Source organism: Triticum urartu, chromosome 4A (genome assembly GCF_056163025.1).
Source record: "Triticum urartu cultivar PI428250 chromosome 4A, HENAU_Tu73, whole genome shotgun sequence".
Classification (NCBI taxonomy): Eukaryota; Viridiplantae; Streptophyta; class Magnoliopsida; order Poales; family Poaceae; genus Triticum; species Triticum urartu.
In genome coordinates, this window is record NC_141876.1 from 536,519,971 (window position 1) to 536,592,059 (window position 72,089).

Genomic DNA, 72,089 nt, shown 5'->3' on the forward strand with positions numbered 1-72,089 from the left:
AGAATACCAAGCATATTACAATGTACACTGAGGGAAATTACAGTGTGAAAACTATACAGAAATTACAATGTACATCAAGGGAAATTACAGTGTAAGTACTATATGGAAATTACAGTGTACAATGAAGAAAATACAGTGTAATTACCATGAATATTACGATGTGTATTGAGGGAAATTACAGTGAAATTACCATGGATATTAAAGTGTACATAGAGGGAAATAGTGTAATTACTTACAGACTACTTTCAGTGAAATTACAATGCAAAGTACAGTGTGATTTCCATGGTTGTTGCAGAGTACATTGCAAAACTGATGAAAATTACAGAGTAAGCTACTATAGTAAAAAAAGCGCATGAATTACAAAGCAAAACTACACAATTACAATGCAAACGTATGTCTAAACTGGGGGATTACAGACCAAAAGCACAAGAATTGCAGGAAACAATCAGACGGGAATTACAATACAGTGCAAAACTGGGGGACCACATTACATGGAAATACTCATTACAGTGCAATTCTGAGCTAAAATCAACTGAAATTCTAGGAAAACATATAGAAAAAAAGTTGACACACACTAGCAGACCTAGTTGCAGTGCTAGAACGCACGGGATTATGGAGAAAAAAACCCACAAACTATCAGGAAAACAGCACTGCAAACTCTGAAAAAACTCATGAAAAAAAAGAAAACCAACCGTAAAAATGCACTTCTACCTAAAACCTTACCCTATCAGATGGTTGAAACTGCAACAGCAGGGGGCGAGCCAGAGGGCTCAACCAACACTCAACACAGAGACATGCCTATCACCTGAAAAACCACAAACCCTCACCCTACTAGAGGACCAACATATCAATCAAAATATTCATAAATGAGCAACCAAACAACGGCTATAATGAGAGGATCAAAACGAGAACACCTGAAACGTAACAACGCAATCACAAAGTCAAGGGCGAGCACACAAATACTAACTGATGCAAGCACACGGGATCCATAGGTGAAAGATCGTGGATGTCGCCTAGAGGAGGGGTGAATAGGCGTTTTAAAATAATTACGATTTAGGCTTGAACAAATGCGGAATAAACCTAGCGGTTAATTTGTCAAGCACAAAACCTAAAACAACTAGGCTCACCTATGTGCACCAACAACTTATGCTAATCAAGATAAACAACTATGTGATAGAAAGATATATGACAAGAAACAATATGGCTATCACAAAGTAAAGTGCATAAGTAAAGAGCTCGGGTAAGAGATAACTGAGGCACGCAGAGACAACGATGTATCCCGAAGTTCACACCCTTGCGGATGCTAATCTCCGTTTGGAGCGGTGTGGAGGCACAATGCTCCCCAAGAAGCCACTAGGGCCACCATAATCTCCTCACGCCCTCGCACAATGCAAGATGCCGTGATTCCACTAAGGGACCCTTGAGGGCGGTCACCGAACCCGTACAAATGGCAACCCTTGGGGGCGGTCACCGAACCCGTACACTTTGACAACCCTTGGGGGCGGTCACCGGTACCCGTCAAATTGCTCGGGGCGATCTCCACAACCTAATTGGAGACCCCGACGCTTGCCCGGAGCTTTACACCACAATGATTGAGCTCCGAACAACACCAACCGTCTAGGGCGCCAAGGCACCCAAGAGGAACAAGCTCTAGGGTGCCCAAACACCCAAGAGTAATAAGCTTCTCAAACTTCACTTCCACGTATCACCATGGAGAACTCAAACCGATGCACCAAATGCAATGGAAATGGCACACGGAGTGCCCAAGTCCTTCTCTCTCAAATCCCACCGGAGCAAGTAATGCTAGGGAGGAAAATGAGAGGAAGAACAAGAAGGAGAACACCAAGAACTCCAAGATCTAGATCCAAGGAGTTCCCCTCACATAGAGGAGAAAGTGATTGGTGGAAATGTGGATCTAGATCTCCTCTCTCTTTTCCCTCAAAAACTAGCAAGAATCCATGGAGGGATTGAGAGTTAGCAAGCTCGAAGAAGGTCAACAATGGTGAAAGAACACGAGCTCAAAAGATTGGGGTCAATGGGGAAGAAGACCCCCTTTTATAGGAGGGGGAAAATCCAACCGTTATGTGCTCAGCCCGCACACGAGCGGTATTACCGCTCCTGGTCCCGGTACAACCGTGACTCACAGTATACGCGCAGAACCCTACCAGGCGGTACAACCGGGCGACCAGGCGATAGCACCGGTTGAGAAGAACACCGCCCAGCCACCGCTCAACCACCGCATAGGAACAGAAGGGAGTCACCCCTGAGTGCGGTAGTCGAGCGGTACCGGGCCGGTGCAACCGCATGGCCTTGAGCGCTCGGGCGGCTAAGTCCTGAGCGGTAGAACCGCTCCGGACACCGGTGGTACCGGTATGACCGGACCAACCGGGCCACCACCGCCCGAGTACCGCATCAAAACAGAGGCCTGACCGGTACTTGGGCGGTGCCTGGCCGGAACAACCGCCCAAGTCTTTGCTGAGCAAGTTGGCGGTACCACCGCCCGGAAGCAGCGGTACAACGGCTGAGAGCTCCAAGCGGTACTACTGCTGGGGCACGCAGTACTACCGCTGGGACCAGACAAAAACCGCTCTCAAGAAAACCAGAACTGCTATAACTTCTGCATATGAGCTCCGAATTGAGCAAACTCAAGCTTGTTGGAAACAAGACGACGAGTAGCATCAAAACAACGACTGGATATAGTAAGAAGAGGCAGGGGAGGTATGCCAACAAATAGAGGAGTGAAACCTCCAACCGAGAAGAACCGGCAAAACCTCCAACATCGAAAACATCATAGAAGATGCATGTGAACTCCGTTTTCAATGAACTCGAGCTTGTCATCAAGATGACCATAAGCTCTAAGACTCTCAAAGAGAACCAAACAAGAACCAAGAAATATGATGCAAGGATGCAATGGTTTGAGCTCTCTACGAACGATACGATCAAGCTACTCATCGAGAGCCCCCCTTGATAGTACGACAATCGATCCTATAACCCGGTCTCCCAACTACCATCATGAGACCGGTAAAATAGAAAACCTATCAAGGGCAAACCTTTGCCTTGCACATGGTCCACTTGAGCTAGATGATGACAATCTTGACTCCCTCAAGTTGGACCACCTTTCTTGATTGTGTTGACTCGATGAAGACTAGTTGATTGCTCCCCCATACTCCACTATGGGTGAGCCACTCTTCCGCACATCTTCACAAGTCCATTGTCACCATAAAGGATGGCAAGCTTCAAGCATTTGATCTCTTCGTGATGCTCCACTTGAACTTGCACACCGCAACCTAACCCCACAAAGAACCCTCACGAAGACCATGGGTTAGTACACAAAGCGTAATTGACAATGCTTACCATACCATGGGATCACTTGATCCCTCTCGGTACATCTTCTACGCTTTGTGGGTTGATCAACTTGATTCATTCTTTAACTTAGTCTTGATCAACCTCTCACAAGACCAATCTTTAGGTAATTCCTTGAATAGCACCTTGGTCAACACAAACTCTCCTTGAAACCAACACATGTACTCCAAGAAAAGCCTATGGACAAAAACTTCAATATAACTCAAGGCAACCATTAGTCCATAGAGATTGTCATCAATTACCAAAACCAAACATGGGGGCACCGCATGTTCTTTCAACAGGAAACTACACGAACCATGAAGCAGAACCAACAGCTAAATGTTGAAACAACAACAAAATCTACAAGACAAACACACAAACACCTAGATCTGGAAGCTACAGAACCACAACCATGGCAAATCGCACGTGGGAAGGGAGAGAGACAAGAAGATAACCAGGGAAGTAGGGAATCGAAGAGGAAAATCAGGCTCCGGCAGAGAGGGATCTCGGAAACGCCATGAACCCGACGGAATCGCCTCGACTCCTCCGCCGCTCGAGCGCCTCCTCCTAACGCTCCCCCCTCTGCCCCTCTGCCATTTCGAAACAATACTGCCCAAATGAAATGGGGAAAAATTCAAAATGGAGAAAAGGAAACGACACGCATGGGGGAGATGGTAACGGGCGGATCCAAAATAAAACCGAGCCCGATCAAAGAAAACAGCACCTGACTGCGCCCGGCAAAAAGAAACCCGCGACCGAAACAACAACTCTCAGCGCGAATCTAAGCGCGAGATCAGACGGCCACAAATTCGAATTACAGCGAATTGAAAAACAGTCGACTGTTAAATAGCAAAACCATATTTTATAGTGTAGATTTACTTATTTTGTTTCGTATGTAGTCTATATTGAAATCTGTAAAAGGACACACATTAGCGAACCAAACAGTATTTATTTATTTCAGGATTTTCCACGATACGCTTTTAGTGGGAGGCAACGTTCCCGTTGACGACGAGATGCCTACGGTGACTTCCTAAATCTCAAGATGATATGGCGGCTCAATCTCTTGAAGATGCTCATAAGGGTAGGATATGCGCTTGGTTGTAGATGCCCTTATGCTCCAACACGTACACCGAGATCTCTCGAAGATGCTCATAAGGGTAGGATATGCGCTTGGTTGTAGATGCCCTTATGCTCCAACACATACACCGAGATCTCTCGAAGATGCTCATAAGGGTAGGATAAATGTGTACGAGCGCTTGCATTTGTACTGTGTTAAAGAAGGACACATTTATATATACGATGGAAGTATATTGGAGCGATAGCAAAAGAGATGTCGGTGTACGTGTTGGAGCATAAGGGCATCTAAAACCAGGCACCCCATACTCCCCTCTAAGGGTGTTTTTAATGGTGACCCGCAAGTTTCCTTCTACATCTATCTGCGGACACGGATGCGGGAGGCCGCCATTCAACGTTATCCGCATACATCTTGTTTTCTTAAGTTCGCGCGATCAAATAACCGCATACATAGAGTACAGTGGTTCAAATGGCTGCATGCAGTACTAGTTGAAATTTAAAGAAGTTTAATCATGCGTTACAACCCAACATTGTTGTCACCTTTAACCACCCATTGATGCTCAATCAGATCTTATTAGTTCAGTTGCTCGTGAGTTGGTCGATGCCTGCTTATGAGTTGGTCGATGCCGGATTTGTTGATGCATTTTTAGACACATTTGTTGATGCATTTGAACAAGGGTGATGATAGGTGTCGGTGCGTGGGCCCAAATTTGGGCCGGTAGCCCGCGGTGCGTCTGATCGGGTGCGTACGTACGCTCCAAATCAAGGGTCGGTCCCGTGCTGAGAAAAGAAACAGAAAAAAAATCCTCCACGCGCGTCTCCTTCCTCGCGACGGCTCCCACGTAGGGACTAGTTGCCTCCACGGTCCCTCCCGCTAGCTGCAGATGCCCACGGCGCTCGTAGCATCTTTGGTAGCCCGCCCCACTCACAGTAGATCAGACTGCCACTCATCGGCATGTTCCTATGGACAGATGCAGCTTTCCGATCTGATTTCCCCATGAATGCCTGAATCAATACTGCCACCGATTGTAGCAAAAAGGGACGCCGATTGTCGCAAAAAGGCAACGCGGTTGCAGCAAAATTGCGACGCCGACGGTGCGTTAGCAAAATGAGACGTCGGTTGTAGCAGGGTGCTATGTCGGTTCCAACAAAATAAGATGGCAGTTGTAGCATGGTGCTACGCCGATTCCGGCTTCACATCGACGGGGTGGCGGAAGTGGGCATCACCAGTTCTAGACCTCGTTGGCGGCGGTTCACAGCAGCAGCATGAGACGTGACGCATCGCAGCTATCGTCGGAAGGATGTGACATCCAGCAGCAGATGGAGTCCCCTCCGTGAGGTCGGGTCATCCACAACGAGCTCCCCATCGACACAACACACGATCACCGCGGTGGTAGCAAAAAGGTGTACCGGCTGAGCAATCCTGGTCGTCGTGGTCATCTCATGTCGCCGCTCATCGCACCACCGCACGCCAGTTGCAGCAAAATCAGTCGCCGGTGGTAGCTTTCCCACTGCCGGTTGCAACAAAAATTGCAGCATGTCATCGCCAATCACACTTTATCGTCTCTTGGTTGTAGAAAAACCAGGTGCCGGTGGTAGCTTTCCCATTACCTGTTGCAGCAAAAATGTACGGCGTCGTCTGGTTGCAGCAAACCCGGGCACCGGTGGTAGCTTTCCCGGTGCCGGTTGAAGAAAATCGCAGAGCCGGTTGCCGCTTCAGCACCGGTGGTCGTGACCTCTGGTCCTCGCCTGGTGCCAAAACGTCCGACCTCGCCGAGGAGATGCACGGCCATGGCTTTCTCGGGTTGCAATCAGCCCATGGCCTCCCTTTGCAACACCGTTCTCTTTTTTTGCGGGTAAAAAAACGTGTATTACTCAATTATCTGGTCCTTACAATCCTCTAGGACAATCTTCACAACATCCTCAGGTCCTGATCCAACCCATGTCATGGTCCGACTTTCTAATCTAGCAAAGCTGGCAAGCCTATCACTCGCTTTATTCTGACAGTGAGGGACATGAATAATACAAGAATGCCTAAATTTTAACAGAAAATTAATTTCCCAACTAAAGAAGCATAAACTGAACAGTCAACCACACCACTAGATAGCATCTCCACCGCCACCCTCGAATCCATCTCGATTTCAATGGGAAGATCAGATCGTTGAATTGCAAAAGACACCCCTTTCATGCAAGCACACAACTCCGCTTCTAGTGCGTCTCTACACAAGAACAAAACTCTGTTGTTACACACGCACGCACGCATGCTACGGACCCGGCACGGCCACGACCAGCGTTCGAGACGCCCAGCACGCGCACACACACGCACTGGACATGCCCGGCGTGGCTCATTGGCCAACAAGCTCTGCATGCTGAGAAGACAATAGTGCCATCAACATTCCGCAATATCATCCCAGCTCCCGCGCCACCTTCCGATGAGTAAGAAGCATCCGTATTAAGCTTGACCCAACCTTGTTGAGGCGGTTTCCATGAAGTTTCAGTAACGGGGGCTTGCACTTGTGGTATGGCTCTTTGTTCAAAATTAATGTCGTGCAACACCGTTCTCTGATCTGGGAAACAAAACCGAGGGACAAGGGCTCGCAGGCAGCCCAGGAGAAGGATACAGCCACGACAGGGAAGGAAGAGAGGAGAGTGACATGTATACTATACCTATATGGCATAAAAAGACACATGTGTGATTTCAATATACCATGGCATTCGATTTCCACGTTTGCTATACTCAGCATTTTTCGAGACCCTGATTCTGCATCTTAGAAAGTGCCGGAATTGCCAAGTTTTTTTTAAAACTAAAAGGTCCAACTTTATTTAATCATTCCCCGTGGGGATCTCGTCTGAAATCACATGCAATATGAAATCTGGGGGCACAAAACGCCACAACTAGTCTAGCTTATTGGTCACTGCTTCTCTAGCTACTAAGTGTGCAGCCCTGTTTGCCTCTCTTCTGACCCACGACACCTTCCATCTCTCACGCGATGCAAGCATCTGCTTGACTTCCTCCACAATCGGTCCTAGCGGCGACAAGTCCTTCCCTTTACTCTGGAGCTTGCAGGCGATCTCGTGGCAGTCGGTCTCAATGTGTATACTTTGTATGTCTAGCTCTTCTGCCAGCCGAGCTGCTTCTTTGCAAGCACCTTCCGCAGCCGCTGGATCGCTGCACATTGGAAGGAATTGACCTGCTGCACCCATGTATGCGCCAACATGGTTCCGGAGCACGACACCCGTGCCACCATTCTCCCCCACCTTGGACGTAGCTCCATCTACATTGGCTTTCACCCACCCATCTTGTGGTGGATGACATTTCTCCTTCACTGCAGTTGTCTTCGGCTTGTGTTTTCGGCCATGTATGGACTGCCATTCCTCCATTAAACTGACAACTCTTCTCGCTATCGCGTCCGCATCTTCAATCTTCTGTCCATCACGTGCATTATTCCTTGCTAACCAGAGCGCATACGCGCCCTGTACAAGGACAACTCGTTCATCATCTGATGCTTCTGCGAACCACGTCAAGAGCCACCGCGACAAAGTACTCTGAGAGCAAACCGACGCCGGTGGGATCGCCACCGGTACTCCCAATACCGAGTTCATTGTCTTCCAAAATTTTGCAGAGTGGAAGCAACTCCAGAACCTGTGTTGATTCGTTTCCTCTCGTCCACAAGCTGGACAAAAAACACCTATTTAATCTTCCTCCTTGATAGCTCCGACCCCACTGCTAGCCCGTTGTGTATCAACCTCCACATGTGTGTCTTTACCTTGCCTGGTGCCACCGTGTCCCATAGGTTTAGCCAGGATTTATGATCCGCAACAGATGACGAGGTCTCTGGCCGGCCCGAACGCATCCGCTTCTGACTCATACGTAAGTGGTAGGCAGACCGGGCCGTAAACACCCCGTTCCTTGTGTAATTCCATGCCTGGTAATCCTCCACCCCCGGGCCACCAATTGGGATTTGGTAGATTTCTCGAGCCTCATCAGGAGGAAACATGGCTTCCACTTTGTTCACGTCCCAGGAGCTGCCCGTTTCATCCAGCAGGTCACACACTCTCACAACCCCTTGTACGTAGCTCTGGCCCAGTGGCTTCAAGCTACCCTTCCTCGAAATCCAATTATCGTGATGAATCTTAATTTTGGAGCCGTCTCCAATCCTCCATATCAGACCGTCGAGTAAGAGATCTCTCCCGTGCAAAATGCTCTTGAACGTGTACGAGCCACCACTTGGACAAGCTGCATTCAAAATGGATCCATCAACATAATACCTGGCTTTCAACACTCGAGCACATAGTGAGGCGGGTTCCTGGAACAGTCTCCAGGCTTGTTTGGCAAGCATGTCTTGGTTGAAAGCCTCCGGATCTCTAAAACCCGCTCCTCCTTCATGCTTTCTTGTACACATTTTGTCCCAGGCGATCCAATACACCCTCTTCTTACCATTTGCTTCACCCCACCAGAAGTTCAATGAAATAGAAGACAGGTTCCCGCACATTTTCTTCGTGAGTTGAAAACAGCGCATGGTAAAAGTTGGTGTAGATTGGAGGCCCGACTTGACGAGAATTTCCCTTGCGGTCTTGGATAGTCCTTGCCCTTTCCATCCTGAAACCTGTTGGAAATATGCCCTAGAGGCAATAATAAAAGTATTATTATTATATTTCCTTGTTCATGATAATTGTCTTTATTCATGCTATAATTGTATTATCCGGAAATCGTAATACATGTGTGAATAATAGACACCAACATGTCCCTAGTAAGCCTCTAGTTGACTAGCTCGTTGATCAACAGATAGTCATGGTTTCCTGACTATGGACATTGGATGTCATTGATAACGGGATCACATCATTAGGAGAATGATGTGATGGACAAGACCCAATCCTAAACATAGCTTAAAGATCGTATAGTTCGTTTGCTAGAGTTTTTCCAATGTCGAAGTATCTTTTCCTTAGACCATGAGATTGTGTAACTCCCGGATACCGTAGGAGTGCTTTGGGTATACCAAACGTCACAACGTAACTGGGTGACTATAAAGGTATACTACGGGTATCTCCGAAAGTGTCTGTTGGGTTGACACGGATCAAGACTGGGATTTGTCACTCCGTATGACGGAGAGGTATCACTGGGCCCACTCGGTAATGCATCATCATAATGAGCTCAAAGTGACCAAGTGTCTGGTCACGGGATCATGCATTACGGTACGAGTAAAGTGACTTGCCGGTAACGAGATTGAACGAGGTATTGGGATACCGACGATCGAATCTCGGGCAAGTAACATACCGATTGACAAAGGGAATTGTATACGGGGTTGCTTGAATCCTCGACATCGTGGTTCATCCGATGAGATCATCGAGGAGAATGTGGGAGCCAACATGGGTATCCAGATCCCGCTGTTGGTTATTGACCGGAGAGTCGTCTCGGTCATGTCTGCATGTCTCCCGAACCCGTAGGGTCTACACACTTAAGGTTCGGTGACGCTAGGGTTGTAGGGATATGTATATGCAGTAACCCGAATGTTGTTCGGAGTCCCGGATGAGATCCCGGACGTCACGAGGAGTTCCGGAATGGTCCGGAGGTAAAGAATTATATATAGGAAGTGCTGTTTCGGCCATCGGGACAAGTTTCGGGGTTATCGGTATTGTACCGGGACCACCGGAAGGGTCCCGGGGGTCCACCGGGTGGGTCCACCTGACCCGGGGGGGCACATGGGCTGTAGGGGTGCGCCTTGGCCTACATGGGCCAAGGGCACCAGCCCCAAGAGGCCCATGCGCCTAGGGTTCACAAAAGGGAAGAGTCCCACTAGTGGAAGGCACCTCCTAGGTGCCTTGGGCGGGAGGGAAACCTCCCTTGGCCGCCGCCCCCCCTAGGAGATTGGATCTCCTAGGGCCGGCGCCCCCCCTTGGCCCTCCTATATATAGTGGGGGAAGGAGGGCTTTTCATCCACGCCTTTGGTTGCCTCCTTCTCCCTCTCCAACACCTCCTCCTCCTCCATAGTGCTTGGCGAAGCCCTGACGGAGTACTGCAGCTCCATCATCACCACGCCGTCGTGCTGCTGCTGAAGCCATCTTCCTCAACCTCTCCTTCCCTCTTGCTGGATCAAGAAGAAGGAGACATTACGCAGACCGTACGTGTGTTGAACGCGGAGGTGCCGTCCGTTCGGTGCTAGGATCTCCGGTGATTTGGATCACGTCGTGTTCGACTACCTCATCCCCGTTCTTTGAATGCTTCCGCTCGCGATCTACAAAGGTATGTAGATGCATCCGATCACTCGTTGCTAGATGAACTAATAGATGGATCTTGGTGAAACCGTAGGAAATTTTTTGTTTTCTGCAACGTTCCCCAACAGTGGTATCAGAGCTAGGTCTATGCGTAGTTCTTCTTGCGTAAGTAGAACACAATTTGTTGTGGGCGTAGATGTTGTCAACTTTCTTGCCGCTACTAGTCTTATCTTGCTTTAACGGTATTGTGGGATGAAGCGGCCCGGACCAACCTTACACGTACGCTTACGTGAGACCGGTTCCACCGACTAACATGCACAAGTTGCATAAAGGTGGCTGGCGGGTGTCTGTCTCTCCCACTTTAGTTGGAGTGGATTCGATGAAAAGGGTCCTTATGAAGGGTAAATAGAAGTTGATAAATCACGTTGTGGCTTTCACGTAGGTAAGAAAACGTTCTTGCTAGAACCCTACTTCAGCCACGTAAAACTTGCAACAACAATTAGAGGACGTCTAACTTGTTTTTGCAGCAAGTGCTTTGTGATATGATATGGCCAAAGTTGTGATGAATTATGAATGATCTATATGTGATGTATGAGATGTTCATGCTATTGTAATAGGAATCACGACTTGCATGTCGATGAGTATGACAACCGGCAGGAGCCATAGGAGTTGTCTTTATTTTTATATGACCTGCGTGTCATTGAGAAACGCCATGTAAATTACTTTACTTTATTGCTAAACGCGTTAGCCATAGTAGTAGAAGTAATAGTTGGCGAGAAACTTCATGGAGACACAATGATGGAGATCATGATGATGGAGATCATGGTGTCATGCCGGTGACAAGGTGATCATGGAGCCCCAAGATGGAGATCAAAGGAGCTATGTTATATTGGCCATATCATGTCACTATTATTATTTGATTGCATGTGATGTTTATCATGTTTAGCATCTTGTTTACTTAGAACGACGGTAGTAAATAAGATGATCCCTCATAATAATTTCAAGAAAGTGTTCCCCCCTAACTATGCACCGTTGCGACAGTTCGTTGTTTCGAAGCACCACGTGATGATTGGGTGTGATAGATTCTAACGTTCACATACAACGGGTGTAAGACAGATTTACACATGCAAACACTTAGGTTGACTTGACGAGCCTAGCATGTGTATAGACATGGCCTCGGAACACAGAAGACCGAAAGGTCGAGCATGAGTCGTATAGAAGATACGATCAACATGAAGATGTTCACCGACGTTGACTAGTCCGTCTCACGTGATGATCGGACACGGCCTAGTTGACTCGGATCATGTTATACTTAGATGACTAGAAGAGGGATGTCTATCTAAGTGGGAGTTCATTGAATAATTTGATTAGATGAACTTAATTCTCATGAACTTAGTCTAAAATATTTACAATATGTCTTGTAGATCAAATGGCCAATGTAGTCCTCAACTTCAACGCATTCCTAGAGAAAACCAAGCTGAAAGATGATGGCAGCAACTATAGGACTGGGTCCGGAACCTGAGGATCATCCTCATAGATGCCAAGAAAGATTATGTCCTACAAGCACCGCTAGGTCATGCACCTGTTCTCCCTGCAGAACAAGATGTTATGAACGCTTGGCAGGCACGTACCGATGACTACTCCCTCGTTCAGTGCGGCATGCTTTACAGCTTAGAGCCGGGGCTCCAAAAGCGTTTTGAGAGACACGGAGCATATGAGATGTTCGAAGAGCTGAAAATGGTTTTCCAAGCTCATGCCCGGGTCGAGAGATATGAAGTCTCCGACAAATTCTTCAGCTGTAAGATGGAGGAAAATGGTTCTGTCAGTGAGCACATACTCACTATGTCTGGGTTACATAACCGCTTGACTCGGGTGGGAGTTAATCTCCCGAATGATGCGGTCATTGACAGAATCCTTCAGTCGCTTCCACCGAGCTACAAGAGCTTTGTGATGAACTTCAATATGTAGGGGATGGAAAAGACCATTCCTGAAGTATTTGCTATGCTGAAATCAGCAGAGGTAGAAGTCAAGAAGGAACATCAAGTGTTGATGGTCAATAAAACCACCAAGTTCAAGAAGGGCAAGGGTAAAAAGAACTCCAAGAAGGACGGCAAGGAAGTTGCCGCGCCTGGCAAGAAAGCTGCCGGGAAGAAGCCAAAGAATGGACCCAAGCCCGAGACTGAGTGCTTTTATTGCAAGGGAAGTGGTCACTGGAAGCGGAACTGCCCCAAATACTTAGCGGACAAGAAGGCCGGCAAAGCAAAAGGTATATGTGATATACATGTAATTGATGTGTACCTTACCAGTACTCGTAGTAGCTCTTGGGTATTTGATACCGGTGCAGTTGCTCACATTTGTAACTCAAAGCAGGAGCTGCGGAATAAGCAGAGACTGGCGAAGGACGAGGTGACGATGCGCGTCGGGAATGGTTCCAAGGTCGATGTGATCGCCGTCGGCACGCTGCCTCTACATTTACCTTCGGGATTAGTTTTAAACCTCAATAATTGTTATTTGGTGCCAGCTTTGAGAATGAACATTGTATCGGGATCTCGTTTAATTCGAGATGGCTACTCATTTAAATTCAAGAATAATGGTTGTTCCATTTATATGAGAGATATGTTTTATGGTCATGCTCCTATGGTGAACAGTTTATTCTTAATGAATCTCGAGCGTAATGCTACACATATTCATAGTGTGAGTACCAAAAGATGTAAGGTTGATAATGATAGTCCCACATACTTGTGGCACTGCCGCCTTGGTCACATAGGTGTCAAACGCATGAAGAAGCTCCATGCAGATGGACTTTTAGAGTCTCTTGATTACGAATCATTTGACACGTGCGAACCATGCCTCATGGGTAAAATGACCAAGACTCCGTTCTCAGGAACAATGGAGCGAGCAACCAACTTATTGGAAATCATACATACTGATGTGTGCGGTCCAATGAGTGTTGAGGCTCGCGGTGGCTATCGTTATGTTCTCACCCTCACTGATGACTTAAGTAGATATGGGTATGTCTACTTAATGAAACACAAGTCTGAAACCTTTGAAAAGTTCAAGGAATTTCAGAGTGAGGTTGAGAATCAACGTGACAGGAAAATCAAGTTCCTGCGATCAGATCGTGGAGGAGAATACTTGAGTCACGAGTTTGGCACACACTTAAGAAAATGTGGAATAGTTTCACAACTCACGCCGCCTGGAACACCTCAGCGTAATGGTGTGTCCGAACGTCGTAATCGCACTCTATTAGATATGGTGCGATCTATGATGTCTCTTGCTGATTTACCGTTATCTTTTTGGGGGTATGCTTTAGAGACTGCCGCATTCACTTTAAATAGGGCTCCGTCAAAATCCGTTGAGACGACACCGTTTGAATTATGGTTTGGTAAGAAACCTAAGTTGTCGTTTCTAAAAGTTTGGGGATACGATGCTTATGTCAAGAAACTTCAACCTGAAAAGCTCGAACCCAAGTCGGAAAAATGCATCTTCATAGGATACCCTAAAGAAACTGTTGGGTATACCTTCTACCTCAGATCCGAAGGCAAGATCTTTGTTGCCAAGAATGGATCCTTTCTAGAGAAGGAGTTTCTCTCGAAAGAAGTAAGTGGGAGGAAAGTAGAACTTGATGAAGTATTACCTCTTGAACCGGAAAATGGCACAACTCAAGAAAATGTTCCTGAGGTGCCTGCACCGACTAGAGAGGAAGTTAATGATAATGATCAAGATACTTCTGATCAAGCTCCTACTCAATTCGAAGGTCCACAAGGACACGTTCTGCACCAGAGTGGTACGGCAACCCTGTCTTGGAAATCATGTTGTTAGACAACGGTGAACCTTCGAACTATGAAGAAGCGATGGCGGGCCCGGATTCCGACAAATGGCTAGTAGCCATGAAATCCGAGATAGGATCCATGTATGAAAACGAAGTATGGACTTTGACTGACTTGCCCGTTGAACGGCGAGCCATAGAAAATAAATGGATCTTTAAGAAGAAGACAGACGCGGATGGTAATGTGACCATCTATAAAGCTCGGCTTGTCGCTAAGGGTTATCGACAAGTTCAAGGGGTTGACTACGATGAGACTTTCTCACCGGTAACGAAGCTGAAGTCCGTCCGAATCATGTTAGCGATTGCCGCATTCTATGATTATGAAATATGGCAAATGGACGTCAAAACGGCATTCCTTAAGGGTTTCCTTAAGGAAGAATTGTATATGATGCAGCCGGAATGTTTTGTCAATCCTAAGAATGCTGACAAGGTGTGCAAGCTCCAACGCTCGATTTATGGGCTGGTGCAAGCATCTCGGAGTTGGAACATTCACTTTGATGAGATGATCAAAGCGTTTGGGTTTACGCAGACTTATGGAGAAGCCTGCGTTTACAAGAAAGTGAGTGGGAACTCTGTAGCATTTCTCATATTATATGTAGATGACATACTTTTGATGGGAAATGATATAGAACTCTTGGACAGCATCAAGGCCTACTTGAATAAGAGTTTTTCAATGAAGGACCTTGGTGAAGCTGCTTATATATTAGGCATCAAGATCTATAGAGATAGATCAAGACGCCTCATAGGTCTTTCACAAAGCACATACCTTGATAAGATATTGAAGAAGTTCAATATGGATCAATCTAAGAAGGGGTTCTTGCCTGTGTTACAAGGTATGAAATTGAGCTCAGCTCAATGTCCGACCACGGCAGAAGATATAGAAGAGATGAGTGTCATCCCCTATGCCTCAGCCATAGGTTCTATTATGTATGCCATGTTGTGTACCAGACCTGATGTAAACCTTGCCGTAAGTTTGGTAGGAAGGTACCAAAGTAATCCCGGCAAGGAACACTGGACAGCGGTCAAGAATATCCTGAAGTACCTGAAAAGGACTAAGGAAATGTTTCTCGTTTATGGAGGTGACGAAGAGCTCGTCGTAAAGGGTTACGTCGACGCTAGCTTCGACACAGATCTGGATGACTCTAAGTCACAGACCGGATACGTGTATATTTTGAATGGTGGGGCAGTAAGCTGGTGCAGTTGCAAGCAGAGCGTCGTGGCGGGATCTACATGTGAAGCGGAGTACATGGCAGCCTCGGAGGCAGCACATGAAGCAATTTGGGTGAAGGAGTTCATCACCGACCTAGGAGTCATACCCAATGCGTCGGGCCGATCAAGCTCTTCTGTGACAACACTGGAGCTATTGCTCTTGCCAAGGAGCCCAGGTTTCACAAGAAGACAAGGCACATCAAGCGTCGCTTCAACTCCATTCGTGAAAATGTTCAAAATGGAGACATAGATATTTGTAAAGTACATACGGACCTGAATGTAGCAGATCCGTTGACTAAACCTCTCCCTAGAGCAAAACATGATCAACACCAGAATTCCATGGGTGTTCGATTCATCACAATGTAACTAGATTATTGACTCTAGTGCAAGTGGGAGACTGTTGGAAATATGCCCTAGAGGCAATAATAAAAGCATTATTATTATATTTCCTTGTTCATGATAATTGTCTTTATTCATGCTATAATTGTATTATCCGGAAATCGTAATACATGTGTGAATAATAGACACCAACATGTCCCTAGTAAGCCTCTAGTTGACTAGCTCGTTGATCAACAGATAGTCATGGTTTCCTGACTATGGACATTGGATGTCATTGATAACGGGATCACATCATTAGGAGAATGATGTGATGGACAAGACCCAATCCTAAACATAGCTTAAAGATCGTATAGTTCGTTTGCTAGAGTTTTTCCAATGTCAAAGTATCTTTTCCTTAGACCATGAGATCGTGTAACTCCCGGATATCGTAGGAGTGCTTTGGGTATACCAAACGTCACAACGTAACTGGGTGACTATAAAGGTATACTACGGGTATCTCCGAAAGTGTCTGTTGGGTTGACACGGATCAAGACTAGGATTTGTCACTCCGTATGACGGAGAGGTATCACTGGGCCCACTCGGTAATGCATCATCATAATGAGCTCAAAGTGACCAAGTGTCTGGTCACGGGATCATGCATTACGGTACGAGTAAAGTGACTTGCCGGTAACGAGATTGAACGAGGTATTGGGATACCGACGATCGAATCTCGGGCAAGTAACATACCGATTGACAAAGGGAATTGTATACGGGGTTGCTTGAATCCTCGACATCGTGGTTCATCCGATGAGATCATCGAGGAGCATGTGGGAGCCAACATGGGTATCCAGATCCCGCTGTTGGTTATTGACCGGAGAGTCGTCTCGGTCATGTCTGCATGTCTCCCGAACCCGTAGGGTCTACACACTTAAGGTTCGGTGACGCTAGGGTTGTAGGGATATGTATATGCAGTAACCCGAATGTTGTTCGGAGTCCCGGATGAGATCCCGGACGTCACGAGGAGTTCCGGAATGGTCCGGAGGTAAAGAATTATATATAGGAAGTGCTGTTTCGGCCATCGGGACAAGTTTCGGGGTTATCGGTATTGTACCGGGACCACCGGAAGGGTCCCGGGAGGTCCACCGGGTGGGTCCACCTGACCCGGGGGGGCCACATGGGCTGTAGGGGTGCGCCTTGACCTACATGGGCCAAGGGCGCCAGCCCCAAGAGGCCCATGCGCCTAGGGTTCACAAAAGGGAAGAGTCCCACTAGTAGAAGGCACCTCCTAGGTGCCTTGGGGGGGAGGAAAACCTCCCTTGGCCGCCGCCCCCCTAGGAGATTGGATCTCCTAGGGCCGGCGCCCCCCCCCCCCTTGGCCCTCCTATATATAGTGGGGGAAGGAGGGCTTTTCATCCACGCCTTTGGTTGCCTCCTTCTCCCTCTCCAACACCTCCTCCTCCTCCATAGTGCTTGGCGAAACCCTGACGGAGTACTGCAGCTCCATCATCACCACGCCGTCGTGCTGCTGCTGAAGCCATCTTCCTCAACCTATCCTTCCCTCTTGCTGGATCAAGAAGAAGGAGACGTTACGCAGACCGTACGTGTGTTGAATGCGGAGGTGCCGTCCGTTCGGTGCTAGGATCTCCGGTGATTTGGATCACGTCGTGTTCGACTACCGCATCCCCGTTCTTTGAACGCTTCCGCTCGCGATCTACAAAGGTATGTAGATGCATCCGATCACTCGTTGCTAGATGAACTCATAGATGGATCTTGGTGAAACCGTAGGAAAATTTTTGTTTTCTGCAACGTTCCCCAACAAAACCTCCCCCCTCGCACTTGTCTCAACATATTTGAAGGTTCCGTCCTTCGACTTCCCCACCACCGTGGGTAGTCTAAGATATCTCTCGCTCAGTGCCTCCTCCAAAACCCCTAGCACCTGTTTCAGTTCCTCCTTTTTCTCATCTGGTGTTCCTTTTTCAAAGAAAATTGCAGATTTGTGGAGGTTGACTTTCTGTCCCGAGGCATCCTCATACTCTTTAAGGATGGACCGTAAAGCCTTAAAGTTATCTCGCGAGCCCTCCACAAACACCACACTATCATCAGCAAAGGGGAGGTGAGTCACCGTAGGTCCACTACTCCCGAAAGCCAATCCCTTAACTTGCTTCTCCTGTTGTGCAACCCTCAAGAGCGCTGAGAACCCTTCCACACAGAACAAGAAGAGGTATGGGGAGAGGGGATCACCCTGGCGCAGCCCTCTGGACGGGTTGAAATGTTGAGAAAGACCACCGTTCAACTTAACTGAAAAAGTTGCTGATTTCACACACCGCATGACCATCTATGTCCAGTGATCAGAGAAGCCAAATTTCATCATCATTTTCTCCAGGAAATCCCACTCCACCCGATCATATGCCTTCATCATATCCAACTTTACTGCACACATCGACTTTTTCCTTTTCCTCTTCCTGATTGCATGAACACATTCGTAGGCCACTAGCACATTATCCGTTATTAATCTTCCTGGTACAAAAGCACTCTGTTCATCAGATATCATAAAAGGAAGCACAACTTTTAAATGGTTGGCCAGTGCCTTAGCCGCAATCTTATAAAGAACATTACATAAGCTAATTGGGCGAAACTGTGAAAGTAACTCCGGTGAGTTTACTTTCGGAATCATAACAATGATGGCGTCATTAAATCCGTTCGGTGCAGCCTTCCCTGCCAAAAACTCTCTTACCGCACCACATACATCACTCTTAACCAACTGCCAGTGCCGTTGGTAGAACATGGCCGGTAATTCGTCCGGTCCCGGCGCCTTTGTAGGCCCCATTTGGAATAGGGCCGTCTCAATCTCCTCATCTGTGAAAGGCGCACCAAGGTTTCCATTCATCTCATCCGTAACCACTCTCTCAATATGCTGTAGCACCCTGTCACTGCCCGTCGACCCTTCAGAAGCAAAGAGGTTGGCGTAGAATTGAGCGGCCATCATGTGCATACCCTCATCATATGTACACTTTGACCCATCTTCCTTCCTTAGCGCCTTTACCGTATTTTTTCTTTTCCGATGCGAGGCTCTATTTTGGAAGTACCGTGTGTTTTGGTCACCCTCTGCTAGCCATTCAACCCTTGATATTTGCTTGTAATACACCTCTTCCCTCTCATATAGCTCATGCAGCTGGTCTTCAATCTCCTTCACTTCTTGTCTGTAACCTGACTTTGCAGCTCGCTCCTTAGCATCTACAAGCTGTCCTTTCAAGTGCGCAATCTGTTTTTTAATTGAGCCAAAAACCCTTCGGCTCCACTCTTGCATGGCCATCGAAGCGGTCCGCAGCCGACTGCATGCAGTCTCGAGTTCCCCGTCGTGCTGATTGGCCGCATGGGCCTCACCCCATGCAGCAGCGATCATGTCCTCATACCCCTCATGTCTTGCCCATGCAGCCTCATATAGAAACGCTCTCTGACCCTGGCTCCTCTTCTCAACATTAGTTGTCATTGCTTTGATAAGTAGCGCTTGGTGATCCGACTCCTCCGTCATAATATGTTGCACTTCGACCGCTTGGAAAATCTGCGCAAATTCCGCATTGCATGTCGCCCGGTCCAATCGAACTTGGATATTGTCATTCGCATCCCGTTTATTATCCCAAGTAAAAGGGTATCCTGAGAATCCCAAATCAGCTAGCCCGCAGTCGGACAAGCATTCCTCGAAAAGTGCCATCTGGTTCAGAGACCTAGGATTACCACCCTGCTGTTCATTTTTTCGGAGTGCCTCATTAAAGTCCTCTGCGCAGAGCCATGGCAGATCATCTTGTGCTCGGAGGTACCGAAGCACATCCCATGTCTTTGTTCTCTTTTCAACACTAGGCTCCCCATAGATTCCAATGAATCTAAACGGGACTCCCTCATACACAATCTTTGCATCTATATAATATTGGCACCACGGCCGCACGGTAACATCAACGTGATCCCTCCACCATAGTGCTAGTCCCCCACTTTTACCTTTGCAATCCACCGCTACCCCTTGTCTGAACCCCATGCTCCACTTGAGCCTCTCCATTGCCCCTGACCTCTTCTTTGTTTCTGATAAAAACACCACCGCTGGGTTATATGACCTAATCAGGTCTCGTAGTTCGCCCACTGCCGAGTCCAACCCCAATCCTCGGCAGTTCCAGGCTAGGGCAATCATTGTTCCCGGCGGCCCTGCGCTCTTGCAGGGTCCGCCGATCCATCAGTAGCTTTTGAGATACGGTCAAAAACAGAGCGTTCGTTCTCAGATATTCGATCAAACACCGAGTCCGTCTTCAGCCTCGTGGCCCGAATAAAATTTCCCTGGCTGTCATGCTGGTTCATGTCACCCTTTGCCACCCAAATTTGTTTTGGAGCCCTCTTCCTGCTAGTGGGATAGTTGTGATCATAGTTTTGCTTTGGCTGATACTCAAACTCATCCCTCGTTCTCCTCACATAATACCCAGGGCGCCTCTCTCTCTGAAAGTATTGTCCCGAACACCCTGCTCCATCATAGCTCTTTGCCACATATCTCTTCCTTAGTTCTTGTCTCCATCTGTCTGTTCTTTAGCTCGCTCCTTATTTCCTTCTCCTTTCTTCGTTCCAAGTCTTCCCTCAGATCCTTTGTGCGTATCTCATCTCTTCCTTCACCCTCTTGCCAGTTCCTCTTCTCCTTTCCCTTTTCCGCAGCCGGCCAGTGCCACTGCTTATTCGGGCTGTTTACCTCCTCTTCATCCTCTTCTCGTTGCCGCCAGTGCGGGAATCAGCCGACACGTTGAAGTCCCTATCCAGATTTCTCTTTGTAGGGATATCTCGGACAAAACCAGATCTCCTCCTTTCACCATTGCTCTCGTTCGAGGGAGCACTGTTGAAACTATGGCTGTTTTGGCCCCCTCCCTTCTGCACCCCGTCCTTGAAAGAGGAAGATCGCCCCGGTGATGCACGGAGCCACTCTCCCCATTGCATATCTGACTACACAGGGGGCACACACCCTTCTGGACCATGAACAAGCCTTCCACAATCAAAACAGAAGTGAGGGATTTTTTTCATAAGCAAAGTCGTACCATATTCCTTCAGGATCGTCTTCTGTCTCCTTCAAATTGAAACCCCTCACAAGGGGCTGGAAGATGGACAGCCTTGTGCAAACCCTAAGGTGCGCTCCTTTAATTGATCCATCTTTCCCCACGTCCACCCGTATCGCTCAACCTAGCCAGTTCCCTAAGGCCTTTCCAAAAGCCTCTGTTCTATTATCCAGGGGAAGGTCAGTAACCCTAACCCAAACCTCCACTGAATCAAAAACCATCTCAGACGGCCTAGTATTACCTTCATACTCCTTCAACACAACCACATTGAAATCAAACTGCCACGGTCCTCCATTAAGCACATGCTTCCAATCACCCTCACTTCCAAAGTGTACCACAAATTTGTTCCCCCCAATATCGCTGAACTTTGCTTCCTTGTGGAGGCCCCAAGCTCTCTGCATAGATTTTTCTAGGGCTTTGAAGTTCATTGGCCTGGGAGTGAAAGCTTTTCCAATGATCGACCACTTTGTAGCCTTAGGCAACTCCTTCCTGCTTCCACTGAAAACAAAACCGGATGATTCCTTCTCTGTAAGAATTAGCCCACCCATCCGATCTGAAAGTCCCGCTGCCTCCGCTGACTCCTTGCCTTCTGTCGGGGGCGTCGATGAAGTTCTGCTTCTCCCTGCGGACGCCATCTTCCCTATCTTTCAATCCTTTCGAAGTCGTCCTTTGCGCCGGCGTTTTCATGGCCGTCGCATTAGAGGCCCTACTCTTCTCCGTCGCACGGGGGGTTATCCTCGACCCATGGGTCTCCATCCTACCCTTGCCGCTTCTCTCCGCCATGGAAAAACCACGGGGTCAAGCACCCAATCCAATCAGCCCGAACAGGGATTGCCGTCGTCCCTCTCGAACCACCGGAAACCTCACCACCACTGCAAAAACCCTAACCCTAGCGAGTCGGCGGCGGTCGCCTTGCGATCGCCCCCTAATCGCCTCTCCGTGATTTTTGTCAAGGTGGACCCACGCCAAGTTTATTTTTACTACAGTCAACTGCATGAAAAACATTGATGCTGAGTTGCTTATATATAATCCACAGTTCTGCCGCACTCTGTAGTATATCCAGGTGCAACTGATTGCCCCGATGCAGTGCTGAACCTGAACCGATATGGATTACAGGCATTCAGATACATATACCTGTCAAGTCTGTCAACACGATTCAGATACCACACCACAAGCAAAAAGACTGAAGGTGCAGCCACATTATTCAGGATGTAAGTGGCGTTGGGTCCCAGTAGTCCCACATATGCCACACACCAAAAAAAGATCAAATGGCGTTGGTGGATGTCCATAAAAAAATAAATGGCACAAATGGATAGCCCAGAAAAGCCCATGAAGCCAGCGGCGGACCACAACACTCCACGCGCACCCAGCCATCACGTTTTCCTCAGCAAAAAAACAAAGAAGAAAACGCCGCGTTCGACATGCCCTAGGCGCCGTCGCCGCTGCCTCCACCGGCACGCCTCCCCAGTCCATCCCTTCCTTCCATCTCACCGCCGTCACCGCCATGTTTCTTGAAGAGGCCGCCGTCGGGAAGCGCCGGGGACCGAGCCGGGTCTTGAGGGGGTACTATCTCTGCAATCCTGACGATACTGTCTTCAGCTCCGGCGGCGGTGACGTCGGCTTTGACGGCGGGCGCAGCTTGGGACGGCGGATGAGACCTTCGGCAGCGACTTCATTGTACATCTTCTCTGCTCCCCCTCACGCTCATCTGCCTCGCCCCCTCTGCTGCGACGCAGCCTATGGGAGATGGGACCGGTGGATGCCGGAGTAGTAGGCGGTGAGGATTGATGCAGATTCAGGCTGCAGCAACTTGATAACTGAATGATATATATGGAGCAAGGTTCAGACTTCAGACACCTCATCGCATGCCATCCCTTCTAGGCTTCTAGGTAGATGAAAGGTTCAGACTTCAGACACCTCATTGATGCAGATTCGTCGCTCTCCATTACATCTTGGTAGCCAGAATCATCCTTTGGGTTCAGCTTTGATAATCTAAGTTGTAGATAAATGTTGAATCTAGAGATTTTTTAGAGTAGGCAGTTTCCTGTACTATGTTTGCTCTATACTGAATGATTGGAGGGAGTACTAATTATGCCTGTACTAATGGCACTGTATTGCACTAGTACTGTATATCAGTGTCAGTTTGCTTTGTAAATATGTGGTACTATGTGGACACCACGTACGCCACAAGAAAATTAATTGGACTATGACATAGTCCCATATAAGAAGTGGTGGTCAGCACGGGCAAGTCCCACAATGTCCAAGGAGCTGTCCATTTACATCCTGACATTATTCACAGGGGACACAAGCATACTTATGTGACTTGAGAACAATCTCAAAACTGCACATTTACAACTCTGCTAGCATCTACATCTGACCTATACAACACACCCCCTCCACTGTGTGTCGAATGTCAATAAACCCGTATCTATCATGTGTAACAAACGTATAGCAACTCAAACTTTCAAATTTCAAGAATCTGTCCACCCCTCGGGGAGCCGCCACCGCCGATGCCAGTAAATCGACACCCGGGACCAGAGCGGGAACATGAAGCTGTAGTCCGCGGCCTCATCCGGCACCCCGCCCACCGTCAGCGGCAGCCACACGTAGCGCGAGTCCCGCAGCTCCGAAGGGTTCCACCGGTCGGCCATGAAGATGAAGGAGCCTCTCAGGCCTGGGAGTGGCAGCACGAATGTGCTCTGGGAGAAGAAGGTCGTCGACCGGAATATTTCATTCCCTCCCACGCAGGGGCTCCCCAGCGTCTCCCAGGGCCCCATGACCGACGTCGCGGCGTGAGCCAGCGCCGTGTTGGGCGCCCACCCCGTGCACCCTGAGGTTATCATGTAGTAGGTGCCGTCGAACTTGAAGAGCGCCGGCGCTTCCCGGTGCTGCGCGATGAGAAACCTCCTCATGTCGTCGGTCACGTCGAGGTAGTCGTCGGTCAGCTGGCCGATGTGGAGCTCGCTGTTGTCCTCGGATGAGTATATCAGGTAGGCCTTCCCGTTGTCATCCTTGAAAATGGTCATGTCTCTGCTCTCGCAGCCGTGCGGCCGCTTGCTGTAGAGGTAGGAGAACGGGCCTGTGGGGGAGTCGCTGACCGCCACGCCGACCGACGCCTTGGTGTAGTTAGCGTCATCTATGTGCATCCACATCACGTACTTGCCGGTCCGGTCGTTGTAGATCACCTTCGGCCTCTCCAGGACGTTGGATACGTGGAGGTCATGTGTCACGTTCTTTTTCTCGCCGCGGAGCACGACCCCTTCATTTTTCCATGCCCACAGGTCCTTCGAAGAATAGCAACTCACTCCAACAATGTCAACCTGGGAGGTAGTTTATCTTGGTCAGAATGGCATGACAAAACATAGCAGCAAATGACATGGTAAGTTCAACTGCTGAACATCACTAACTTATGTAGTATGTCACAAGCAACAAATGACATAGCAAGTTCAACTGAACATCACTAGATTATGTACCCCCTCCGATCACAACTATAAGATGTTTTAGATATTTCAATATGGGCTGCATACGGACTGAAATGAATGAACAAACACACTAAAATGCGTCTATATACATCCGAATCAGAAAAAAGTTAGAAGATCGTATAATAGTAAACGGAGGGAGTATGTCCGAAGCAAGATGCAAGTGTATGTCTACATAGTGGTGCATTTTCATGGTCTATAGATGTGTACTCTGTAAGGATGTGTAAGTAAAACTCTAACCAGGAATCCTTGATGGTCTAGAAAAAATTGTTTCACACCAAATCAGAACTGCACATTTTCTTAATTTTTGAAATCCAGTGTCAAATTCCTATTAAAATTGATTAGTTGATAGTATTAGATGCTGTGTGGCACTATTGCGGTCCCCTTGGGTTAGTTAAACGAAAGAACTATGATCATGGTAAATTTCCTAAACCAACTGCCTAACTTGTTTCCCACAAAAGGAAAAAAGTAACTCCCTAACTTCTTGAAAAAAAGTAACTCCCTAACTTCTTGAAAAACCTACAATAGTCTTCTTAGAAAATGCACAAGCATTGTCTTTCTAATTCTATTGATACTTGACTGCAAAATCATGTATCTGCCATCTAATTCTGCTGACACTGGATTGCAACAACTTGACACTGAATAACGGTTTTTCTAGATGATGCGCAGGCATTGTGTGTCTTCTTGCTTAAAATGTTCAAACAAAATAACTAGGAATGGACACAGAGTATTCTTTTATGCAACCGAATAGCATCAGACCAAAAATGTCCAAACAATTATCACATGATAAGGTATCGAAGATATTATCTATTTGTTATCCCTAAAATTTATACTACATTAACCTACGTTTCTAGTGACCTGCCTTCACGCAGCCCGGGTAACGTCCTTACCTTCAGAACCGAAAATTACTTCCAACATGTCCCCTAGCAACTGGGCCTCAGCGACAGAATCTAGATGCATGCATTAGCACACACTACTCCACAGGTACTGAAACCCTTGCAACGGTATTTAGAAAAAGGGAAATAGGCTTACTAAAACGTTTGTAGAATTATACAATTTTTGTTGTGTGTGAATGATATTGCCAACTCCATCGACTGAATCTTGTATACAGGAATACAGATTTTGATTATCTGAGAATAGTGTAGTCCGTCTGTTGGCATGTTTTCCTTAATCTTGCAGCCAGGCATAGGACTGGTGTAGTGACACAAAATATACTTGATCATTTCCCACCCATTTTGTTTACAATTTGACTACGCTGCTAGGCCTACTCACACGTATATCAGGCTCATGTGCACTAAAAGAGGGCTGATCAATTCTGCTTCTGTACATATTGTCTGATGCATTAGTGAAGAGTAGAGCAAATAAATGTAAATGCAATGTCTGGCTCTAAATTCAGTTAGGGGTACGTTTCGAGTACGGCAAATCTGCAATAATGTATGTTCTCTGATTAATCCACCAAAATGATACGGAAGCTCTTCAGGAGTGACATACAAATGATAACAGAAAATATTCAGAGCGTCAGAACAGTTCGACTTACTCGATCAGCACCCTTGCTGTGAGCCTTGTAAGTCTTGCCATCCTTGTTCTCCCCGTACCAGAAGTAGGTCTCGGTCCTCTCATCGTACAGCACGCCGCCTCCGTGAGCCTGGATCGGCTTGCCGTCGGTGTCGAGCCACACCCTCCCGGGGTGGTAGAAGTACATGCTGTCGTTGCCGCCGTGGACGGGATCGATGGCCGTCCTCGGCTCCGGGAAGAACATGTCGTGCACGGCCGAGGACTCGTCCAGGAACTCGTCCACCACGGACAGCGGCTTGGTGTGCTCCCCCTTGCGCCGCACGGCCCGCGGGTTCCTCCGGCTCCGGGCGGGCGTCACCTGGAACCTCTCCTCCTCCACCACCTCCAGCTCCCTGAGGATCGCCCGGTGGATCTCGCGGGGCCTGCCGCCCTGGTCATCCTTGCCGTGGGTGACGAGCAGGTGGAAGTTCAGAAGGACCAGCAGCGCCGCCAGGCACCACACCAGCAGGGTCAGGGAGCGGTGGCTCGCCGCGTAGCAGTAGCAGCGCAGGGCCAGAGATTTGGGATGGTGCTTGCTCCTCGCGCCCATGGCCATGCTGCCGCCGCTCATCCGCTCCGGCTGGCACGCGCTGCGGCAGGAGAAGGAAGAAAGGATGCCTTATCAGACTGTAAAGAGATAGAATTTGGAAATTTGCGGAAAATGAGCAGGCTCGCGGCTACATGTGTCAAATCAAGAAAGAAACAGAGGTTCGCTGGGACAAGTCCAGCATTTCGCGGGCGCCAGATTCCATCCCCAATTTGGCGCAGCATGGCCAGAAATTTCCCATGTTTTGTCACGAGATGATTTCGGGAAGGTTTGCCAAAGCAGAGCACATCCTCTTCTCAGCTAAGCTCAGCTGGAGCAAGTCAAGACGGGGAGCTGTACTAGGAATCCGGCGAAATTGGCGCCAAGAACAGAGGACAGTTCAAGAAACTACCCACTCAGCACGCAAACGAAATGAAAAGGAAAAAGGAGCAGCAAAAGAAAGAGAAGCCAACTAAGCTCACCAAGCCACCATGGCGGGTTGATCCAGGGAGCGGAAGAGGACGAGCTAAAAAAAGCTAAGCTAAGCCCAATCCCGCCTGGTAAGTACTACCACCTACCAGCAGAAGAAGAATAAGAATAACCTCCCCAGCAAGCGATTAAAGAAATCGGCGGCGCTCACTCACCATGGGCGGGCCGGTGCTCCGGCCCCGAGATCCCGTCAGACGATGATGGGGAGGGAGATGCTCTCTCTGATTAGATTAGGCGGAGCTGCGATCTGGCTCCCGGGGAGATCATGGAGGGGCTCGCTTGGCTTGAGCGGCTGGCAATGCGAGTCGTCTAGTGGCGAATCGCGGCGACGACGAGCGCCTCTGCTTTACTCTGGCTCCTGGCGGTCGCGGTCACGGACAGTGGAGCTGCGGGGGCGGGCCGCTCCTGGAAAGGTCGCCCGTCACGTAATGGTGGGTGGGGGTGGCGGATTGGCGGGGCGGAAGACACCTGTGCTGCGGCCGCTGTGCGGCGGGCGTGCCCTGCGGCTCGGGTCGGGGACGGGTTGGGGATGGGGATGGTCGCCGTGCTTGACATGTCTTGGCTACTCACATCATTGTTTTTTAAACGTAGGCGAAAAAATTTCTCGTCCCACGTTAATTAACGAGGTTCCAGAGCATCTCCGGAGCTAGCTCCATATTTTAAGCCCTCGAAAGCAAAACAGTCTTGCTGCTATATCTGTGAGGTTTTATATTGAGATCCGTGCAAAAAAAAATCTTGGCATTTTCTTTTTCTTCTTCCATGTTATATCACTTGACTTAGTTAAATCTCAGTCGACTGAGATCTAACCACACCCAAAGCAAAATGAGCTGCTCCATTTACAGGGATGAAGAGAAAAAAACACCAACTCAGCGACACTACCTCTTTTCCGTTTTTATTAGGCCTGTGTGTATTTCTATAGTAATAACAATTTGATCAACATAGTATAACTTGTACGGAGTATTATAAACTTCAAATGATATACTTTTAGTGGTATGCATTTTGAGATTTATTACTTGCTGGTTAAATTATCAATCTAGGATACCCGCAAGCCTAGTAAATCTGAAGGAGGCAGTAGATCATATATCTTTTTAACCGGTATGTTGTGTTGTGTGCTCACTTTTGCATTGAGCGCAGATACCATTAGCTTGTTGTTTAATTTGCATTTTCATTTTTCCTTCATCTTTACTAAATGCTCAGTAGAGCGTTGCACCGCTGGGCAGCACTAGGATGTGGCGGAGAGCGGTCTTGCTTTGGGACAGCCGGAGGCGGACGAAGCAGAGCTCCGACTCAGGGATGCCAGAGGTGGACAGCGGCGTTGCGGAGGTGCGTAAGGAGGTGAGACAGCGTCAAGGATGCAGAATGAGAGACCGCATCGAGAAGGATGAAGGTGGACGATGACATAATGTTGGCTGAGGTAGGGTTTCAGATGCAGGGGTCGGGCGGCTAAAGACGAGGCAGGTTGTCGAGGGGATGGGAATGGAGGAGAGAGAATAGTTGGAGGTGGTGCACGTGACGATGAGAGAGGAGCACAGTGACTACATGACCGCTGACACATGGGAGGACAGGAAGGTGTTGGGGGCATAACATGGAATTTCTTCCCGCCTTGCCAACTATCTTACGAGGACCATGTAGAAGAGGCCCCAATTGCAAGGGGCTATGTAATGGGGTTTTTCCCTTCCTATTCTAGAGGCCATAGTTGGAGCTCAGCTAGAGTTGTTTTATCTTCTTTTTCTCTTTTGCCTTTGTGTGCATCTGTGATGGTTATCTATGTGCACTAATAAAGAGAGACAAAGAATTAAAAACTAGTTGAGGGATTTCTTTTAATAATAAGCGCTAATTACTAGTGATAAACACATCTTCTATATCTAAATAGGAGCACCCCACTAGGTAATTTCCCTGCATTCTCATGAAGCCACATCACTCAAATTGTTACAGCCGTTGATGCAGTATAGCCCAGGAGTCTGCAGCCGTCAGATCTAAAGTTCATGAAATTATAAGACCTGCCACCGCTAAGTGGAAGATACTGATTCGTTCGTTCCAGCTGTCCCGCTCGCTGCCTGCCTCCGTCTTGATTTGTTTTAGTTTTTCTTTTGGGTGGACTGCTAGAGAAACAAAATAAGAAATTGCAATCAAATCCTCTTGTTTTACATTCAACACCCCATAAAAAGAAACCAAACCACAGTCAAATCATGAAGGTTTGGGCGACCTTGTTGAAGGTGACCTCACCTGAGATGGATTGGCCACCATCTCCAAACACAACCTTTCCAGCACATGCCAAGGGAAAAAGGGCCTGCCATCAGAGGGTTGAATATGGCCGTTGGGATTTGCCCTCAAATCCATTTGAGGGTTGCATTAGATTCAAGCCACCCAAATCGCTCGCCAAAGAAAATATTGTGTTTGATACGAAGCTCTCGTGCCGAAGGTCGAAATAGAAGCATAAGATGTTGATGATGAGAGCCGATGACAACAATAGATCCTTGGGCTTGGCTTAGATTCAGATCATTCTCACCTTTTTCACCACCATGGTGGCAACAAGACAGGGGCGGAACACCTCCAAATACCTTAAGATCCATCGCAAAGAACGACCTGATTTTCAAAGTCGTCGCATGACCCCACCCCAACAGCACCCCCCTCACACCCCTATGGGCGTGCGCGCGCGCGCACACACACACATATATGAAACAGGAGCTAGGAAAGTGCATCTCCAGCACCGCACGCCACTCACAAGTAGTGGCGCGCCGCTTCTCCACAACATGCAACCAAATCACCGCATAGTGTCGGTCACACACGCGACAAGAGCCAATAACATAACTAAGATAACACTACCTTGTACATCAAACCCAGGCTCCACTCCCATCCCCACTCCGGCGGGCGACACTACCGAAGGGAAGCTAAGGGACTCGAGCAGCTCGAGAATTCATAACTAACCTCACCAAGCATGACACCTAAACCCACCATGCTTGGTTCACGCACACACTGGCGGCAGGGGGGGCAACGTGTGCCATGCCTCCCCCCCTCCCCCCCCCAAGCTCAGAAGTAAACATCTCTAAAAACCAGCTAAAAGCAATTATGCCCCCCCCCCCCTTCATGATTTCGGCTCAATCTCGGCCACTGCACAGACATAATGCAGATGTTGCATAATCCTTGTCAATCATGCCCCACGCACGAGCCCTATCACAACTCACAAGTCTCATGCGACAAAAGTGATGCTTGTGTTCTTTTTGAGCAATGCTACATACACGACACTATTTGTACGATTTGTATACGATGAGCCTGCTGAGCCCTTTCATCATGTTAGATGCGTGGATTAGCACATTTGAATCAGTCGTCGTGCAAGGAGCGGCTAGCAAACTGTCTGTTCTTTTTGGGGTTTCTTGTTCTGAAAGGGAAACGATGCCCATGGGATGACAATTACGGGCGAACCAAACACGTACGCTGTGGTTCGGCTTTAAACTTGTGGCTTCTAATCTTGTACCGCAAAGCTAAGTTGGCATGGGTTTGACAAGACGTGATATGATTCCGTTCCTTGAAGTTGTTTCTGGGCATGGATTTGAAAAAGCCAACGACGTGATGCGGCCAGTGCTTCCCCGGAAACGGCTCGCTGTAACTCCTACTTCCTTCGTTCTCAAATATTTGCCTCTAAGATTTTAACAAGTAACTACATACAAAGTAAAATGAGTGAATCTATATTTTAAAATATGTCTACATACAGTCGTATGTTGTCTTTTTAGAGGTTTTAAATGATGACTACATACAGAGTAAAATAAGTGAATCTATATTCTAAAATATTTCTATATACATTCGTATGTGATGACTATTTGAAATCTTTAGAAAGACAAATATTTAGAAACGGAGGAAGTAATTATTTTATGCTTAACTTGACCAAGCATGACACATCTAACAACCCTGTTAGTTGGTGCACGTGATGCGAATTATGTGCAGTCCAGTCCTTGAAATATGTCTAAACTTGAAGGCTGCGCGAAGCAACTCTTAATACGGTGCACGTACGCAATTTCTTTGTGCACAGGAAAAAAATATTTAATTGTTTTGGTTGGGGCGCGCCGGGCCCGGGCAGCAGTGCAATGCCCGGGCGACACATGAAGGCCCAAGTGGCAAGCCACTGTGGTGGGCCTTTCCCCACAAGAAATAAATTTAATATCATTATAGGCACATGGTCCACATATCAGATATTAAACTGAAAAAACAGATACTGCAGACAAAAGGCACAAATTTGTTTCATAAACTAAACTATTCTTGAAAGTATTTCACCCAGCTGACCCTTAATATGCAGCGGAGCAATGTGAAATATTTTCTAAAACAGTTTAATTTATGAAATACTTTGGTTTTAAGGTCAGATTTACCAATTTTGCCGATACTACACTTGATCTTAGCCAAAAGGCCGAGAAAGGTATGAGTTGTTGTGTCGCCCTCCGCCTCCTTTTATAGGCTCGTCGAGCGACTCCACCGCTCCCCGCGAGCGAGGTGGGACTAAACGAACCAGCAGCTGCGCCTCGTGAGCTGCTGCCTCTGCGCTTCCGGCTGACCAGCCGTTTTGTGAGGGCTTGAAGTTGAGGCCCAATGCGAAGATACCAGCCCATAATGCCCCATATGCCTAGATGGCCCAGTGAACTAGACTGGACCGTTCCCTTTTTTCGCTTGAAAGCTCGAAGCTTGCACATTGCCCGGGAGGGAAAAAAAAAGGATTTCAGTGCCATCTTTGCCTTTGTGTATATCCGTTGTGTCCTCGTGGTGGTGTGTTCTTTTCTCGGATGAAACTTTCCTCGTGGTGGTGTTAGTCAGATGATGCAATTTTCCCTCATAGTTTAAAAAAGGCAGATGATGCAATTGAGCTTGATGTGGGATTAGCTTAAGATAACGTTTTCACGCAAAATAAGGTTACATTTCGTCTTATACAAGAATAAGGTCACAATAAGTAAGGCCAGAACTTTCTGTTTGTTTGGTAGAGACAAATGTGGACTGGCTCTTTTACTTACATTTGGAACTGTAGTGTTCATGATGGTAATAGTACACCGCTCCCTATTTTTTCATGGCAATAAGCTTCGTTTTGGTTTCTCTCTACTTCTATGGTTTTTTCTTATTAAACAACCTCCTTGTTGCCTTCAATACTAATTAAAAGAAATCTCCTTACTCTTCTCGACAAAACAAAGGGCACGCTAAGTATTAGTTTTTCTTGAGGGAGCACGCTAAGTATTAGTTGGCCGATTTGTGCCAGAATTAGTTGGGTCGCTGGCAGTTAGATCATGCCCTTGGATCGCACCTATGAAGCAGATGAACCATGTCGTCCTCCACACGGTTACAACGCCCGCACGCATAAACATGTGACATCCAAACCTGCTATGTGAAGCATATGAGATCCCCTGCCACTGCAATATCGACTGACTCATCCTTCTCATCCTCGGATGTCGGCCCTGCATGCCCCTTGCAACCAGTGTCGAGCCTGCAACAACACCGTCCCTTTATAGCATTTGTGCCCCCATCCCCCACTTGTATCGCAACATCATGCAACACCTTGTGTCGTCGGTCATTGATAGCTTGCAAGTGCACAGGGTTTGGCTGTAGCTTTTTAAAATAATAGTATCGATCCCATAGGGGACGCGGGGGAATTGATTTTGTCTCTTGTGGAGATTTATAAAGTGTGCCTACAAGTTGTTAAGGAGTAAAGCAAAACGGTTGCAAGAGTTTGTGGTGGTATTGTGAAAGGTGATTGATACGTCCATTTTGCATCATGTTTCCTACTGTAATTTATAATGTTTTTATGCATAATAATGCTTCATGGAGTAATTATAATGCTTTTCTCTCTCATAATATGCAAGGTTTACACAAAAAGGGAGAATGGCGGCAGCTGAAATTCTGGACCTGAAAAAGCTACGTCGGAGTTACCTATTTTGCACATATCCAAATGAGCTGAAAAATTACAGAGAATTGTTTTAAAATATATGAAAAATAATGGAGCAAATAACTATCATAGGGGGCCTACCAGGTGGGCACACCCACCAGGGCGCGCGGCGCGTGTCGGTGTCGAAACCGGCGGATCTCGGATAGGGGGTCCCGAACTATACGCCTAAGGTCGATGGTAACAGGAGATAGGGGACACGATATTTTATCCAGGTTCGGGCCCTCCTGATGGAGGTAATACCCTACGTCCTGCTTGATTGATCTTGATGAATATGAGGATTACAAGAGTTGATCTACCACGAGATCGTAATGGCTAAACCCTAGATGTCTAACACGTATGATTGTGATTGTTCCTAAGGACTAAACCCTCCGGTTTATATAGACACCGGAGGGGCCTAGGGTTATACAAAGTCGCTTACAGAGAAAGGAAATAATACATCCAGACGCCTAGCTTGCCTTCCACGCAAAGGAGAGTCTCATCCGGACACGGGAGAAAGTCTTCTATCTTGTATCTTCATGGCCCAATAGTCCGACCCATGTCACACAGGCCGTACGCCTGAGGACCCCTTAATCCAGGACTCCCTCAGTAGCCCCCGAACCAGGCTTCAATGACGATGTGTCCGGCGCACTGATAGTCTTCGGCATTGTAAGGCGGGTTCTTCCTCCGAACACTTCAAAGCGTCTGATCCGAAGAGTCATACTCGGCTTTCCATTTAATGTCGTACCCATTGGCTTCTGCGCCTCCACCGCTTCGGCTTGCACGTGTCGAGAAAACACGAAAGGTCAGAGTACTTTTTGCACATAACACCCTGGCCATGCAAGAAGGGCGTCTATTTAAAGGGACTGGATCTCAGATCCCATTCCACATCGAGCGGAAAATCCTTAGAGCTTGCTAGGAGAAACCATTCCAGCATGGCTAGCGTTCCCAGTTCTTCCTCCCGCCCCCATGGCTCCGAAAAAGGCGATTGGGGGAAATGCTCAGTATCCCATGGCCAGCTAAGTAAGCTTCAAACACAGGGATCCCCCCTCCCCCGTGGATCTAGTCCCTGTCCGGGCAGGATTGACCTCTTTTACGGGCGAAGCCCTGGCAGAAAAATTCCCCAATCCAGCCAAGGGGAGCTAGTGTGCTTTATATCCTTAATAAGAGGCGTCGGGTTTCCAATCCACCCCTCCCTTCGAGGTCTTCTGGAGTACTACGGCCTCCAACTACACAATCTCATGCCGGGCTCCATTCTGCACATCGCGGGCTACGTTGCTCTTTGCGAGCTATTCCTGGGCTGCGAGGCCCATTTCGAGCTATGGAGGAAATTGTTCTGCCTCGTCCATCGCTCCCAAAAGGGATCTATATTTGAGGTGGGCGGCGCTGAAATATGGTGCATAGTTGGGACCGGATACTTATCTGGCACGCCAAAGAAGGTGTCCGAAGAGTGGCCCTCAGAGTGGTTCTATATTGAGGATGTCGCTCTCCCAGACCCAGTCCGAATGGGCCTTCCTGAATTTACCAGTGCTCCATTGAAGAAACACCACAGCTGGCGCCCTCGGAGCCTCGAGGAGGAAGATAGTGCGGAAGTCCAACAATTAATGGGCAAGATAAGGACACTCGTCCAATCCGGATTATCAATAATCGAGGTAATGGCCACTTCCATAGCGCGAGGTGTTCAGCCGCTCCAATTCAGGGGGCTTCCCATGTGGCACTACAAATGGGGAAGACGACACCTCGCGCTGTGGACGAAAGGGTCCGGATTCCCTTACCACCCTGGCCGCAATACTGGCCGATCCGTATAAAGGGGAGAAAGAGGAGTTCACTCGTCTTACGCTCCGGGAAGGATTTTCTATGTACAATCCTCCTAGCTGGGTGAGTTTTAATCCCACCACTCTACTCAACCCTCTCCCTGAGTCATGTTTAATTGGCATTAACCCGTCGATTTGCAATAGGAATGGCGGAATGTTATAGCGGGGATCTATAGCCCCGCTCCACAGCCGGAGAACCATAACCGGGACCTTGACCCCGGATACTAAGAGGATCCGGACATATTTGTAGAGCTTGAGGAGGGAGTATTCTACCAGGCGAGCTATGATGGCACGGTAGTGCCAATCGTTGCCGACTATCCCGGCCTCCCTCCTGCCTCACATGTAAGTAATCAGGAGACATCTCCTCCAAAAGAGCTTCCTCACTGTACCTCACCCACTGCACTGTCTCGTGCTCCAAAGGGGAGGCGCTCGGCGCGCCATGCTACACCAGAGGCATCTCATAAGAGCGCGGCGCCCGCGCCGAACAAGTCGTCGAAGAGGAAGGCAGACGATAACACAGCCGAACCTTCATCGAAGAGGTATGGCTTTTTAAATATGCCTCATGGGCGTCACATCGAATTGTGACATTATCTGGTGCGTCTTATTGATAACCCACAAGTATAGGGGATCGCAACAGTTTTCGAGGGTAGAGTATTCAACCCAAATTTACTGATTCGACGCAAGGGGAGCCAAAGAATATTCTCAAGTATTAGCAGCTGAGTTGTCAATTCAACCACACCTAGAAACTTAATATCTGCAGCAAAGTGTTTAGTAGCAAAGTAATATGATAGTAGTGGCAACGATAGCAAAAGTAATGTTTTTGGGTTTTATAGTGATTGTGACAATAGCAACGGAAAAGTAAATAAGCGAAGAACAATATATGAAAAGCTCGGATGCATTGGATCGGTGATGGAGAATTATGCCGGATGCGATCGATCATGTAACAGTCATAACATAGGGTGACACAGAACTAGCTCTAGTTCATCAATGTAATGTAGGCATGTATTCCGAATATAGGCATACGTGCTTATGGAAAAGAACTTGCATGACATCTTTTGTCCTACCCTCCCGTGGCAGCGGGGTCCTAATGGAAACTAAGGGATATTAAGGCCTCCTTTTAATAGAGTACCGGACCAAAGCATTAACACATGGTGAATACATGAACTCCTCAAACTACGGTTATCACAGGGAGTGGTCCCGATTATTGTCACTTCGGGGTTGGCGGATCAAAACACATAGTAGGTGACTATAGACTTGCAAGATAGGATCAAGAACTCACATATATTCATGAAAACATAATAGGTTCAGATCTGAAATCATGGCACTCGGGCCCTAGTGACAAGAATTAAGCATAGCAAAGTCATAGCAACATCAATCTCAGAACATAGTGGATACTAGGGATCAAACCCTAACAAAACTAACTCGGTTACATGATAAATCTCATCCAACCCATCACCGTCCAGCAAGCCTACGATAGAATTACTCACGCACGGCGGTGAGCATCATGAAATTGATGATGGAGGAAGGTTGATGATGACGATAGCGACGGATTCCCCTCTCCGGAGCCCCGAACGGACTCCAGATCAGCCCTCCAGAGAGAGTTTAGGGCTTGGCGGCGGCTCCGTATCGTAAAACGCGATGAATCTGTCTCTTTGATTTTTTTTCTCCCCGAAAGTGAATATATGGAGTTGGAGTTGAGGTCGGTGGAGCGTCAGGGGCCCCACGAGGCAGGGGAGCGCGCCCAGGGGGTAGGGCGCGCCCCCACCCTCGTGGACATGGCGTGGGCCCCCTGACATGGATCTTTCTTCCAATATTTTTTATATATTCCAAAAATAATCTCCGTTGATTTTCAGGTCATTCCGAGAACTTTTATTTTTGCACAAAAATAACACCATGGCAATTCTGCTGAAAACAACGTCAGTCCGGGTTAGTTCCATTCAAATCATGCAAGTTAGAGTCCAAAACAAGGGAAAAAGTGTTTGGAAAAGTAGATATGACGGAGACGTATCAACTCCCCCAAGCTTAAACCTTTGCTTGTCCTCAAGCAATTCAGTTGATAAACTGAAAGTGATAAAGAAAAACTTTTAAAAACTCGGTTTGCTCTTGTTGTTGTAAATATGTAAAGCTAACATTCAAGTTTTCAGCAAAGATTATGAACTAACCACATTCGCAATAACATTTAGGTCTCATGTTTACTCATATCAATGGAATAATCAACTAGCGAGCAATAATAATAAATCTCGGATGACAACACTTTCTCAAAACAATCATAATATGATATAACAAGATGGTATCTCGCTAGCCCTTTCTGAGACCGCAAAACATAAATGCAGAGCACCTTTAAAGATCAAGGACTGACTAGACATTGTGATTCATGGTAAAAGAGATCCAGTCAAGTCATACTTAATGTAAACTAATAGTAATGGATGCAAATGACAGCGGTGCTCTCCAACTGGTGCTTTTTAATAAGAGGATGATGACTCGGCATAAAAGTAAATGGATAGGCCCTTCACAGAGGGAAGCAGGGATTTGTAGAGGTGCCAGAGCTCGGTTTTGAAATAAATATGAATAATGTTTTGAGCGGTATACTTTCATTGTCAACATAACAACCGAGAGATCTCGATATCTTCCATGCTACACACATTATAGGCGGTTCCCAAACAGAATGGTAAAGTTTATACTCCCCCTCCACCAACAAGCATCAATCCATGGCTTGCTCGAAACGATGAGTGCCTCCAACTAACAAGAGTCCTGGGGGAGTTTTGTTTGCGGTTATTTTGATTTGATTTGCATAAAGCATGGGACTGGGCATCCCGGTGACCAGCCATTTTCTCGTGAGTGAGGAGCGAAGTCCACTCCTCTTGAGAATAACCCGCCTAGCATGGAAGATACAGACAACCCTAGTTGATACATGAGCTATTCGAGCATACAAAACAGAATGTTTATTTGAAGGTTTAGAGTTTGACACATACAAATTTACTTGGAACGGCAGGTAGATACCGTGTATAGGTAGGTATGGTGGACTCATATGAACAACTTTGGGGTTTATGGAGTTGGATGCACAAGCAGTATTCCCGCTTAGTACAAGTGAAGGCTAGAAAAAGACTGGGAAGCGACCAGCTAGAGAGCGACAATAGTCATGAACATGCATTAAAATTAATCAACACCGAATGCAAGCATGAGTAGGATATAATTCACCATGAATATAAATATCATAGAGACTATGTTGATTTTGTTTCAACTACATGCGTGAACATGTGCCAAGTCGAGCCACTCGAATCATTCAAAAAAGGATACCACCCTATCATACCACATCACAACCATTTTAATAGCATGTTGGCACGCGAGGTAAACCATTATAAGCTCCTAGCTAATTAAGCATGACATAAGCAACTATAATCTCTAATTGTCATTGCAAACATGTTTCTTTCATAATAGGCTGAATCAGGAATGATGAACTAATTATATTTACAAAAACAAGAGAGGTCGAGTTCATACCAGCTTTTCTCATCTCAATAAGTTCATCATATAATCATCATTATTGCCTTTCACTTGCACGACCGAATAGTGTGGATAATAATAATAGTGCATGTGCATTGGACTAAGCTGAAATCTGCAAGCATTCAATTCAAGAGAGAAGACAAGGTAATATGGGCTCTTTGTTAGATCAACAATAATGCATATGAGAGCCACTCAACATTTTAATCACGGTCTTCTCCTCTCGACCCCCAAGGGAAAGAAAATAAATAAAACTATTTACACGGGAAAGCTCCCAACAAGCAAAAGAAGAACAAGAAATCTTTTGTTTTTTTAATTACCACTACTACATGCATAGAAAGTAAACTAACTAAAAGCTACAACTATTTTTTTGTTTTTTCTTAAGGTTTATCAAACACACAAGAAGAAAGCATAAAAAGGGAAATAAAGTAGCATGGATATTACAATGAAAAAGTATGAGCACCGACAACTAGCATGAGTGTGTGAACACGAATGTAATGTCGGTGAGAAATACATACTCCCCCAAGCTTAGGCTTTTGGCCTAAGTTGGTCTACTGCCACGGCTGGCCTGGTGGATATCCAAAGTTGTAGTTGGGGTCGTACTGTGATGCAGCAGCTATTGCCTCATGAGCTGCCGCTTGGAGGCGAGCTGTCTCCGTCCTCCTCTTATACTCGTTCGCCTCCTCCCTGGTTATAACATATCTCCCCTTTGTCTGAAATTCAAAGAAAGCGGGAGCAGGGAGAGCGACGTGATAGGTGTGTCATCTATCAAAGATTAGTCGGTACTAGAGGGGTTGGTCATTCCTCTCAACAAACTGATGACGAACCATAGCATCATAATCTAGATAAGAAGGGGGGCAACTCAATATCATCTCCTCGTATGGGTATCTCAAGAAAGTAAGCTATACGAGTTGCATAAATTCCACCAAAGAAATCTCCATGAATACTATTATTATGCAACCTACGTGCAACAATAGCCCCAAGTTGTATTGTTTATCTCCTAAAACAGCGCTCCTGAGAACGCTATGATCAGGTACACACATGTGATATGCTTCATATTTACTATTTATGCACCTTCCTATGAAGAGAGCAAAATAATCTATAGCGGGAAAATGAATGCTCCCTATGGTAGCTTGTGTTACATCTGTAGATTCCACCACAGTTATACTAACAAGAAAATCTCTATATTCAGTTTTGCGAGGTTCACTAACATTACCCCACTGTGAGAGTTTACAAGCAGTGTTAAAATCTTCTAAGTCCATGGTATAAGATTTATCATAAAGATCAAATAGGACAGTTTGAGAATTGCGTGATGATGAAAATTCAAACCTTCTCACAAAGGAATCAGTGAGGTAGTGGTACCGACGACACTTATCTGCCATGAAACTCTCAAGATCGGCATTACGCACATATGCTTCAAATTCCTCCTTGATTCCTGCTCGAACCATGAAGTCCTCTAACGACCATTCACAAGGCCGCACTTGAGCGTCCCTTGGTGGTTCATCGTCCGCATCGCGTATTGCGGGTCTGGGTCCTTGCTTCCTTGAAGAACCACCTTGGTATATTTTTCCTAAACATATTTCTTCCTCTGAAAATTTCTGAAATTTTTAGTAACTCAAAATAAAAGTGAACCAAACTCAACAAAATTGATAACAACTACTCCTACAAGTGCCTAGAGGCAATATCATGCATTAAAACTACTTTTGACCATATAAATTTGACATGCAAGCTGAAGAACAGGGTCACCTAAGCAGCAAAAAATTGCAATGAATAAAAGCACTAGAACAAAAACTAATTGGACCATTGGAGGAGTCACATACCAAAGAACAATCCCCCAAAGCAGTTTTGTGAATGGAGCTTTGAGCTTGGAGATCGAAAACGGCAGCAAGATGAGCTAGAACTCATGCTTGAGATGGTTGGTGATTTTTTTGGGAGGAAGGAGTGTGTGGTGGCTGGAACAAGTGGAGGGGACCCACGTGGGGTCCACGAGGCAGGGGGGGTGGGAGCGCCCTCCACCTTCGTGGGCACGTGGCTGCTCCCCCTGCTGTGTTTTCAATGCCAGATATTCTCAAATATTCTAGAAAAAATCATATTTAATTTTCAGGGCATTTGGAGAACTTTTATTTTCGGGGTATTTTTTATTACACGGATAATTCAGAAAATAGACAAAAAACTATTTTTGCTTTATTTAATATAAATAACAGAAAGTAAAAAGATGGTACAGAGAGTTGTGTTTTCTAAATTCATCCATCTCATTCTCATCAAAAGGAATCCACTAACAAGGTTGATCAGGTCTTGTTAACAAACTCATTTCGAATATCATGAAACCGGAGAATTTTCGAATAACACTAGGTTACCTCAACGGGGATATGCACATCCCCAACAATAAGAATATCATATTTCTTCTTGACAGTAGGAAGAGGAAATTCAAAACCTCCAATAGTAATTGTTGAAATTTTTCCAATAGAATTGATATTGTGGACTTGAGGTTGTTTCCTCGGAAAGTGTACCGTATGCTCATTACCATTAACATGAAAAGTGGCATTGCCTTTGGTGCAATCAGTAACAGCCCCTGCAGTATTCAAAAAGGATCTTCCAAGAATAATAGACATACTATCGTCCTCGGGAATATCAAGAATAACAAAGTCCATTAAAATAGTAATGTTTGCAACCACAATAGGCACATCCTCACAAATACCGACATGTATAGCAGTTGATTTATCAGCCATTTGCAAAGATATTTCAGTAGGTGTCAACTTATTCAATCAAGTCTATGATATAAAGAGAGAGGCATAACACTAACACCGGCTCCAAGATCACATAAGGCAGTTTTAACATAGTTTCTTTTAATGGAGCATGGTATAGTTGGTACTCCTGGATCTCCAAGTTTCTTTGGTATTCCACTCTTAAAAGTATAATCAGCAAGCATGGTGGAAATTTCAGCTTCCAGTATCTTTCTCTTATTTGTAACAATAATTTTCATATATTTAGCATAAGGATTCATTTTAAGCATATCAGTCAAACGCATACGCAAAAAGATAGGTCTAATCATTTTAGCAAAGCGCTCAAAATCCTCATCATCCTTTTTCTTGAATGGTTTAGAAGGAAAGGGCATGGGTTTCTGAACCCATGGTTCTCTTTCTTTACTATGCTTCCTAGCAACAAAGTCTCTCTTATCATAACGTTGATTCTTTGATTATGGGTTATCAAGATCAACAACAGGTTCAATCTCTACATCATTATCATTACTAGGTTGATCATCAACATGAACATCATCATTAACATTATCACTAGGTTCATGTTCATTACCAGATTGTGTTTCAGCATCAGAAATAGAAATATCATTAGGATTCTCAGGTGTGTCAACAACAGGTTCTCTAGAAGCATGCAAAGTCCTATAATTTTTCTTTTTCTTCCTCTTCGAAGGACTAGGTGCATCTACATTAGTTCTCTGAGAATCTTGCTCAATTCTCTCAGGGTGGCCCTCAGGATACAAAGGTTCCCGAGTCATTTTACCACCTCTAGTCATAACTCTAACAACATTATCATTCTTATTGTTTAATTCATTGAGCAAATCATTCTGAGTTTTAAGCACTTGTTCTACTTGAGTGGTAACCATAGAAGCATGTTTACTAATAAGTTTAAGTTCACCTTTAACACTAGCCATATAATCACTCAAGTGTTCAATCATATAAGCATTATGTTTCAGTTGTCTACCAAAATAAGCATTAAAATCTGCTTACTTAACCATAAAGTTATCAAATTCATCCAAACATTGGCTAGCAAACTTAGCAGGAGGGATTTCAGCTTTATCATATCTATAGAGAGAGTTTACCTTTACTACCTGTGTCGGGTTATCAATACCATGCGTTTCTTCAATAGGTAATGAATTAAGACCATGCATTTCTTCAACAGGAGGTAAATTCTTAACATCTTCAGCTTTTATACCTTTTTCTTTCATAGATTTCTTTGCCTCTTGCATATCTTCACGACTGAGAAATAGAATGCCCCTTTTCCTCGGAGTTGGCTTAGGAGTTGGTTCAGGAAGTCTCCAATTATTTTCATTAGTCAACGTATTATTCAATAGCAATTCAGCTTGATCAGCAGTTCTTTCCCTGAAAACACAACCAGCACAACTATCCAGGTAATCTCTGGAAGCATCGGTTAGTCCATTATAAAAGATATCAAGTATTTCATTTTCTTGAGAGGATGATCAGGCAAAGCATTAAGTAATCGGAGAAGCCTCCCCCAAGCTTGTGGGTGACTCTCTTCTTTAATTTGCACAAAATTATATATTTCCCTTAAAGCATCTTGTTTCTTATGAGCGGGAAAATATTTAGCAGAGAAGTAGTAAATCATATCCTAGGGACTACGCACACAATCGGGATCAAGAGAATTAAACCATATCTTAGCATCACCCTTTAATGAGAACATAAATAATTTAAGGATATAATAGTAGCGAGTTTTCTCATCATTAGTGAACAGGGTAGCTATATCATTTAATTTAGTAAGATGTGCCACAACAGTTTTAGATTCATAGCCATAGAAAGGATCAGATTCAACCAAAGTAATTATATCGGGATCAACTGAGAAATCATAATCCTTATCAGTAATGAAGATAGGTGAAGTAGCATAAGCAGGATCATATTTCATTCTAGCATTCAGAGATTTTTCTTTCAGCTTAGCTAATAGTTTCTTAAGATCACTTCTATCATTACAAGCAAGAAAGTCTCTAGCAGTTTCTTCATCCATAACATAACCCTCAGGAACAACAGGCAATTCATATCTAGGGGAGAATCTTCATCATCACTTTCATCAATATTATCAGTGAAAGAACATGCGGTGCCCCCATGTTTGGTTTTGGTAATTGATGACAATCTCTATGGACTAATGGTTGCCTTGAGTTATATTTGAAGGTTTTGTCCATAGGCTTTTCTTGGAGCACATGTGTTGGTTTCAAGGAGAGTTTGTGTCGACCAAGGTGTTATTCAAGGAATTATCCAAAGATTGGTCATGTGAGAGTCGAGCTTATTGCAAGCATGTCTTGAAGAAGAAGATTGTGTGATCATTCATGTCTACCTTCAAGACATCATTCAAATGAAGAGAATTGGAAAGGTTCAAGGATGATCAAGACTAAGTCAAGAGTGAATCAAGTTGATCAACTCACAAAGCGCAGAAGATGTACCGAGAGGGATCAAGTGATCCCATGGTATGGTAAGAATTGTCAATTACGCTTTGTGTACTAACCCATGGTCTTCGTGAGAGTTCTTTGTGGGGTTAGGTTGCGGTGTGCAAGTTCAAGTGGAGCATCACGAAGAGATCAAATGCTTGAAGCTTGCCGTCCTTTGTGGTGATAATGGACTTGTGAAGACGTGCGGAAGAGTGGCTCACCCATAGTGGAGTATGGGGGAGCAATCAACTAGTCTTCATCGAGTCAACACAATCAAGAAAGGTGGTCCAACTTGAGGGAGTCAAGATTGTCATCATCTAGCTCAAGTGGACCATGTGCAAGGCAAAGGTTTGCCCTTGATAGGTTTTCTATTTTACCGGTCTCATGATGGTAGTTGGGAGACCGGGTTATAGGATCGATTGCCGTACTATCAAGGGGGGATCTCGATGAGTAGCTTGATCGTATCGTTCGTAGAGAGCTCAAACCATTGCATCCTTGCATCATCTTTCTTGGTTCTTGTTTGGTTCTCTTTGTGAGTCTTAGAGCTTATGGTCATCTTGATGACAAGCTCGAGTTCATTGAAAACGGAGTTCACATGCATCTTCTATGATGTTTTCGATGTTGGAGGTTTTGCCGGTTCTTCTCGGTTGGAGGTTTCACTCCTCTATTTGTTGGCATACCTCCCTTGCCTCTTCTTACTATATCCAGTCACTGTTTTGATGCTACTCGCCGTCTTGTTTCCAACAAGCTTGAGTTTGCTCAATTCGGAGCTCATATGCAGAAGTTATGGCAGTTCTGGTTTTCTTGAGAGTGGTTTTTGTCTGGTCCCAGTGGTAGTACCGCGTGCCCCAGCGGTAGTACCGCTTGGAGCTCTCAGCCGTTGTACCGCTGCTTCCGGGCGGTGGTACCGCCAACTTGCTCAGCAAAGACTTGGGCGGTTGTTTCGGCCAGGCACCGCCCAAGTACCGGTCAGGCCTCTGTTTTGATGCGGTACTCGGGCGGTGGTGGCCCGGTTGGTCCGGTCGTACCGGTACCACCGGTGTCCAGAGCGGTTCTACCGCTCAGGACTTAGCCGCCCGAGCGCTCAAGGCCATGCGGTTGCACCGGCCCGGTACCGCTCGACTACCGCACTCAGGGGTGACTCCCTTCTGTTCCTATGCGGTGGTTGAGCGGTGGCTGGACGGTTGGTCCGGTTGTTCCTCTCAACCGGTGCTACCGCCTGGTCGCCCGGTTGTACCGCCTAGTAGGGTTCTGTGCGTATACTGTGAGTCCCGGTTGTACCGGGACCAGGAGCGGTAGTACCGCTTGTGTGCGGGCTGAGCACATAACGGTTGGATTTCCCCCCTCCTATAAAAGGGGGTCTTCTTCCCCAATGAACCCTATCTCTTGAGCTCGTTTTTACCCCCATTGTTGACCTTCTTTGAGCTTGCTAACTCTCAATCCCTCCATGGATTCTTGCTAGTTTTGAGGGAAAAGAGAGAGGAGATCTAGATCTACATTTCCACCAATCACTTTCTCCTCTATGTGAGGGGAACCCCTTGGATCTAGATCTTGGAGTTCTTGGTGTTCTCTTCCTTGTTCTTCCTCTCATTTTCCTCCCTAGCATTAGTTGCTTCGGTGGGACTTGAGAGAGAAGGACTTGGGCACTCCGTGTGCCCTTGCCATTGCATTTGGTGCATCGGTTTGAGTTCTCCACGTGATACGTGGAAGTTACAAGTTGAGAAGCTTATTACTCTTGGGTGCTTGGTACCCTTGAGCTTGTTCCTCTTGGGTGCTTGGGCGCCCTAGACCGTTGTTGGTGTTCGGAGCTCAATCATTATGGTGCAAAGCTCCGGGCAAGCGTCGGGGTCTCCAATTAGGTTGTGGAGATCGCCCCGAGCAATTTGACGGGTACCGGTGACCGCCCCCATGGGTTGCCAAAGTGTAAGGGTTCGGTAACCGCCCCCAAGGGTTGCCATTTGTACGGGTTCGGTGACCGCCCTCAAGGGTCCCTTAGTGGAATCACGGCATCTTGCATTATGCGAGGGCGTGAGGAGATTACGGTGGCCCTAGTGGCTTCTTGGGGAGCATTGTGCCTCCACACCGCTCCAAACGGAGATTAGCATCCGCAAGGGTGTGAACTTCGGGATACATCGTCGTCTCCGCGTGCCTCGGTTATCTCTTACCCGAGCCCTTTACTTATGCACTTTACTTTGTGATAGCCATATTGTTCTTTGTCATATATCTTGCTATCTCATAGTTGCTTATCTTGCTTAGCATAAGTTGTTGGTGCACATAGGTGAGCCTAGTTGTTTTAGGTTTTATGCTTGGCAAATTAACCGCTAGGTTTATTCCGCATTTGTTCAAGCCTAAACCGTAATTATTTTAAAACGCCTATTCACCCCCTCTAGGCGACATCCACGATCTTTCAATTGGTATCAGAGCCTCGTGTCTCTTTATTGGGCTTAACCGCCTAGAGAGTAAGGATGTCGACTAGGGGTTTAGGATTCTCTGACACTCTTAGTTTCGATGGCACAAATTTTGATGTTTGGGTAATTCGCATGCTTAATCTCTTTAGGGTCATGGACCCAAATTTAGAGCGAATTGTAGATATGGGTTTTTCTCCTCCAAAGGATCCCCAAAGATTATATTTAGAGGATGAGAAAAACTCTTATCTCAATGCTCAAGCTTCTAATGTGCTTTTTGATGCTTTGAGCAATGTAGTTATATTTCAACTCATGCCGTTCCGGGATGCTCATGAGTTGTGGACGAAGCTTCAAGAAAAATATGGTGTGTCCAAGATTTGTGGGGATGATTGTTCTCCCTCCACCTCCGGTCGTATAGTCTTCTCAACTTCTTCTACTTCACCTACATGTGGTTTGCCACAAGGTAATGATATGGTGAGTAGTGTTGGTCATTGCAAAGATGATAGTATGCTTACTGTGGATGATCCTTCATCACTATCTTATTGCAATGCTCCTTCTTTGGACTTTAACACTTCGAGCACTCTAAATGTTTCACATGCTTGTGTTAAAAGTTCTTGCATATCTTGTAGAAATTGCTTGCTCAAATCTCATGATGATATGCTTGCTATGTCTTGTTGCCATGATAAAAATGTATCTATTTCCTCAAGTTGTTGTGCTAACAATGTAGAGGAAACCCAACACTCCATGGAACAAGATGTGGTCTTGAACGGTGCTTCAGGGGATCCTACATCATCATCGTTGCTTTTTGCCTTATGGCCAAGGCTTCAAAGGTATCTCCCACTTTGAATCCCAATATATCTTGTGATAATATTGATGATGGCAAGAGTGATGATGATGTCGATTATGATGAAGAGAATGATGATGTTGCCTCCTTAAAAGTTAAGGGGGAAATAATTTTTAAAGCTCTTCACAAAAATAAACTTGCTCGTTCCAACTTCATGGAAATCATGTCTCTTACCATTGAAGGCAAGAAATACATTAAGGAGTTGGAATCTCATCTAGAGGAGCATGAGGTTACCATTGAGAAAATGGAAGCTCATGAGTGTGATTACACAAATGAGATCACGGAGCTATCTCAAGCTCTTGAACATGAACAAACCACATCCGAATCTCTTGAGGAGACCTTTGATCTAGAATTATCTAGAATAAAGGAATCTCATGATAGAGCACTCGAGGTGGCCAATGATTTCAAAACTAAAAATGCTAAGCTTGAAGTTGCGCATGCTAAACTCCTTGAGGACTTTGAGCACCTCGAAAATGGCTCAAGGGTCATTAAGGGTGAGCTCATCAAACTCACCGAGTCTCATGCTCAACTTAAAGCTTCTTATTCAAAAGATCTTGCCAAGGTGTCTTCTCCTCTTGTTGCTAATGATGATGCTTGTGCTACTAACTCTATCTCTTGTGAAGCATCCATATTGAAGGAGAATGTTGAGCTTCGGGCTCAACTTGAGTTGCTATCTAGCAATTATGGGAAATTGGAAGAAAACCATGAAAAGCTCTCAAGCTCTCATGATGATCTTCTAGTATCCCATAATGAGCTAAAGATATCTCATGAGGCCATGATTTCTAAGGTAACATCTAGTGAGCCTCATGTGGATACTAGCACTAATTCTAGTCAAAATGCTATATTGCCATGTGCTAGTCCTTGTAATTCATCTACTCACAATGTTGGTACATCTTGTGATGAATTGCTTTCCTTGCCTTGTTGCTCTAACGATGAAGCTTATACTTCCTCTAGTACTTGTGTTGAGACTAACCATGTAGAGGAAATCAAAGAGCTCAAGGCCCAAGTCACTTCTTTGAAGAAAGACTTGGAAAAGAGTCATGAAGGGAAATCCACACTCAACAATCTTGAGTGTGCAAAAATCCCCCAATGACAAAGGTGGACTTGGATTCAACTCCAACAAGAAGAATAAGTCCAAGGTGAACAAAAGGAAGGGCCAAGAACAAGTCAAGGATTCGGCCAAGATTGCTTGCTTCAAGTGCAAAGTAGAAGGGCATCATGTTAGATCTTGCCCATTGAAGAAGAAGCCCATTAGTGACAAGCAACAAGGGAAGCGGCCACAAGTACACTCTCATTCTCAACCTCAAGTTGAAGGAAAGCCTCTTTCCAAGAAGACTCAAGCTTATGCTTCTCAAGTTGAGAAATCAAGTGAGAAGAAAGTGAAGAGTAGACGTTGCTACCTATGTCGTGAGAAAGGTCACCTTGCCTCTTCATGCACTAGTGATAACTTATCCAACCCAATTATTATTGATGATGTCTATTCTCTTGGGAAGGATAAGGTTGGCAATGTGGTTGCCAAGTTTGTTGGTACTCAAAGTGGTTTGAAGCAAAGAACCATTTGGGTAGCCAAGCCTATTGCGACTAACCTCTTAGGACCCAACTTGGTTGGGGACCAACAAGCTCAAACTTGATAAATAGGTGATGTTGGAGGTCATTGGAGACTTGGCTACATTATGAAGAATTAAGGGTACTTCATCATTCTTATTGTCTCAAGCCAAGTCAATTGAATCATCAAGATTATATCTTATATCCAATGTGCCTCCTTGCGGTAACTTGTACCTCAATTGCTTACATTGAAAGTTACTTTCCCCCTTGCATGTTTTGGTTTTGTTCCTTGCATGTGTTTGTATATGTTGTGCTTCCAACTTGTTGGTTTGCACATCATGTACGTGTGTGTCATGTGTTGAGCCTTTTGCATCTTGTTTATTTCTTAGTAGGCTATTGTGAGAGATTAATGGAATATCCCATTATGGGGGAGTGATGTGCTTTGTGCACCTCACAATCCTATAAATGTGTGTACATGAGTAATACCATCTAGTATTGACATTTCAAGATTATCTAGTCACTATGTGGTATGTCTTCTCATGAGAAATTCAAATTCTAAATAGTCCATTAATGATCTCTTGTTGGATCCTTTAATTGCCTCTTGTCTATCTTTAATTGGTATCACATTATGGGGGAGCAATATGCTATGTGTATATTACTAGCCTAGAAAATGTGTACATTTGAGATATTGTCACCTAGAGTTGATATTGTTAATTATCTTGTTCCTAGGTGGCATGTTAGCTCTACAAGTTGCAATTTTCTTTTTGTTTGGTGTGAAGATGATGTCGGATATCCTTGTTATCTACCACCGGGAATTACTCCCAAATACTTCTTGTCTTGACAATTGGTACTCACTTGTGTGGTAGAAATTTTTGATCATCTTTACATTAGCCTTTGCTTTTATTTGCCCTTTCTCTTGCCAAGGTTTGTATCAACTCCCTTTGTCTTCCATACCACTTGTGGATCTTGTGTATTTCTTGATCTTGTCTAGTGTTTTCTAGATATAGTGAAAGTGGTGATCCCACCTTGTGCATTTTGTATTCAAATGCAAATTCTCTATAATGCACTAGTCTTGGGGGATCTATCCTATTTTCTATAAAACACTCATCTTGCGATCCTTATCAAGTGTGTGTTGGTGGAAGGCAAGCCGTTTTCGTTTTGGTACTTTATGCCATCATGAAACTTTGTAGAGATCTTGGTTTGTTTGTAACCATCCTCTCTTTTGGGAGTTTGATGTCTCTTATTTGAGTATATCAATGGATATCTCATTCCTTGTTGTATCCATTATGGATATCCTCCAAGTGATGATTTATTCATTTGGTATCTTTTCTTCGCTTGGTATTTCTTTGTCTTTTGGTCTCGGTTCTTGAAAGTCTTGAGCATGCATATTTACTTCTTGTAGTTTCTTTGGCATGCTTTCCCTCTTTGACCCAATATATAGGGGAAACTCCACCAAGTCTCAAATTGGATGAGATGTGCATGAAATTCAGTTTCATATCTATATGCACATATTTATGTGGAGTTTGTCCTATGTGTTGTTGGTTCTCTAACTCTTTGGTCCCAATGAGTTTGGGTACCATTTTGTTTGTGTTGTTGTTCTAGGAACAAGTGGAGATGCATTGGATGCTCGGCTCACTCACAAGGAAGGTGTTTTCACCATGTGCTTATTGGAGTCAAGCTAGGATGATCAACTACTTTGTACCTTCAATTGGTATCTACTACATCCTTCCAATGTTATCTCGGTAACAAGTATCTTCATATACTTCATGCACACATTTCTTGTATCAACCTTGTGTAGGTTGTATCATGGCATGTTATTCATTCATTATTGTGATACTTGTTTTCTTTCTCAAAGCATCCCAACAATGATCTCTTGTTGCTAGTTGTGATGTCTTTGTTGTTCGTGTGTGGACTTCATTTATATACAATAAGACCAATATCTAGCCATGAGCTATGCTTCCAAGCAAATATCTTATTGGTATATGTATGACCTCCCTTTGGATATCTTGTTCCTCGTGTTGTAACTATTTCGGGTGTACATCCTTCTTTGTAGATATATATCATCATGATTTCGTCTACCTAGAATCTTATACACTTGAGAGAAGTTGCATATCTAATTGATATCCTTTCTTTCACGGCCACCTTGTCTTTCTTATGTTATTTCTTTGGTGGCTCCGTGAAAGCTTTTGCCTTGAGTGCGTTTCTTCTATCGTTGCTAGTTGTGATACGTGGAAGTTACAAGTTGAGAAGCTTATTACTCTTGGGTGCTTGGTACCCTTGAGCTTGTTCCTCTTGGGTGCTTGGGCGCCCTAGACCGTTGTTGGTGTTCGGAGCTCAATCATTATGGTGCAAAGCTCCGGGCAAGCGTCGGGGTCTCCAATTAGGTTGTGGAGATCGCCCCGAGCAATTTGACGGGTACCGGTGACCACCCCCAAGGGTTGCCAAAGTGTAAGGGTTCGGTAACCGCCCCCAAGGGTTGCCATTTGTACGGGTTCGGTGACCGCCCTCAAGGGTCCCTTAGTGGAATCACGGCATCTTGCATTGTGCGAGGGCGTGAGGAGATTACGGTGGCCCTAGTGGCTTCTTGGGGAGCATTGTGCCTCCACACCGCTCCAAACGGAGATTAGCATCCGCAAGGGTGTGAACTTCGGGATACATCGTCGTCTCCGCGTGCCTCGGTTATCTCTTACCCGAGCCCTTTACTTATGCACTTTACTTTGTGATAGCCATATTGTTCTTTGTCATATATCTTGCTATCTCATAGTTGCTTATCTTGCTTAGCATAAGTTGTTGGTGCACATAGGTGAGCCTAGTTGTTTTAGGTTTTATGCTTGGCAAATTAACCGCTAGGTTTATTCCGCATTTGTTCAAGCCTAAACCGTAATTATTTTAAAACGCCTATTCACCCCCCCTCTAGGCGACATCCACGATCTTTCAATCAGTTTCAATAATTTCATTCTCTCTAGCCCTAGCAAGTTGTTCATCAAGAAATTCACCAAGTGACATAGTAGTATCAAGCATAGAAGTAGTTTCATCATAAGTGTCATGCATAGCAGAAGTGGCATCATCAATAACATGCGACCTATCAGAATCAATAGCATGTGTAGGTGTCGCAAGTTTACTCAAAACAGATGGTGAATCAAGTGCAGAGCTAGATGGCACTTCCTTACCTTCCCTCGTAGTTGAGGGATAGATCTTGGTTCTTGGATCTTTCAAGTTCTTCATAGTGATAAACAGATATAAATCCCAAGTGACTTAACGAATAGAGCTATGCTCTACTACCTCTCGAGCACTGCGTTGGTTTTCCCTTGAAGAGGAAAGGGTGACGCAGTAGAGCGGCGTAAGTATTTCCCTCAGTTTTTGAGAACCAAGGTATCAACCCAGTAGGAGACCACGCGCAAGTCACCTCGTACCTACACACACAAATAAGAACCTCGCAACCAACGCGATAAAGAGGTTGTCAATCTTTTCACAGCCACTTGCAAAAGTGAGATCTGATAGAGATGATAATAATAAGATAAATATTTTTGGTATTTTTATGATATAGATTGAAAATAAAAGATAGCAAAGTAAAGTAGATTGGAAACTTGTATGATGGAAAATAGACCCGGGGGCCATAGGTTTCACTAGTGGCTTCTCTCAAGAAAGCATAAGTATTACAGTGGGTGAACAAATTACTATCGAGCAATTGATAGAAAAACGAATAATTATGAGAATATCTAGGCATGATCATGTATATAGGCATCACGTCCGAGACAAGTAGACCGAAACGATTCTGCATCTACTACTATTACTCCACACATCGACCGTTATCCAGCATGCATCTAGTGTATTAAGTTCATAAGAACAGAGTAACGCCTTAAGCAAGATTGTAACACCCCGGATATAATTTTCCCAATATGTATTCCAACTCTTGCCGTTTCTGGCCTTAAGTTATTTTATTTTCCCGGGTTCGGGTTTTTGTCTCTGTGTGTTGTTATCGTTGTCATGCATCTCATATCATGTCATCATGTGCATTGTATTTGCATACGTGTTCATCTCTTGCATTCGAGCATTTTCCCCGTTGTCCGTTTTGCATTCCGGCACTTCGTTCTCCTCCAGTGGTCATTTCTACCTTTCTTTCGTGTGTGCGGATTAAACATTTCCGGATTGGACCGAGACTTGCCAAGCGGCCTTGGTTTACTACCGGTAGACCGCCTGTCAAGTTTCGTACCATTTGGACTTCGTTTGATACTCCAACGGTTAACCGAGGGACCGAAGAGGCCTCATGTGTGTTGCAGCCCAACACCCCTCCAAGCTGGCCCAAAACCCACCTAAACCCTCTCCATCATCTAGAGTGTTCGATCACGATTGCGTGGCTGAAAACTGCACCTCATTTGGACTCTCCTAGCTCCCTCTACCTATAAATATGTGATCCCCTCCCCAAAATTCGCGGTACAAACCCTAGCCCTCTTCCACCTCCAGCCGCCGGACGTGTCCATCCCGGACCGGACGTGTCCAGCCGCCGCCCCCCGATGAATCCGCCGCCGCCACTTGTCCTCCCCGCGCCTCCCAGCCGCGCGGCCCGCCAGGCCCATCGCGGGCCCGCGCGAGCCCACGGCCGCCGCCGCCTACCTCCCGCGCCTGAGGCGTCTGCCTCGCGCCTCGCCGCGTGCCGCCTGGCCGCCGGCGACGCTCCGCCGCGCCGCCGTTGTCTGCCTCCCCGCCGGCCGCCGCGCAACCCCGCCGCCGCAGCAGCTCCGGTGAGGCGCGCCGTCTCCACCCGCGCCGGTGACCGCGCCCGCGGCCCTCCCTCGCCGCCTCGCCGCGCCGGCTCTAGATCCGGCCGGCCCCGTCCTCGCCGGCCTTCTCCATGCCCTCCTCCTTCTTCGTATCCGGCAAAACTCCGGCGAAGATCCGGCCACCTCGATTTCCGCGTCGGGTGAACCCTAGATCTAGGGGTAGTAATTTCTACTAAGTCCCCATTTTCCCGATTCATATGCTCCTGTTCATCGCATCGTAACTCCTCATCCGTAGCTCCGTTTTGGGAATATAGCATATAAAAATGTTCGTCTCATAGAGCACATCATTTCATTCCATTGCATCATTTTCATTTGAGTTCATCTTGATGCCCGAAATGCTGTTAGAAGAGGGCTACTTGAGATAATTGTCAGATCTGCTACTCCATTTAGATATTTGTCATTTTTTCCATGATTATTGTGTGCATGATATGCCCTGGTGCTCTACATATGTTTTGTTAAGGGTTTTGCCATCTTTCCAGAGGTGCAACCCATGTATTTTTGTGATGTGTGTGGTGACTAGCACAAGCTTGCAAAGTGAGGCACTTGGTAATGCTGATTTCAGGGAATTAGCATTTTCACTAAGTCCTTGAGCTGTTTATCTCATATGGCCATATGTTCATATTATTTCCTAGTGATACGTGCCTCTTTTGAGGATGATCAATAAGGATGTTTTGTTAATCTTGTAGTGCTCTATCCATCCATGTCTTTGTTTGCAATTATGGAGCACCCTAGCTTGAGTCAATCGAGCTCTACTTTTGCTACTTCGTGAATCTGGGCAGATTGTCTACTTGTTAGCGATTTTGTCGAGGATGTTGTAGTTGATCCGTGCATGCTATGCTATTGTTCTTGCCATGTCTAGCTTGCATTTTGTGTATTCTTGATGGGTGTATGCTTAGATTATCATGACTTGCTCTGTAGTGAGTGTATCGAGCTCGTAAACATGCCGAATTGATATCTGTTTTCAGCATGATCCAGTTTTCACTAAGTCTGAGAACTGATTATGTTTTTGCCATGTTCACATGCTTGCAATTGTATTTTCTAATCCCTTTTAGCTCAAGATCACTAAGGGACTTTTGTTAAGATCTTTGAGTTGCTCCATGCCATGCTTTACCTTGCCATGTTCAGGTCCTGTAGCATATAGTTTGCATGCTCCGAAGAGTGCTACCTGATTTGAAATTCCAGACAAGTGTTAATTTCACTAAGTCTGAAATCTGTTTACCATATGCATTTTTGCCATGCTTGTTTGAACCTGTTAATGAATGAATTGGCCGTAGCTCAGTGCTAGACTTTTGTTAAGCACCTTGAATGCATCCCTTCTATGTATTTTTATGCCATGTTTGAATGCTGTAGCATGTTCATCTCATTGCATTTAGATGGCTACTTGCTGTAAATCGCATAACGTGGCCATATTTGAATTGCTTGCCATTTCCAAACCGTAACTCTGATTCCGACGTTCTTTATATCCGTTTCAAGCGATTTCATCTCATCTTTCCAGTGGCACACTTGGATTCCCAAGTTGAGGCCAGGTTCATGCATCCCTTGTCAATCTTGCATATGCGTCCCGCATCCCATCCCGCATAGCATACCATCTTTGCATCATATTGTTTGAGCTTTGCACGTGGTTGATTGTGTTCCGTTTGCTTGTTTGTCTTATTTGGGTAGAGCCGGGAGACGAGTTCGCTAACGAGGAGCCCGTTGAGTTTGCTTTCGAGGATCCAGTCAACTCTGACAACTTTGCAGGCAAGATGATCATACCCTCGAAATCACTACTATCTTTGCTATGCTAGATTGCTCGCTCTTTTGCTATGCCAATGCTACGATGCCTACCACTTGCTTTCAAGCCTCCCAAATTGCCATGTCAAACCTCTAACCCACCATGTCCTAGCAAACCGTTGATTGGCTATGTTACCGCTTTGCTCAGCCCCTCTTATAGCGTTGCTAGTTGCAGGTGAAGATTGGAGACCGTTCCTTGTTGGAACATTTATTTACTTGTTGGGATATCATTATATTATCTTGTTATCTTAATGCATCTATATATTTGGTAAAGGGTGGAAGGCTCGGCCTCTCGCCTAGTGTTTTGTTCCACTCTTGCCGCCCTAGTTTCCGTCATATCGGTGTTATGTTCCCGGATTTTTGCGTTCCTTACGCGATTGGGTTATAATGGGAACCCCTTGATAGTTCGTCTTGATTAAAGCTTTTCCAGCAATGCCCAACCTTGGTTTTACCATTTGCCACCTAGCCTCTTTTTCCCTTGGGTTTCCGGAGCCCGAGGGTCATCTTATTTTAAACCCCCCCGGGCCAGTGCTCCTCTGAGTGTTGGTCCACCTGTCAGCTGCCGGTGGCCACCAGGGGCAACTCTGGGCTGGCCTACCCGTAACTAAGATAATCTGAGTGTGCCCTGAGAAAGAGATATGTGCAGCTCCTATCGGGATTTGTCGGCACATTCGGGCGGTGTTGCTGGTTTTGTTTTAACCTGTCGAAGTGTCTTGAAGATCCGAGATACCGAGTCTGATCGGAACGTCTCGGGAGGAGGTCTATTCCTTCATTGACCGTGAGAGCTTGTCGTGGGCTAAGTTGGGACTCCCCTGCAAGGATTTGAACTTTCGAAAGACGTGCCTACGGTTATGGGCAGATGGGAATTTGTTAATGTCCGGTTGTAGATAACTTGAACCTTAAATTAATTAAAATGAATCAACTGAGTGTGTTACCGTGATGGCCTCTTCTTGGCGGAGTCCGGGAAGTGGACACGGTGTTGGAGTAATGCTGGCGCAGGTTACCCTCTAGTTTCTCGCTCGCGCTTTGCCTCCTCTTCTCGCTCTCTTTTGCGAACAGGATAGCCACCATATATGCTAGTCGCTTGCTGCAGCTCCACATATTTTACCTTGCCTTACCTATAAGTTTATTAGTCTTGATCGCGAGGGTGCGAGATTGCTGAGTCCCTGTGGCTCACAGATTACTATTACACCAGATGCAAGGCCTGATGATTCCGCTCCAGGTGACGCGCTCGAGCTCAAGTGGGAGTTCGACGAGGACTCTCAATGATACTGTGTTTCCTTTCCTGATGATCAGTAGTGGTGCCCAGTTGGGGGTGATCGGGACCGTGTCGCATGTTGGGTTATCTTTTATTTTGGCGCCGCAGTCGGGCCATGAGTGTTTGGATGATGTAATGTTATTTATGTACTTGATTGACGTGGCGAGTGTAAGCCAACTGTGTTATCTCCCCTTTTATTAATTATATTACATGGGATGTTGTGAAGATTGCCTAACTTGCGACATATGCCTTCAATGCGATTATGCCTCTAAGTCGTGCCTCGACACGTGGGAGATATAGTCGCATCGAGGGTGTTACAAAGATGACATGATGTAGAGGGATAAACTCATGCAATATGATATAAACCCCATCTTTTTATCCTCGATGGCAACAATACAATACGTGTCGGTTCCCTTTTTGTCATTGGGATCGAGCACCGCAAGATTGAACCCAAAGCTAAGCACTTCTCCCATTGCAAGAAAGATCAATCTTGCTAGTAGGCCAAACTAAACTAATAATTCGAAGAGACTTGCGAAGATAAACCAATCATACATAAAAGAATTCAGAGAAGATTCAAATATTGTTCATAGATAGACTTGATCATGAACCCATAATTCATCGGATCTCGACAAACACACCGCAAAAGAAGATTCCATCGAATAGATCTCCAAGAGAATCGAGGAGAACTTTGTATTGAGATCCAAAGAGAGAGAAGAAGCCATCTAGCTACTAGCTATGGACCCGAAGGTCTGAAGTAAACTACTCATACATCATCGGAGGGACCATGGAGTTGATGTAGAGGCCCTCCGTGATCAATGCCCCTCCGGCGGAGCTCCGGAAAAGGCCCCAAGATGGGATCTCTTGGGTACAGAAGGTTGCGGCGGTGGAATTAGGTTTTCGTGGTGCTCCCGGATGTTTGTGGGGTACGTGGACTTATATAGGAGGAAGAAGTAGGTCGGTGGAGCAATGAGGGGCCCATGAGGGTGGAGGGCGCGCCCAGGGGGGTAGGCGCACCCCCTGCCTCGTGGCCTCCTCGATTGTTTCTTGACACCCACTCCAAGTCTCCTGGATCATGTTTGTTGAGAAAATCACGTTCCCGAAGGTTTCATTCCGTTTGGACTTCGTTTGATATTCCTTTTCTGCGAAACACTGAAATAGGCAAAAAAACAGCAATTTGGGCTGGGCCTCCGGTTAATAGGTAGTCCAAAAAATGATATAAAAGTGGAAAATAAAGCCCATTAATCATCCAAAACAGATAATAAATTAGCATGGAGCAATCAAAAATTATAGATACATTGGAGACGTATCATGCTCCCCGGCAAGGACGCTAGAATATAGTCTTGATAACCCACAAGTATAGGGGATCGCAACAGTTTTCGAGGGTAGAGTATTCAACCCAAATTTATTGATTCGACACAAGGGGAGCCAAAGAATATTCTCAAGTATTAGCAGCTGAGTTGTCAATTCAACCACACCTAGAAACTTAATATCTGCAGCAAAGTGTTTGGTAGCAAAGTAATATGATAGTAGTGGTAACGATAGCAAAAGTAATATTTTTGGGTTTTATAGTGATTGTGACAATAGCAACGAAAAAGTAAATAAGCGAAGAACAATATATGAAAAGCTCGTAGGCATTGGATCGGTGTTGGAGAATTATGCCGGATGCGATCGATCATGTAACAGTCATAACATAGGGTGACACAGAACTAGCTCCAGTTCATCAATGTAATGTAGGCATGTATTCCGAATATAGTTATACGTGCTTATGGAAAAGAACTTGCATGACATCTTTTGTCCTACCCTCCCGTGGCAGTGGGGTCCTATTGAAAACTAAGGGATGTTAAGGCCTCCTTTTAATAGAGTACCGGACCAAAGCATTAACACATAGTGAATACATGAACTCCTCAAACTACGGTCATCACCGGGAGTGGTCCCGATTATTGTCACTTCGGGGTTGCCGGATCATAACACATAGTAGGTGACTATAGACTTGCAAGGTAGGATCAAGAACTCACATATATTCATGAAAACATAATAGGTTCAGATCTGAAATCATGGCACTCGGGCCCTAGTGACAAGCATTAAGCATAGCAAAGTCATAGCAACATCAATCTCAGAACCTAGTGGATACTAGGGATCAAATCCTAACAAAACTAACTCGATTACATGATAAATCTCATCCAACCCATCACCGTCCAGCAAGCCTATGATGGTATTACTCACGCACGACGGTGAGCATCTTGAAATTGGTGATGGAGGAAGGTTGATGATGACGATGACGACGGATTCCCCTCTCCGGAGCCCCAAACGGATTCCAGATCAGCCCTCCCGAGAGAGTTTAGGGCTTGGCGGCGGCTCCGTATCGTAAAACGCGATGAATCCTTCTCTCTGATTTTTTTCTCCCCGAAAGTGAATATATGGAGTTGGAGTTTAGGTCGGTGGAGCATCAGGGGGCCCATGAGGCAGGGGGCCGCGCCAGGGGGGTAGGGCGTGCCCCCACCCTCATGGACAGGGTGTGGCCCCCTGGCATGGATCTTTCTTCCAGTATTTTTTTATATATTCCAAAAATAATCTCCATTGATTTTTAGGTCATTCCGAGAACTTTTATTTCTGCACAAAAATAACACCATGGCTATTCTGCTGAAAACAACGTCAGTCCGGGTTAGTTCCATTCAAATCATGCAAGTTAGAGTCCAAAAAAGGGCAAAAGTGTTCGAAAAAGTAGATACGACGGAGACGTATTACTTATCAGGAAGAGCGTTCGCCGAACTATGTCCGGGAATCCTGCCGGTCGCGCCTCCACTAGTCAGACTCCAGACCCTGCCCTAAGGACGGGGGCTGACACGGGAGTGACGCCGGATTGTCCTTCTGCAGAGGATTCGGATGATATGTGATACATCCATTTTGCATCATGCTTTTATATTGATATTTATTGCATTACGGGCTGTTATTACACATTATGTCACAATACTTATGCCTATTCTCTCTTATTTTACAAGGTTTACATAAAGAGGGAGAATGCCGGCAGCTGGGATTTTGGGTTGGAAAAGGAGCAAATATTAGAGACCTATTCTGCATAGCTCCAAAAGTCCTGAAACTCCATGGAAGACGTTTTCCAAATATATAAAAAATACTGAGAGCAAGAACTTCACCAGGGGGCCACACCCTGCCCACGAGGGTAGGGGGCGCGCCCTACCCCCTGGGCGCCCCCCTACCTCGTGGCCCCCTGGTGGCCCTCCGGTGACCATCTTCTGCTATATGAAGTCTTTCGATGGGAAAAAAATAACAAGCCATCTTCTCAGACGAAACTCCGCCGCCACGAGGCGGAACCTTGGCGGAACTAATCTAGGGCTCTGGCGGAGCTGTTCTGCCGGGGAAACTTCCCTCCCGGATGGGGAAATCATCGCCATCGTCATCACCAACGCTCCTCTCATCGGGAGAGGGCAATCTCCATCAACATCTTCATCAGCACCATCTCCTCTCAAAACCCTAGTTCATCTCTTGTATCCAATTCTTGTCTCCAAGTCCGGGATTGGTGCTAGTAGGTTGCTAGTAGTGTTAATTACTCCTTGTAGTGGATGCTAGTTGGTTTAATTGGTGGAAGATCATATGTTCAGATCCTATATGCATATTAATACCCCTCTGATTATGAACATGTTTATGCTTTGTGAGTAGTTACGTTTGTTCCTGAGGACATGGGAGAAGTCTTGCTATTAGTAGTCATGTGAATTTGGTATTCGTTCGATATTTTGATGAGATGTATGTTGTCTCTCCTCTAATGGTGTTATGTGAACGTTGACTGCATGACACTTCACCATTATTTGGGCCTAGAGGAAGGCATTGGGAAGTAACAAGTAGATGATGGGTTGCTAGAGTGACAGAAGCTTAAACCCTAGTTTATGCGTTGCTTCGTAAGGGGCTGATTTGGATCCATATGTTTCATGCTATGGTTAAGTTTACCTTAATACTTTTGTTGTAGTTGCGGATGCTTGCAATAGAGGTTAATCATAAGTGGGATGCTTTTCCAAGTAAGGGGAGTACCCAAGCACTGGTCCACCCACATACCAAATTATCAAAGTACCGAACGCCAATCATATGAGCGTGATGAAAACTAGCTTGACGATATTCCCATGTGTCCTCGGGAGCGCTTTTCTCTATATAAGAGTTTGTCCAGGCTTGTCCTTTGCTACAAAAAGGATTGGGCCATCTTGCTGCACTTTATTTACCCTTGTTACTTGTTGCTCATTACAAATTATCCTATCACAAAACTATCTGTTACCACTTATTTCAGTACTTGCAGAGAATACCTTCCTGGAAACTGCTTATCATTTCCTTCTGCTCCTCGTTGGGTTCGACACTCTTACTTATCGAAAGGACTATGATAGATCCCCTATACTTGTGGGTCATCAAGACTCTTTTCTGGCGCCGTTGCCGGGGAGTGAAGCGCCTTTGGTAGGTGGAATTTGGTAAGGAAATATTTATATAGTGTGCTGAAATTTACTGTCACTTGTTACTATGGAAATAATCCTCTGAGGGGCTTGTTCGGGGTATCTTCACCCCGACCAGTAGAGCAAAGAGTTGCTCCTCAACCTACTCAACCTACTGAAAATGAATATGAAAATGAAAATGTCTGCTTTGAAATTCCTTCGGGTATGATAGAAAAACTGCTAGCTAATCCTTTTTTAGGAGATGGAACAAAACACCCTGATGAGCATCTAATATATGTGGATGAAGTTTGTGGATTATTTAAGCTTGCAGGTGTACCCGGAGATGTTGTTAAGAAGAAGGTCTTCCCTTTATCTTTGAAGGGAGACGCATCAACATGATATAGGCTATGTGATGATATGGGGTCATGGAATTACAAATGATTGAAATTGGAATTTCATCAGAAGTTTTATCCTATGCATCTTGTTCATCGTGATCGCAATTACATATATAATTTCTGGCCTCGTGAAGGAGAAAGCATCGCTCAAGCTTGGGGGAGGCTGAAATCAATGTTATATTCATGCCCCAATCATGAGCTCTCAAGAGAAATGATTATTCAAAATTTTTATGCTCGGCTTTCTGATAACAATCGCACCATGCTTGATACTTCTTGTGCCGGCTCTTTTATGATGAAGACTATTGAATTCAAATGGGATCTATTGGAAAGAATTAAACGCAACTCTGAAGATTGGGACCTCGACAAAGGTAAGGAGTCAGGTATAACATCTAGTTTTGATTGTGTTAAATCTTTTATGGATACCAATATTTTTCATAAATTTAGCACTAAATATGGACTTGACTCTGAGATAGTAGCTTCTTTCTGTGAATCTTTTGCTACTTATGTTGATCTCCCCAATGAGAAGTGGTTTAAATATCATCCTCCCATAGAAGTAAAAGTAGCCTCACCTATTAAAGTTGAAGAAAAGATTGTCACTTATAATGATCCTATTGTTCCTACTTCTTATGTTGAGAAACCACCTTTCCCTATTAGGATAAAGGATCATGCTAAAGCTTCATCTGTAGTTCGTAAAAGCAATATTAAAACATATACACCTCCTGAGCAAGTTAAAGTTGAACCTAATATTGCTATTGTTAAAGATCTCTTGTCTGATAATATTGATGGGCATGTTATTTATTTCTGTGACGAAACTGCTAGAATTGCTAAACCCTGTGCTAAAGATAAACCTAGACCTGTGGTAGGCATGCCTGTTATTTCTGTTAAAATAGGAGATCATTGTTATCATGGCTTATGTGATATGGGTGCTAGTGCTAGTGCAATACCTATTAGCCTATATAGAGAAATCATGCATGATATTGCACCTGTTGAATTAGAAGATATTGATGTCACAATTAAACTTGCCAATAGAGATACTATTTCACCAATGGGAACTGTTAGAGATGTTGAAGTCTTGTGTGGGAAAACTAAATATCCTGCTGATTTTCTTGTTCTTGGTTCCCCACAAGATAGCTTTTGTCCCATTATATTAGGTAGACCCTTCCTGAACACTGTTAATGCTACCATAGATTGCAAAAGGGATGTTGTTACTATCGGTTTAGATGATATGACTCATGAATTTAATTTCACTAAATTTAGTAGACAAAACCGTGAAGAAGAATTACCTAGTAAGGATGAAATTATTGGTCTTGCTTCTATTGCCGTACCTCCTAGTGATCCTTTAGAACAATACTTGCTAGACCATGAAAATGACATGTTTATGAATGAAAGAAGGGAATTAGATGAAGTATCCTTTAAACAGGAACCTATTCTGAAAGACAATTTACCTGTTGAAATCCTAGGGGATCCTCCTCCACCCAAGGGTGATCCCATGTTTGAGCTTAAACCATTACCTGATACTCTTAAATATGCTTATCTTGACGAGAAAAAGATATATCCTGTTATTATTAGTGCTAACCTTTCAGAGCATGAGGAAGAGAGATTATTGAAAACTCTGAAGAAGCACCGTGCTGCTATTGGGTATACTCTTGATGATCTTAAGGGCATTAGTCCCACTCTATGTCAACATAAAATTAATTTGGAAGAAGATGCTAAACCAGTTCGTGATCATCAACGCCAGCTGAATCCTAAAATGAAAGAAGTGGTAAGAAAGTAAATACTAAAGCTTCTTGAGGCAGGTATAATCTATCCCGTTGCTGACAGTCAGTGGGTAAGCCCTGTCCATTGTGTCCCTAAGAAGGGAGGAATTACTGTTGTTCCTAAGGATAAAGATGAATTGATCCCTCAAAGAATTATTACAGGTTATAGGATGGTAATTGATTTCCGCAAATTAAATAAGGCTACTAAAAAGGATCATTACCCCTTACCTTTTATCGATCAAATGCTAGAAAGATTATCTAAACATACACATTTTTGCTTTCTAGATGGTTATTCTGGTTTCTCTCAAATACCTGTGTCAGCTAAGGATCAATCAAAGACTACTTTTACTTGCCATTTTGGTACTTTTGCTTATGGATGTATGCCTTTTGGTTTATGTAATGCACCTGCTACCTTTCAAAGATGCATGATGGCTATATTCTCTGACTTTTGTGAAAAGATTTGTGAGGTTTTCATGGACAACTTTTTCGTCTATGGATCTTCTTTTGATGATTGCTTGAGCAACCTTGATCGAGTTTTGTAGAGATGTGAAGAAACTAATCTTGTCTTGAATTGGGAAAAGTGCCACTTTATGGTTAATGAAGGTATTGTCTTGGGGCATAAAGTTTCTGAAAGAGGTATTGAAGTTGATAAAGCCAAAGTTGATGCTATTGAAAAGATGCCATGTCCCAAGGACATCAAAGGTATAAGAAGTTTCCTTGGTCATGCCGGATTTTATAGGAGGTTTATTAAGGACTTCTCAAAAATCTCTCGGCCTCTGACTAATTTATTACAAAAAGATATACCATTTGTTTTTGATGATGATTGTGTAGAAGCATTTGAAATACTTAAGAAAGCATTGATCTCTGCACCTATTGTTCAACCACCTGATTGGAATTTACCGTTTGAAATTATGTGTGATGCAAGTGATTATGCTGTAGGTGCTGTTCTAGGACAAAGAGTTGATAAGAAATTAAATGTTATTCAATATGCTAGCAAAACTCTAGACAATTCTCAAAGAAATTATGCTACTACCGAAAAAGAACTCTTAGCGGTTGTATTGGCTTGTGATAAGTTCAGACCTTATATTGTTGATTCTAAAGTAACTATTCACACTGATCATGCTGCTATTAAATATCTGATGGAAAAGAAAGATGCCAAAACTAGACTTATTAGATGGCTTCTCTTGCTACAAGAATTTGATTTGCATATTGTTGATAGAAAGGGAGCTGAGAACCCCGTTGCAGACAACTTGTCTAGGTTAGAAAATGTGCTTGATGACCCACTTCCTATTGATGATAGCTTTCCTGATGAGCAATTAAATGTCATAAATGCTTCTCATACTGCTCCATGGTATGCTGACTATGCTAATTACATTGTTGCTAAGTTTATACCACCTAGTTTCACATACCAGCAAAAGAAAAAGTTCTTCTATGATTTGAGGCATTACTTTTGGGATGACCCACATCGTTATAAAGAAGGAGTAGATGGTGTTATTAGACGTTGTGTACCTGAGCATGAACAGGAACAGATCCTACGCAAGTGTCACTCTGAAGCTTATGGAGGACACCATGCTGGAGATAGAACTGCACATAAGGTATTGCAATCTGGTTTTTATTGGCCTACTCTCTTCAAGGATGCCCGTAAGTTTGTCCTATCTTGTGATGAATGTCAAATAATTGGTAATATTAGTAGACGTCAAGAAATGCCTATGATTTATCCACTTGTTATTGAACCATTTGATGTTTGGGGCTTTGACTATATGGGACCCTTTCCTTCCTCTAATGGATATACACATATTTTAGTTGCTGTTGATTACGTTACTAAGTGGGTAGAAGCTATTCCAACTAGTAGTGCTGATCATAACACTTCTATTAAAATGCTTAAAGAAGTTATTTTTCCAAGATTTGGAGTCCCTAGATATTTAATGACTGATGGTGGTTCACATTTTATTCATGGTGCTTTCCGTAAAATGCTTGCTAAATATGATGTTAACCATAGAATTGCATATCCTTATCATCCTCAGTCTAGTGGTCAAGTAGAATTGAGTAATAGAGAACTCAAATTAATTTTGCAAAAGACTGTTGGTCCAAGAAACTTGATGATGCATTATGGGCCTATAGAACTGCATATAAAAATCCTATGGGTATGTCTCCGTATAAAATGGTCTATGGAAAAGCATGTCACTTACCTCTCGAACTAGAACACAAGGCTTATTAGGCTATTAAAGAACTCAATTATGATTTTAAACTTTCTGGTGAGAAGAGGTTATTTGATATTAGCTCACTTGATGAATGGAAAACCCAAGCCTATGAAAATGCCAAGTTGTTTAAAGAAAAAGTTAAAAGATGGCATGACAAAAGGATACAAAAGCGTGAGTTTAATGTAGGTGATTATGTATTTCTATACAACTCTCGTTTAAGATTTTTTGCAGGAAAACTTCTCTCTAAATGGGAAGGCCCTTACGTTATCGAGGAGGTCTATCGTTCCGGTGCCATAAAAATCAACAACTTCGAAGGCACAAATCCGTAGGTGGTGAACGGTCAAAGAATCAAACACTATATCTCAGGTAATCCCATAAATGTTGAAACCAATGTTATTGAAACCGTAACCCCGGAGGAATACATAAGGGACACTTTCCGGAACGTTTCAGACTCCGAAAAGGAATAGGTATGTGGTACGGTAAGTAAACCGACTCCAAAACAGTTTTTAAGGCAATATTTCTCCATTTTGGAATATTTAGAAAAATAGAAAAATAAGAAGCAGTCCGGGAAGGACACGAGGCCTCCACGAGGGTGGAGGGCGCGCCCCCTACCTCGTGGGCACCTCGTGTGCTCTCCGGACTCCGTTTTCGTACACGACACGTATTTTGGTCGGTAAAAATTCATTATATAATCTCCCGGGGGTTTTGACTCCCGTATCACGCAAAAATCTCCTGTCTTTGTTTCGAGCTGTTTTTCTAATAGATCTAGATTATCATGACGTCTCCAACTGCCCCCAAGGACAAGTTCTTTGAGAAGGTCATCAACCCTTACCTCGCGGAGGTGCAGCGACACCCTCAAACCATTGAGATGCGTGATGGGTTGCTGCACATCCGTGATGCTGAGGGACCGAAGGGGATCGGAAGCGTGGAGATGAGGCTCGAAGCAATGGAGCAACAAGTTTTCAAGTGTCAGGGGATGGTGGGGCGTGGACTCAACTCCAACCACATGATGATCGCAGAGTTCACCAACAAACACAAGCTGGATGCCGACAACATCGGGGAGACCATCTTCAAGCTTCAGGAGAAAATCGAGCACCTTCAAGCTCAAATCTATGACCTGCAAAACCAAAACTATGAGTATGAATATAGATTCAAAAGGATGAGTTTGGCTGCAGATTTGAGGATCCCGGAGACTCGGTCATCCTTCTATGATGGTGAGCCTATGCCTTGGAAGAAGGACGACAAGCCTACATCATCAACAACTTCACCTTCTTCACCAACAAAGGAGACATAATCACCTGGGTATGGGCACTCCACTTGGCAACTGCCAAGCTTGGGGGAGTGCCCCGGTATTGTATCACCATCACTTTTATCTTTATCATTTTTCTTAGTTCGGTCCTTTTGGTAATATCTTGATCCAGTGGAATAAAAGTTCTTAGTATGATCTAGTTGTGAGTTTTGCTTTTATAATCCTTCTATGTAATCGAGTCCGTGAGCTATATAATAAAGATTAGTGTTGAGTCAAGGGCTGATTATTTTTCCATGATCCTAAGTGAATAAAAGAAAAGAGAAAGAAATAAAAAGAAACAAAGAGATCATGTGAATCTTAAGGAGAGTAATGAGCTCACATAGAAAAAGTATGATGAATAAAAGTTGTTGAGGGTTGACAAACATAGTTTTGGTCATCGTTGCAATCAATAGGAAGTAATAAAGAAAGAGAGGTCTTCACATATAAATATACTATCTTGGACATCTTTTATGATTGTGAGCACTCATTAAAATATGACATGCTAAAGAGTTGACGTTGGACAAGGAAGACAACGTAATGGGTTATGTTTTCTTACATCTGAGATAAATTATATTGTCATGGATCATCCAACATGGTTGAGCTTGCCTTTCCCCCTCATGCTAGCCAAATTCATCGCACCAAGTAGAGATACTACTTGTGCTTCCAAATACCCTTAAACCAGTCGTGCCATGAGAGTCCACCGTACCTACCTATGGATTGAGTAAAGATCCTCCAAGTAAGTTGTCATCGGTGCAAGCAATAAAAATTGCTCTCTAAATATGCATGACTTATTAGTGTGGGAGAAAATAAGCTTTATACGATCGTGTGATATGGAAGAAATAAAAGCGACAGACTGCATAATAAAGGTCCATATCACAAGTGGCAATATAAAGTGACGTTCTTTCGCCTTAAGATTTTGTGCATCCAACCATAAAAGCGCATGACAACCTCTGCTTCCCTCTGCGAAGGGCCTATCTTTTACTTTTATCTCCCACCTTGCATAAGAGTCATGGTGATTTTCACCCTTCCTTTTTACATTTTATCCTTTGGCAAGCACGGTATGTTGGAAAGATCCTGGTATATATGGCTAATTGGATGTGAGTTTTCATGAACTATTACTGTTGACATTACCTTTGAGGTGAAACGTTGGTAGGCAAAACTATAAGCCCCTATCTTTCTCTATGTCCGATTAAAACTCCATACCCATAAGTATTGCGTGAGTGTCAGCAATTGTGAAAGACTATATGATAGTTGAGTATGTGGACTTGCTGAAATGCTCTTATATATTGACTCTTTCCTATGTTATGATAAATTGCAATTGCTCCAATGACTGAGATTATAGTTTGTTAGTTTTCAATGAAGTTTACTATTCATACTTGATATTGTGATTGAATTATTACTCTAGCATAAGAAATCATATGACAAGAATTATATAAGTTGTTGTCCTAAGAATGATCATGATGCCCTCAATTCCGTATTTTATTTTTATCGACGCCTCTATCTGAAGGAAATATGCCCTAGAGGCAATAATAAAGTTATTATTCATTTCCTTATATCATGATAAATGTTTATTATTCATGCTAGAATTTTATTAACCAGAAACATAATACATGTGTGAATACATAGACAAACAGAGTGTCACTAGTATGCCTCTACTTGACTAGCTCGTTGATCGAAGATGGTTATGTTTCCTAACCATAGACATGAGTTGTCATTTGATTAACGGGATCACATCATTAGGAGAATGATGTGATTGACTTGACCCATTCCGTTAGCTTAGCACTTGATCGTTTAGTTTGTTGCTATTGCTTTCTTCATAACTTATACATGTTCCTTTGACTATGAGATTATGCAACTCCCGTTTACCGGAGGAACACTTTGTGTGCTACCAAACATCACAACGTAACTGGGTGATTATAAAGGTGCTCTCCAGGTGTCTCCGAAGGTACTTGTTGGGTTGGCGTATTTCGAGATTAGGATTTGTCACTCCGATTGTTGGAGAGGTATCTCTGGGCCCTCTCGGCAATGCACATCACTCAATCCTTGCAAGCATTGCAACTAATAAGTTAGTTGCGGGATGATGTATTACAGAACGAGTAAAGAGACTTGCCGGTAACGAGATTGAACTAGGTATTAAGATACCGATGATCGAATCTCGGGCAAGTAACATACCGATGACAAAGGGAGCAACGTATGTTGTTATGCGGTCTGACCGATAAAGATCTTCATAGAATATGTAGGAGCCAATATGAGCATCCAGGTTCCGCTATTGGTTATTGACCGGAGACGTGTCTCGGCCATGTCTACATAGTTCTCGAACCCGTAGGGTCCGCACGCTTAAAGTTCGGTGACGATTGTAATTAGGGTTTTTGTGGTTTGATGTACCGAAGGTTGTTTGGAGTCCTGGATGTGATCACGGACATGACGAGGAGTCTCGAAATGGTCGAGACGTAAAGATTGATATATTGGAAGCCTATTTTTGGATATCGGAAATGTTCCGGGTGAAATCGGGATTTTACCGGAGTACCGGGGGGTTACCGGAACCCCCCCGGGGGTTATTGGGCCTACATGGGCCATAAGGGAGAAGAGTAGGGCCGACCAGGGCAGGCCGCGCGCCCCCTCCCCCCTAGTCCAAATAGGACAAGGAAGGGGGGCGGCGCCCCCCTTTCCTCTTTCTCCCTTCCCCCTTCCTTTTCCAACAAGGCAAGAGGGGGGAGTCCTACTCCCGGCAGGAGTAGGACTCCTCCAGGCGCACCCCTAGGGCCGGCCGCACCTCCCCCTCTCCCCCTTTATATACGGGGGCAAGGGGGCACCCCATGATACACAAGTTGATCTTCGTGATCGTTCCTTAGCCGTGTGCGGTGCCCCCTTCCACCATATTCCACCTCAGTCATATCGTAGCGGTGCTTAGGCGAAGCCCTGCGTCGGTAGAACATCATCACCGTCATCACGCCGTCGTGCTGACGAAACTCTCCCTCAATGTTTTGCTGGATCAGAGCTCGAGGGACGTCACCGAGTTGAATGTGTGCAGAACTCGAAGGTGCCGTACGTTCGGTACTTGGATCGGTCGGATCGGGAAGACGTACGACTACTTCCTCTATGTTGTGTCAACGCTTCCGTTGCCGGTCTACGAGGGTATGTAGACAACACTCTCCCCTCTCGTTGCTATGCATCACCATGATCTTACGTGTGCGTAGGAATTTTTTTGAAATTACTACGTCCCCCAACAGTGGCATCCGAGCCTAGGTTTTATGCGTTGATGTTATTTGCACGAGTAGAACACAAGTGAGTTGTGGGGATATAAGTCATACTGCTTACCAGCATGTCATACTTTGGTTCGGTGGTATTGTTGGATGAAGCGGCCCGGACCGACATTAGGCGTACGCTTACGCGAGACTGGTTCTACCGACGTGCTTTGCACACAGGTGGCTGGCGGGTGTCAGTTTCTCCAACTTCAGTTGAACCGAGTGTGGCTACGCCCGGTCCTTGCGAAGGTTAAAACAGCACCAACTTGACAAACTATCGTTGTGGTTTTGATGCGTAGGTAAGAACGGTTCTTGCTAAGCCCGTAGCAGCCACGTAAAACTTGCAACAACAAAGTAGAGGACGTCTAACTTGTTTTTGCAGGGCATGTTGTGATGTGATATGGTCAAGACATGATGCTAAATTTTATTGTATGAGATGATCATGTTTTGTAACCGAGTTATTGACAACTGGCAGGAGCCATATGGTTGTCGCTTTATTGTATGCAATGCAATTGCGCTGTAATGCTTTACTTTATCACTAAGCGGTAGCGATAGTCGTGGAAACATAAGATTGGCGAGACGACAACGATGCTACGATGGTGATCAAGGTGTCACGCCGGTGATGATGGTGATCATGACAGTGCTTCGGAGATGGAGATCACAAGCACAAGATGATGATGGCCATATCATATCACTTATATTGATTGCATGTGATGTTTATCTTTTATGCATCTTATCTTGCTTTGATTGACGGTAGCATTATAAGATGATCTCTCACTAAATTTCAAGATAAAAGTGTTCTCCCTGAGTATGCACCATTGCCAAAGTTCGTCGTGCCCAGACACCACGTGATGATCGGGTGTGATAAGCTCTACGTCCATCTACAACGGGTGCAAGCTAGTTTTGCACACGCAGAATACTCAGGTTAAACTTGACGAGCCTAGCATATGCAGATATGGCCTCGGAACACTGAGACCGAAAGGTCGAGCGTGAATCATATAGTAGATATGATCAACATATTGATGCTCACCATTGAAAGCTACTCCATTTCACGTGATGATCGGTTATGGTTTAGTTGATTTGGATCACGTGATCACTTAGAAGATTAGAGGGATGTCTTTCTAAGTGGGAGTTCTTAAGTAATATGATTAATTGAACTTAAATTTATCATAACTTAGTACCTGATAGTATCTTGCTTGTCTATGTTTATTTGTAGATAGATGGCCCGTGCTGTTGTTCCGTTGAATTTTAATGCGTTCCTTGAGAAAGCAAAGTTGAAAGATGATGGTAGCAATTACATGGACTGGGTCCGTAACTTGAGGATTATCCTCATTGCTGCACAAAAGAATTACGTCCTGGAAGCACCGCTAGGTGCCAGGCCTGCTGCTGGAGCAACACCAGATGTTATGAACGTCTGGCAGAGCAAAGCTGATGACTACTCGATAGTTCAGTGTGCCATGCTTTACGGCTTAGAATCGGGACTTCAATGACGTTTTGAACGTCATGGAGCATATGAGATGTTCCAGGAGTTGAAGTTAATATTTCAAGCAAATGCCCGGATTGAGAGATATGAAGTCTCTAATAAATTCTATAGCTACAAGATGGAGGAGAATAGTTCTGTCAGTGAACATATACTCAAAATGTCTGGGTATCATAATCACTTGACTCAACTGGGGGTTAATCTTCCTATTGATAGTGTCATTGATAGAGTTCTTCAATCACTGTCACCAAGCTACAAGAGCTTCGTGATGAACTATAACATGCAAGGGATGGATAAGACAATTCCTGAGCTCTTCGCAATGCTAAAGGCTGCGGAGGTAGAAATCAAGACGGAGCATCAAGTGTTGATGGTCAACAAGACCGCCAGTTTCAAGAAAAAGGGCAAAGGGAAGAAGAAGGGGAACTTCAAGAAGAACAGTAAGCAAGTTGCTGCTCAGGAGAAGAAAACCCAAATCTGGACCTAAGCCTGAAACTGAGTGCTTCTACTGCAAGCAGACTGGACACTGGAAGCGGAACTTCCCCAAGTATTTGGCGGATAAGAAGGATGGCAAAGTGAACAAAGGTATATGTGATATACATGTTATTGATGTGTACCTTACTAGAGCTCGCAGTAGCACCTGGGTATTTGATACTGGTTCTGTTGCTAACATTTGCAACTCGAAACAGGGACTACGGATTAAGCGAACACTGGCAAAGGACGAGGTGACGATGCATGTGGGAAATGGTTCCAAAGTCGATGTGATCACAGTCGGCATGCTACCTCTACATCTACCTTCGGGATTAGTTTTAGACCTAAATAATTGTTATTTGGTGTCAGCGTTGAGCATGAACATTATATCTGGATCTTGTTTGATGCGAGACGGTTATTCATTTAAATCAAAGAATAATGGTTGTTCTATTTATATGAGTAATATCTTTTATGGTCATGCACCCTTGAAGAGTGGTCTATTTTTTATGAATCTCGATAATAGTGATACACATATTCATAATGTTGAAGCCAAAATATGCAGAGTTGATAATGATAGTGCAACTTATTTGTGGCACTGCCGTTTAGGTCATATCGGTGTGAAGTGCATGAAGAAACTCCATACTGATGGACTTTTGGAATCACTTGATTATGAATCACTTGGTACTTGCGAACCGTGCCTCATGGGCAAGATGACTAAAACGCCGTTCTCCGA

The 72,089-nt window shown here is 45.0% G+C and overlaps 2 protein-coding genes and 2 pseudogenes across 3 annotated transcripts; all 4 read right to left on the reverse strand.

Moving 5' to 3' along the window:
- Nucleotides 1-7,311: 7,311 nt before the first annotated feature.
- LOC147976469 (uncharacterized) lies at nt 7,312-18,320 on the reverse strand. The gene is made up of 3 exons (XM_087520869.1): nt 17,822-18,320; nt 8,184-8,653; nt 7,312-7,890 (listed from the first exon to the last, which is right to left on the reverse strand). The coding sequence occupies exons 1-3, from the start codon at nt 18,318-18,320 to the stop codon at nt 7,312-7,314; spliced, it is 1,548 nt and encodes a 515-aa protein (XP_087376995.1).
- A 4,995-nt stretch (nt 18,321-23,315) lies between these two features.
- On the reverse strand, nt 23,316-27,639 carry LOC125552630 (glycosyl hydrolase family protein 43). Of its 2 annotated transcripts, XM_048716247.2 has the most exons (4): nt 27,270-27,639; nt 27,108-27,199; nt 26,083-26,689; nt 23,316-24,386 (listed from the first exon to the last, which is right to left on the reverse strand). In XM_048716247.2, exons 2-4 carry the CDS (start codon nt 27,116-27,118, stop codon nt 23,538-23,540), a joined length of 1,467 nt encoding a protein of 488 aa, XP_048572204.1. In that variant the 5' UTR covers nt 27,119-27,199; nt 27,270-27,639; the 3' UTR covers nt 23,316-23,537. The 2 variants fall into 2 exon arrangements, with proteins under 2 accessions (XP_048572204.1, XP_048572205.1); XM_048716248.2 differs by lacking the exon at nt 27,108-27,199 and having other exon boundaries at nt 27,270-27,637.
- A 3,526-nt stretch (nt 27,640-31,165) lies between these two features.
- LOC125555206 (U2 spliceosomal RNA) lies at nt 31,166-31,347 on the reverse strand (annotated as a pseudogene).
- A 25-nt stretch (nt 31,348-31,372) lies between these two features.
- LOC147976470 (U2 spliceosomal RNA) lies at nt 31,373-31,526 on the reverse strand (annotated as a pseudogene).
- Nucleotides 31,527-72,089: the final 40,563 nt, after the last annotated feature.

Coding starts and splice junctions, on each gene's coding strand:
- LOC125552630 (XM_048716247.2), bottom strand. Junction 24,387..26,082: donor ACAGCAAGGGTGCTGATCGA/GTAAGTCGAACT, acceptor ACTACCTCCCAG/GTTGACATTGTTGGAGTGAG.
- LOC147976469 (XM_087520869.1), bottom strand. CDS start 18,320: ATGGTCATGCGGTGTGTGAAATCAGCAACTTTTTCAGTTAAGTTGAAC. Junction 8,654..17,821: donor CTTCAAATATGTTGAGACAA/GTGCGAGGGGGG, acceptor TTTTGAATGCAG/CTTGTCCAAGTGGTGGCTCG. Junction 7,891..8,183: donor ACACGGTGGCACCAGGCAAG/GTAAAGACACAC, acceptor GTCCTTGTACAG/GGCGCGTATGCGCTCTGGTT.